Source organism: Camelus ferus, chromosome X, assembly GCF_009834535.1.
Source record: "Camelus ferus isolate YT-003-E chromosome X, BCGSAC_Cfer_1.0, whole genome shotgun sequence".
Lineage (NCBI taxonomy): Eukaryota > Metazoa > Chordata > Mammalia > Artiodactyla > Camelidae > Camelus > Camelus ferus.
In genome coordinates, this window is record NC_045732.1 from 11,223,398 (window position 1) to 11,294,046 (window position 70,649).

At 50.6% G+C, this 70,649-nt stretch overlaps 1 protein-coding gene across 1 annotated transcript; it reads left to right on the forward strand.

The window, feature by feature from the left end:
• Positions 1-39,542: 39,542 nt before the first annotated feature.
• LOC116662186 (F-box-like/WD repeat-containing protein TBL1X) lies at positions 39,543-58,866 on the forward strand. The gene is made up of 11 exons (XM_032475630.1): positions 39,543-39,651; positions 40,578-40,789; positions 41,512-41,575; positions 41,689-41,786; positions 45,081-45,141; positions 49,569-49,687; positions 53,287-53,361; positions 53,754-53,881; positions 55,548-55,713; positions 57,289-57,390; positions 58,306-58,866. Exons 1-11 carry the CDS (start codon positions 39,543-39,545, stop codon positions 58,330-58,332), a joined length of 1,161 nt encoding a protein of 386 aa, XP_032331521.1. The 3' UTR covers positions 58,333-58,866.
• The last annotated feature ends 11,783 nt before the right edge of the window (positions 58,867-70,649 follow it).

Genomic DNA, 70,649 nt, shown 5'->3' on the forward strand with positions numbered 1-70,649 from the left:
AGGAGGCACCACAGCAAGAGTCAACCCCGGTGTGAACCATGGACCGTGGGTGGTGATGCCGTGTCCATGTAGGTTTATCAGTTGTAACCGACGTGCCCTCTGGTGGGGCTGCTGGTAATGAAGGAGGCTGACTCCATGTGGGGCAGGGGTGTGTGGGGAATCTCTGTACCTTCCTTTCAGTGCTGCTGTGAGCCTGAAACTACTCTAAACATTAAACCTATTTAAAATAATTTTTAAAAAGGAAAAAAATGAAAGATGTTATTTCCAAACGGATGAGATTATTCTGTTCAGTTTCACACTTCTGTGATCCATAGTGAACTGGGACTCTTCTGTGAGACGTTTTGCACTTGGGGTCTGAAAGCACCGTGGCGGCCACATGTGTGTCCTCGACGCCAGGAGCCTGGGCTGAAGCCCACCCCACACTCCTGCTGCCCCGTCCGCTGTGCTCGTTCTCAGCAGCGAGGCACAGTCCTGCTTTGCTCCTGGAATACAGTGCTGCTTTCTCGAGTGAGCTGTCTGCAGTCACCCTGCTGACACTGATACTGTCTGGTTGTCTCCTTTATTTAGTGATGAGTTATAATGCACAGCTTAATACATGGGACATGATATTGCCCCAAGACGGGGTTTGGCAGACTCCTGCCCGTGAGCCAACCCTGCCAGCAGCCTATGTTTGTAGATAAAGATTTGCTGAAGCACAGAAGCCCATCAGTTTACGTATCGTCGGTGTCTGCTTTTGAGCCAGGGCGTGGCTGGGTAGTTGTAACAGAGGCAGCGTGGCTGCACAGTCCAGCGTGGCTGCTGTTCAGTCCTTTACAGAAAAAGTGTTCTCATCCCCGCTTTACCATTCTGGAACTTTCCCGTCTTCTGTTGCCACATATAGATACATGTCTCAACTTTTAAACTCTATCTCAGGGGGAGGGTATAGTCAGTGGTAGAGCTCATGCTTACGTTCAACCTCCAGTACTTTTGTTAAAAAACAAACCTAATTCCCCCATAAACAAATAAATAAAATTAATTAACCTCAGTTTCAGAAAACGGGAGGCTGATCGACAGAGTAGCCTAACCAGGCTACCAGACAGGTGGGCTAACTAGACAAAGGAGCCCAGCTCCCAGCGATGGAGACCGCCAGGGACGTTTCACCCTAAGTACTTCGGGTCGTCTCTCGTGCTTCTCTGCATGTAAGGTGCGCACCATGAGTACTGTTCATTTATTGAAATGCCTGCCCCATGTGCTTTTTCATCAAAGATACAGAAACCTGTTGTTTCCACTGATTCAAAGAAGCGTTTGCAGCATCCTCTGATGGGGGCACTTGATAGATCAGGGCAGCTGTATGCGGGGTGTCGTACCGGGTGCTGCCGGGGCCTGTCGTTTCAGAAGGTTTCTCAGGAGACAGACTCTAAGGTGGAGAGGTACATGGGACGGTAGCTTGGGTTGTCAGTGAACTGCAGGGGCGTGGGGAGCAGGGCGGGGCTGGGCGTGGAGCTGCCACACCTCCTGGAAATCCACAGGCTGCCCCACCCCTCCAAGCACCACCCCATCAGAGCACTTTTTCACGTCCAGCATGACTTCTAGAGCAGAGGCTGTGACTTCTCAGAACTGTGTTCCTCAGTCCCCTAAAAGTGTCAGTGAACAGGTGGATACAGCCTCCGTGTGACAGTGCTCAGACTTGCTCAGGAGCCCGATGGTCTGGGCTCTCTGCAGCCTGCTTCCAGCCAACCAGGATCACCGAGTCATGTTCCGTTCACGTTTGGATCCCTCCCTCAAGGCAGGTGATCTTCTCCGTGTCCAGAGTCCCTCTGTTACGTTTCCTCCTTTATGTCTTTCACCTCTAAAATGGCTTCCCCAGACTCACTAGGCAGGCAAGGAATAAAAGAAATTGCAGAGGATGAGAATGATAAAGTGAACAGAATAAGACCCTGCATATCAATAGTACATAGTAAGTGTATATGGTATTTGTGTCAGATGTACATACATGTATCCGTATTTTCAAAGAGTATGTACGTATTCAAAGTGAGTTTGCTACAGAGCTGAGTGTGGCTTTTTTAATCTGATCTCGCTCTCAGCCTTTTAATCAGAATGGTTGTACCATTTACCACCAGCTGTTTATTTTCTGTTTGTATCATGTATTCTCTTTCTCCCTCCGTTCCTGCATATGCTTGCATAAACACAATTTTTTTTTCTGATTTTACTTCACTGTTAGCTTATTACTAGACCTCTTTGCTTTATCTTTAGTGTTGCTCTAAGGTTTACAATATGCATCTTGATTTAGCACAGTCTACATTTGAGTGATATTTTACCACATCATGTACTATAAACTTACAACAATGTATTTCTCTTCTGGTCTATCCCTAGTTCTTCGTGCTACTGTTGCCAGGCATTTTACTTTCATATGTATTTAAAATGCCGCAGTACAGCTAATTTTGCGTTAAGGAGTCAATTACATGTAAAAGAAATTTTTAAATGAGGAGAAAGTATTTTTATATTCACCTCTGTATTTACCGCTTCTGCCAGTCACCATTCCTTTACATGAACCCAAATCTCCATCTGAGATAATTCTTCCCCTTAAAGAACTTCCATTCATTTTTCTCGTGGTGCAGGTCTCGTAGCAGTGAATTGTTTCCGCGTTTGTCTGTAAAAGTCTTTTGCCTTCATTTTTGAAAGATGTTTTGTCTGAGTGTAGAGTTTTAGTTGACACTCTTTCCGCCCTTTAAAGATTGTCTTCTGGCTTGCATTATTCGGGGCAAGAAACTTGCTGGATTTGTTATCTTTCTCTTCTGAATGTAACTTGTATTTTTTTCCTGGCTACTTTGAAAAGTTAATTTTGTTGTTGATTTTCAAGAAATGGATTGTATCTTGTTGGTGTTTCCTCTGGTATGTGTCCTACATAGGGTTTGTTTAGCTTATTGGATTTATTTTACCTCTTTTAAACCTAGAATTTCCCAAACGCATTTAATCTTGAAATCTTTGCTTCAAATAATACGTCATCATCTCTAAAAACTAGTATCTTAAGAATGAGCAGTAATGTGAACACTGTGTCCAGTTTGGGAAATGAAGATGAAAATCAGTGCTTATTATTTTTGCATGATTGTCAGTGCATATTGACTACTGGACCATGGAGGGCTGGGTTACTCAGAAAGCTCTTGGACCTCTCCCCTATGCAGCGTGTTAACATTATTAGCTGTGAATGAGGTCTCAGCCATAACTGTCTGGGTAACCGCCAGCTTTATGGGCAAGCTCCAACAGTAACTGTTTTCTCCATCTCAAAAGCAGGCCAGAATTTTTACCAAAATCTTTCTCACATTCTGTACAATAATGATCTGTTGACACATTACACACAGGAAAGTTGATGGCATGCCCAAGAGTACCGTCTACAGATAACAGTACTGGCATGCTAATTCCAAAAAACATTCAAACTCTTAATTTTTTCCATAAACATTGGACCGCAGATAATATCGTTTAATCATGCAGACTTTTTTCAGAAGAAAAATCTTTTAGGATGTGACTTGGTTTTACTTTATAGCATTCTGGTGTGTGTCTGATGTATGTGTTTATTCTTAACCAACATTAAATGTTAGGCCCTTGGAATTTGTGCACAAAATTAGTATTGTTTGTCATTAAGAAAAGAAAAGTTTTTTTCCTGTGTCATAAATAGAACACTAACAGGGAAGGGGTCCCTTTGGTGTTGTTGCTTCAGGTCCACATACAGAGAAGGGTACATGTTTACTACAGTGGCCAAGAAACAATCCACCTCAATAAAAGGTATTCCCAATGTGAAATGTTTTAAAAAGATGAGATGATAGGAAGTGATTAAGGCCTCATGACCTTTCACCCCACAGTACCCGTTTTCCTAGTTGGGTGAGTAAAAAGGGAAATCAGGGTGGTGGCCTGATTCTAATTCCTGGTGGATAAAGGTTTATATGGAATTGCCCTAGTTCTTGACACTGTTGTGATATTAAAAGGAACATTTATTTTTGTACGCCATTACCATCTTGGCACACTTGCATTCCTTCTCATCAGGTACTGCCATCTTTAGATTTCCAGCTTCCAAAGCCTAAAGAAACGCACATTGGTTTTCTCTCTCTCTTGGGTAACCTATAGTCTTTGAAGAGCAAAACCCGCCTTTATTGGAATGTCCAGCGACTAATGTACTCAAAAGCAATCAGAAGGTTGCCTTAAAGTTTCAGCATATCTGTGAAAAGTCAGAGAGAAACTGGGGAGAGTTGGGCAAACTCCCTCGTATTGACATGAATTATCATCCGTGTGGGTGCCTGGAACACGGAGGAGCCAGAGGAAGACGGTGCTTGCCAGCATTTCTGCTACCTACGCTTAGAGCCACGAGAGAATCATGACAGAGAGTGATGACGTAGTGCAGGGGAGTCCCCGGTGTGACGCCGTCAGTGGTGGGCCCGGGTACATCAGTGAAAACGCACTGTGAGATTCCGCTTGGGTGGATTCTTTCAGGATGTGTTCAAAGAGTTAAATAACTTAAAGCACTGACAACAGAGCCAGGCAGATGTTAGGTGCAATTACGTGTAAACTATTACTGGGTTTCTGTTTGTTTGCTTTTTGGGTTTGGGGGATAATTAGGTTTATTTATTTTTTTTTTAATTGATGTGCTGGGAGTTGAACCCAGGACCTCGTGCACAGTAAGCACACACTCTACCACTGAGCTATATACCCTCCCCCTCCCCTGCTTATTACTGTTTTTTAATAACTTTATTTAACCCGGTGTTACCCATCCTATTGGATCAGAGTATTGGATCAAGGAACCATCGTACACATGGTGATACTAAACACATACTGACAGTCTGGAAAACATTCTGAGGAACGTGCTTTGGCAAACTCTCTCCTTCCTTGACGCCTCCATGTGCTTGGCCTCCAAGTTCCCGTGGTTCTAGGCTTTCCGGGCACCGGCCATGCGGGTCATTGTCCCCATTCTGTGGATGGTGCAGAGGCACTTGCTGCAAAGACCCCCGCCCCAGGTATCTCCCCCTCCCCGTCCTCCACATGTGTTAGATTCTGAGGGGCAGGGAGGCTGGGGTGACTCAGTGGGGTGGTGCCAGTGGAATCTCTGAACTTGCAGTGCAGACGTCAGCTGGAGCCGCAGGTCTGACGAAGGATGAGGGTCCCCTTCCATGGTGGCTGGCCCGTGGTTGGCGGCCAGTGCTGGCTGTCGGACTTAGTTCTGCTCCGGTCTGGCCTCTCCGCAGGCAGTTAAAGGAATTCTATAATACACAAGGTATTTTGCTTATCAGCAGATAGGATCAGTATTTATAGAGCTAAGCATTTCATTTATGATCAATAAAAATGTAGGTTTATCCTTTTGACTTAGCCATATGGACTGTTGGTTTTGTTCTGTAAATGTGGCCATTTGAGACGGAAGTCTATGAAAACATCGCCTCGATGATTCTTTCTGACTCTGAGACCTGCGTATTAGAGTGTTGCTTCGCGTGCTTATACGTCGCAGTAAAACTCAGGGAGAAGTCATGAAGAGGTGAACTTGGTGAGTCTAAAGCCTGTCCTATTCAAGTCAAGTTTCCCAGCCTTGGTAGTATTGATGTTGCAGGGCGGGTCCGTCCTCCCTGTGGGGAGGTTGTCCTGTGAGTTGTAGGTGCTTAGCGCCACCCCTGGTCTCTAGCCCCTGGGTGCCAGTAGCATGTCCCCTGGGGCCGGGGCCCTGTCACCCCTGGTTGAAGATTGCTGTGTAAAATACGGACATAGTGTGAGGGTTCAACTCGAGTGGGCCTGACCAGCCAGAAGTGGAAGCAACTCCCAGCTCAAAACTCTGGACCTAAACTACCTTGGCGGCGGGTGTGTGTGTTTGCGGGGCGGCGGGGGCGGGGCGAGGGGTGTTAGAATGACAGCCAGGACTGAACTGCAGTCAGAACAGAACAAATCCAGCGCCTTTGGCTGCCCTGATCGACCTTGCAAAGCTTCTGGGTGGAAGAGGCGTTTGGTTTGCTCCAAGGAGAGAACCAGCACTTTATTCCTCATGTCCAGCCAGGCGCCGTAGGGCAGTTCCCCTCCCTCCTAGCACATCCCCAAGGGATGGCGGTCAGGGCTCACACACATACCCAGACAAGAACGTTCCTAGCAGCACTATTCACAGTAGCCAGAAGGTGGACACAAGCCAAGTGCCCATCTGCTGAAGGGGGCTAGATGAACAAAGTGTGGTCCGTGCCTTCATAGAATAGTGCTCAGCCATGAAAAGGAATGAAGCACTGACAGGCTGCAATGTGCCTGGACCCCGGAAACATCATGCTGAGGGCAAGAAGCCAGACACAGAAGGGACTGGGTGATTCTGTTATGCAAGTCCAAACAGGCAGACCCGTCGAGACAGAAAGCAGGCTGGTGGCTGCCAGGGCTGGAGGATGGGAGGGGGATGAAGAGTGACCACCTGATGGGCACAAGGTGACGGAAATGCTTTGGGATTTGATGTGGGGGGTGGTTGCACAACACTGTGAATGTAGTGAATGCTTTATAGTTCTGACACGGAGGGGACTGCCAACAGTTGTGTGCACCGTGCCACGCCCAGGAGCTGACAGCAGCCAGGGAATCAGAGTCCTTTTCAAAGGACTTTTGCATTTGTTAAAATAATTTACGTGTAAACTTTTTGCCAGCACTGTTTACTGATAGAGGTTTTATTTGGGTGTTAATAATGGGAAAATCAGTAATGAACAGGTATTGGGAGGTCAGATTTCTCGTTTTATTTGATTATTTCTAGCAGGAAACTAATTAATTATGACATGTTGCATAACCAGAATGTTATTAACCAAAGTCATATTTCACATTTTTTGTTGGTATAACACACAGATGATGTTAATTATACTTACTGAGTTTAACAACTTATATAAAAGATAACCTTCAATTTGTGAGTTGCCATCTGTTTGGGACCAAAGAATAATTTGATTCTGAAGCTTTTTTCTGAACAGCTTGTAATAAGAGCTGTTTATATATTGATTACTTAATTGAATTATTATGGATTTTAATGTTTTGATTTTCAAGCAATTTGGGGTTTATTGTGGTGACATCTGCTCCTTATTTTGACACTTTATGGTATTAAGCAATTTCATCAAAAGGCTCTTTTTCCCTCCTGGCCATTTACAGTCCAATCCTGAAAATCGTCATTTGCTTTCTGCTTCAGGTTGCTGTAAGGAATATTGTCCTATTTCATCTCCACTAGAGAATATTTTTCCTAATGAAATGGATTTTTATTTTATAAGCAAAGTCAATATCCCATTGTGCCTGCTTCACTCTGATGCCCTTTCACTTCTATTCAAAGCGCTGTAGAAGAACTTTGTTTAAATCTCATTATTTTCCTTCAGTGGTAGACTTTTTTTCAGTTGCTCTTAGTTATTACTTTAATCTTATATGTCCTTACGATTTTTTTTAATGTACTGTAATGAAACTTAAGGGCCTATGAACCTGCCTGTAGAATCCTTTTAATCTCCTTTCTTTGAACAGTGTAACTATAAGCGTGACTCAGGAATAATTTACTTGAACTTCTTTAAAACACTTGAAGAGGTTCTGTATAAATTCACTAATAAGGAACACCTTCATGTGTAGCCTCACTTGTGGATTTGAATTATATGAAGCCCAGCATCTTTTTATTATTGCTTAAGACTTTTGAACAAGAATTTAGAGAAAATGGCAGGTGTTTAATTTCCTTCGTTCTGGAGCTTGTAGACAATTTAGACCCTGTAGGAGGCTGGGTTCACTCACAACCAAAGACAGTTTATAAAGGAGCAGGTAAATATTAATTAAATGCTGGTTGACTGCTTCGTGTTTACATTGACTGAAAAATTTAAAGTTTTTGGTATGAAGGATTATCGAATGAGATATGACTCTGGCTTCTTCAGAAATCTGTACAAACGGAACTCCTGTGAAATGAAAGTGTAGGAAAACAATAATGGAAAACTTGAGACCTATTAGTCAGTGCTTTCTTTTGCTTTGTTTTCGGGAGCCAAAGGGGGAAAATAGATTCTGATGTTGTTTATCTCTTTTTATGAGCACACAAGAGGATGGATGTCTGCACACAGACATGCATGCCATGATTTTTATAAACATGAGGTCTGTGAAGTTTCTCTAAAGCATGTTCTCTTCTCCTGAGGGTGTGTACAGTTTAATTTATTGGTTTTGTATAATACAGTCCCTAAAAGAAAGATAGTCCAAATGGGCACTGATTATCATTAAATGATAACAAACAATATCTGAGCTGAAACCAATTTTATTTGAGACTTCCCTTGCAGAATCTCTGCATGTACCATTTCACCGACTGGCTGTTTTAATTTCTCCTTTTTCATGTCGCAAATAAAAATGTATAGTCTGAGTTAAAGTTTAAGACAGAGATTATGAAACAATAAAATGTGTTAAGTTTGGGTTGGGATGAAAAAGACGAACAAGAAATAGGAGAAGTCAAAGGTAAAGAATTACCAAAGAATTTTAAGTTGGTTTTTTGTTCTTCAAATCTCCCTGTTTCTCAGCAGGCAGGTCCCACCCCGGCAGACACTTGGTGTTTTATATGATCGGTTACTGGGGAGCCCACTGGTTCGAAGGTCTACACATGAAGTCGCCCTAAAGGTAATCGCCTGCCATTGCGTTTGAGCTTGACCTGAAATCCGTTTGGAACTGCATTTTGCCAAAACTGGACACCTTCTGTTTTAGAATGATTTTTTCAGGAGGAAGTTGAGGTCTTTCTCCTTGCTCTAGTTCAAGGTAGTGGATGGAGCATCATTAAATCGAGACAGGCGATAGAGTCGATGCCTCGGGATGAACTGGCCTTTTATTTCATTGTCTTCTGAGAGTTTTGGATACTGAACTAGCTGTTACACACTTTTCTGGGTCTTAACCACGAGCAGATGACACCTTCTAAAATCAAGCCCTCTTGTCAGCATTGTGAATTCAAATTCGGCTGCAAAATTAGTTTAATTAGGCACATGAGTCAGCTCTTACTGGGTGTCTGTATCTTAATTCTATGCTTTATTAGCTTCTTAATGTGATTTGTGTCTTATCTGCCCACTGATTTACTACTTAACCTTGAAACTTATTAGAAAAACACATAGCTTACTCTTTAGAGATCTAGTGAGATGATAAAGTCACCAGAAGAGCAGAGCAAACAATTGCAGATGCACTGGCGTTGAGACTTGAAACACATCCCAAACTGCAGGTGAGGGCCCCCTCCCCCACCCGGAAAAGTGCTGTTATCTTTGGGTAGACAGCATAAGATTGTTTTGGCTTTCTTTCAACTGTTTAAAAATGCAAAAGCCACTGATAGTTCACAGGCCTTCCAGAAGGAAGCCACAGGTGGGAACTGGCCCATGGGACGCAGCGGGCCCACCTTGACCTAGACAAACGCACTTGTTTTCTTTCTGCCTCCTCTGGCGGCAGCCCTGTGCTGGAGAACCTCTGGCGGCGCTGCTCTGTGAGGCCCAGGATGTGCTGAAGACGCGGTCCCAGCTCTGGTTCCTTAGCAGAGGCCCCGCAGATGTCCAGGGAATCCTGCAGGACTAAGGGCCCTCCTGCCGTGATTAGGGTGGCTCTGCACTGATGGAGCCGCCCTCACTCAGCGGTTGTCAGTCTGAGGCAGCTCCCGCCCCTCCCCAGGGGACGTGTGGTCATGTCTGGAGACATTTTTCAGGGAGAGGAGTAGTGCGCTCATCCAGTGGGTGGAGACCAGGGACATGGTCAACGTCCTGCAATGCACAGGACAGCCCACTGCAGAGATTTCTGGGGCCCCAAGTGTCCAGAGTGCTGAGGTGGACGAGCCCTGCTCACTCCTGCCGTCACTATGTTGTTTTGTATTTTGAGCTGATCAGTCTTGTGGCTGCAGAAATTTAAGCTGCTGAGCATTTGATTATAACACTGAGTTCCTGTGTTTGTGGACATAAAACAGGAGGCTCACTGGACTCTCATCGAACACTCGGGTTCATGATGCTATGAGAGTTTTAATTAAAAAAATTTTTTCTTCATTTAAATTGAAATGTGAAAAATGATAGAACACCAAGGTTTTCGAGACGCAGGCTACCCTGTGGGTGAGGCATTGCCTGCCTTTGTATCTACAAAGAAACCCATAGGATTTATTTCCCAAAACTCTGGAGGCCACACTGTGTGTAGAAAACCTCGCTTATGACTCCACCTACCGCAGAACAGGGGATCGTCGAGGCCAAAACAAATCCTGCATGTGTGGGTGAAAATCACAGTGTCTTAGAGGTTTCATACCAGCCTGTGTGGATTCCTGACACTTGTCTGAAGGCCTAGTACACATGATGGAGAATCTGATTCCAGTCTCTCAGTCTTAGAGATGATTAAAATCTGTAAGTCAGTTTACAAATTAATCAGAAGCATTAGCTTACAGACCCAAGTCATTAGGGAAACAGGGCACACTGCTCTTATGTGGAAACTAGCTGTCAGCGTTCTCCCAGCGCAGTCTGCTTTCAATCTTCAGGACACAAACGTGCATTTCCCTGTGTAGAGGGAAGACGTGTGAGGATAACTGTGCTGTTTGTCTTAGGTACGTGGACTGACTCTCTGATGCAGCCTTTCCTAGCAGTGGTTTGCTGTTACCAGGTTGAACATTTTTAGGGAGGCTTCCTTCTGGATCGGCCTCCCATCAGGCAGAGAAGTGTGGGGCGGACAGGGTTTGCAGTTCAGAAGGTGTGAGGAGGACCAGGTGGCCCCTCCGGATGCGTGCAGATGGTCTTGGATGCAACCCCAGGACAGGACGCCTTTCCCGTCACGTCAGCATTCTTCATGGCTGTGCGCAGGGGGTTTGGATGAAGGCCCCAGCCCCCGGGCCAGCCATTAATTAACCCAGAAGGGCAGCCAGGCGAAGAGGGGACCCTTTCTGAATTCCTCGCCCTGGGGATGCTTTTGATTCTGTGAAGGGCCGCATTATTTTTCTGACCCAAGAAGACCCCCTCCTCTGTCCTCTCTCAGCCCTGCTGCTTGATTTCCTACTTAGCCAAGTTCCTCTCATACTGATTATTTCTGAAGACACTGCCAGATTTTAATCACATTTTAATGAGTATGAAAATGGTTCATAGTCATAGGAGAAACTTTGGAAAATACAGAAAGGCACACGCACATGCAGATAAAAGACCAGCATAATCCCACCCCTGAGAGACAGGTGTAAGAACATTTTAGAGGGGACCTTTTCTTTGTGTGTGCACAAGATGAAATTTAGGAGTGCACATTCCATCTTGGGCCCTGTTGTTTTCACATGGCATTGTATCATGGACACTTCCCCCAGTCATGGGGAACATTCTTCTAGGAGACTGTAGACATAGACAAGATTGCGCAGGGAACATGAAAATACTAACAGTGGTTTCATCTTGGGTTTTCTTTTTTCACAGACCTAGTAGCTTCATTTACCAATGAGTATATGCATATCACTTCACAGTTAGAAAAAATTTCCCCAAAGGTAAGATTTTTCACTAATTTTACAGGTATATTTATATACTTGGGAATCAAATGGTCCAAAATTATAAGTATAATCAAAGAACTATTATTTTATTACCAGAGTTCACATGCCTAGTAGCAGCACTGCCATTTAAATATGGAAATAAACTTCTTTCTATATCTGTTCTCCTATAATTGGGGTCCAGCTATAAATGCCATAGTTTACCGAATCACAGTCATGCTGTCTCTGCACCACAGAGTGTTTCAGTAGCTGCACATCCGCGTCACTGGACTCATGCAGGAGCAGGCATGCCCATGATGAAGCAAGCCTGCTTCACCTCCATGGTCAGCTGGCCCCCAGTGGATTGTGGGAAAAGATTTATGTATCAGTGTTAAATTTTTCATCGTAAACTGACCACTGACAGGGAGAGGAAAATAAACTCGGTCCACTTTGGAAGAGAGAAAAACATGGTGGGGAAAGCAAACGAGGAGGTTCCAGTCAACAGAGACTTTGTGAAATGCAGGGGGAATAGTGCCTTTTTACGATGAGCAGACTTGGAGCAGATTTCCGGCTGCTCTGGCCCACTGTCCCCAGTCTGCATGGAGTCGAGTCCCAAGGCCCAGAGCCGCGTCCAGAAGATGACTTTAAGAAGTGGATCCTTCCAGTGGGCAGGCCAGGAGATGAATAGCAGAAACAGGACGTGAGGCAAACTCTCTTCTGTCCCTGGAGAGACAGAGGGCTGCTTTAAAGGGTGTTAAGAGAACGTCTCACAGTGGGGCAGATTGTTAAAAGGAGAAACTTGTGCCACACATGGTATCAGCTCCCTCCTTTAATCAGCGTGTGCTTATTACTTCACTGTTTCCGAACTCACTCGCCTCCTCTTGGCATGAAACTCACTTGCCCTTTCTGGCTTTAACCGCCAGTGCCAAGTCTCAAGTAGCTCTCTCCTGATTATATCCCTTAAGATAATTAAACGGCAATTGTGATTCTGTTGTTTGGGGGCGGCTGAGAGAGTGTGACAGTGAGCACACGCACACACTCTCAGTGAGACGAAACCCTCAGACGCCTCCTCTCTTCTTCTAACTGATTTCGAACTGATTTCGTTTTGCAAACGGAACCGTGATGAATAGGAGCTTTTGCCACCTTGAAATTAAGTTGTAAAAAGGAGAAATACTATAAATAATCTTCCCTTCAGCTGCCTGACGGATTTAACCCCAAATTATTATTTATGTTGGAATTCTTATCTTCAGCAGGGAAACTCCAGAGATGTTGTCAGCCTGCAGTGATTTTTTCTTCTTAAGCAGCACAGTGAGGGCATGTTGTGGCTGTACCTCGCGGAGGAAGGCGGGTCTGTCCCTTTCGCTCGATCACTGCTCCCCAAGACCTCGAATCCACCCAATTGGAGGTGCCTCAGATCAAAACTGGGTCAGCCCAGAAAATGAACACAGTTGCGCTAATTAAGAACCCTTTGATTTATTTTTTCGTCCTGTTGGAGGCTGAGGGGTATTTACTGGTGCTGAGAAAGCTCTTTTATTCCAGAACTGGGGAGGTCGGAAGGCATCCATTGGGTTCTCAGAACGCGAGCTGGACGGGGATGCCACCCGGAAACCAGCTAGGTGTCAGAGGGCAAGCTGTGTCGCCAGCTCACCGGTTAGGGAGGGAAGGCCCGGCCGAGCCCCTGGGGAAGCTGGTTTTTCCCTCCAGGCCACTTTCAGGTTTGCAAATCACCAGTTAACTATCCAGAGGACACCAGCTCTGAGTCGACTTTGGCGAGGGTGGTGTGTCCCTCTGGCCCTTTCAGGGGCTCTGCGCTTTGGGGATGCTCATGGGTGCCTCTGTAGGAGTGGTACCACGTCCTGGGTCTCTCCTGTGTGTGGCACCCAGCTCCAGGAGCCCGTACGAAAGCATTTACCCGCACCACCTCTCCCAGTGTCGCGGCCCTCACTGTCCCCAGTTCGGAGAAGGGAATGCTGAGCCAGCCATATGGCTTGCCATAGATGCGGAGCTCCAGAGGGATGAAGGTACAATTGGGAATCAGGCTGCCTGCCTCTGAGCCACAAGACCCCCAATCCCACATTTTCCACTCTCCTCCGTGGCTCTCGGGACATTGTTCACCTTACCTCTAGCCAGTCAGTCAGTCCGTGGCCGTTGGGACCACCGCCCTGGTGTGCCCTGACTTTACTGCAGCCAGCATCAGCATGGCGAGCTCTACGTCACGTGCCCACAAAAGTCGTTCTTGGCAGAGAGGACCCAGGCTGGCTTCTCCCCGCGCAAAAGACATGATGGCACAGAGGCAGGCTTCCCGCCCTGGGTCCCTGGGAGCGTTTGGTTCATTGTTGTAAAAGGTCAGAGTCATTCTTACAGAGCCCCCCGAACACACACGCACACGCACCCCCCGTCCTTCCTTTTCTGCTTTCTCACGCTGCTCCCCCAGAGCTGGTGTCCATCAGTCAAGAATTCACCTTCTCCCTCTTCCAAACCTTCCCCCCTTCCCTGACTTAGCCTTCCCCGGAGCTCTGCCGCCCCTTGTGGTACCTTGGGGTATAGAGGAGGGGCTTAACTTGGAGCTTTTCATCATTTCTGTAGACGTCTTACTAAACGAGTTCCTGGCAAGGAGCGTGTGTGTGTGTGTGTGTGTGTGTGTGTGTGTGTGTGTGTGTGAATTTGTTCGATCCCTTGTATTGCCATCACCATGCCTTGAATAGAGTAGGTCCTTGGGGATTTTTTCTATCAATGCCTCGGACCTCATTTTCCGTAAGTGCAGAAGAAGTAGGGCAAATACGTCTTTCTTTGCAGCAGGATGATGGCAAAGACGAGACTAGGATCCACACACCTATCTCATGCCAGGAGCTGGTTCTTCTCACTGCTGAGGGTGGGGAGGGTATAGCTCAGTGGTAGTGTGTGTGCTTAGCATGCATGGGGTACTGGGTTCAATCCCCAGTACCTCCATTTTTTAAAAAAGAAAGAAGTTCTCACCATGGGGGCTTCTGGTCTCTGCACTGAGCTTTCTTTCTTAAGAGCTGTTTGTAGGGAATCGTGGGGGCACCGATGGTCAGTAAAGCCCAGGGCACGAGTTGGCGCTGTGGTGCTGTCTGCCATCCGAGAGCGCCCCCAGCTGAGGGGAGCCAGCTTCCCATCTCAAGGACGGAACCCCTCCTCTCCTTTCACATTCAGACAGAAAGCAGCTGGAAGAGGGCTTTCCAGGGGTAGGGAGGGGTGATGAGGACCTCTTGTCCAGTGGGGCAGTTTGGGGTGATGAGACAGTTCTGCAGATGGGTTGACGGCTGCACCCCAGTATGAATGTCCTTAATGCCGCCGGATTGTGCACTGGAGAATGGTCATGATGGTAAATTATGTTATCTGTATTTCACCACAATTTAAAAACAAAATTCAAAGCAGACCTGGGAGGTGAGCCATTCCCGTAGGTGTAACTTTTGTCTGGAGTCTGGAGTCAAGAGGCCTGGCTCCCCATCCTGGGGTAGAAACTGCGAGAACGTGGAGAGCCCTCTTGGAGGGGGACGGGGATGTGTGCCTCGCGGCCTTGCCTTCTGGGATTTCCCATCTGCATGTCCGTTGTCAAGAGCTGTTTCATCTGTAAACAGAGGCAGAGGGGAGTGGCTGGAGGAGCAGTGTTACTCCCGTGGGAATCTGATCTTGAAGGGATTACTGCCTGGCCTTTCTAAGGAGGAGGACAAGGACACCCTCCCTTCCTTTGGCCTGGGCTTCTGGGCGACCTCCGAGCTCTGGCCCACGTGGGCAGGTGCCGGGAGCCGTGTGAGAGGTCCTCACTGCCCCTCCCACCCGCAGCTGGGCTGGGGGTGACCCTAGCCCCTGGGCTGAGGTCTTCCTGCACCAGCAGAACTTTGAACAGCGCTGGGACACCAGTGTGTTTATTTACAGGAACTTATACAGCAAATCCCTGGTTCAAGAAATGTATAATTTGAGTCAAACACCTCTCTGTGGAAATTTAGCTCTTGTCTTGGAGAAAAGAGGATTGGTACCTTTATTTCCTAACCTTGTGGGTAGATTGTGGCCTGATTCGTCTAACACAGTCGTTTCTGCCAAGTGGGGAACAACTGTTTTACTCTCTTCAGCCAAAAATGCAATGCTGACCCAGTAAAACGACAACCACTACCTTCCAGCACCTTGCTCACAGGACTCACAACTAGACCGTTAATCGTTGGTGTCTCTTGGTTTCGGTGTAATCACACCTAGAGTTGAAGTGGGTTGAATGTTGCTCTGGTTTCTGGTCCATCCAAAGAGTGTTCTCGTGTGTGTATTGACTAGTCTAAGAACACATGTGCACATTTCAGTTCACGTCACTATAAATCCTTTTTTTGGAACTAATTAGGTTTTAAAAGGAATAGTCATTGAAGAAGCTCAAGTCATTTAAGTCATTTAAATTAAGGTGTTTTATTGGTGGTGGAGGCTTTGATCCAATTATTAGATCAGTTTTTAAAAATTAAGGGGGAGTGTATAGCTCAGTGGTAGAGCGCATGGCTTAGCATGCATGAGGTCCTGCGTTCGATCCCCAGTCCCTCCATTAAAAAACTTATAGAAATTTTTAAATAGTAAATAAATCTAATCCCCCCCACACACACACACGAAAAAAGAAAAATTAAAACATGTGCAGGCACACCTCAGTATGTACCTCGTGGACATATGTGCCTCATATGTGTACATACCTGTTCCTCATATATGTCACATGGGCTTCGCAGACATAGCGGGCTTTCTGACAGATTGAAGGTTTATGGCAGCTCTGCTTCGAGCGAGTCTCCCAGTGCCGTTTTTCCAATAGCATTGGCTCGCTTTGTGTCGCTGTGTCACGTTAGCGCAGTTCTTGTTATATTTCAAGCTTTTTCAATGTTATTATATCTTCTGTGGTGATCTGTCATCAGTGACTATTGACGTTACTGTGGCAAAAAGATTACAAATCACTAAAGGCTCGAAGGATGGTTAGCATTTTTTTGGTAATAAAGTATTTTTTATGTAAGATATATAGTTTTTTTGATGTAATGATATTGCACACTTGATAGACAACAGTGTAGTATAAACCTGTTACATGCACTGGAAACCAAAAGTTTCCTGTGACTTGCAGCATTGGGGTGGGGTGGTATGGGACTGAGCCCACACTGCCTCCAGGCATGTCTGTACGGAGGTGGACCAGTCAGTAGGGACACCTGACCCTCTGTGGACCAGGTGACATTGCATCCCCGGTTCCATTGCAGTGATGGGTTTTGTTTTCTTTGCTGCTTACAAATGAAAAATCCTTTAAGAAGTTAACGCTGTATTGGGGGAAGCATTGTAACCCTTGCATCCTAACTTAAAATTTTAGAAAGGAAGTGAATCTGTGATCAGAAAGCAGAGAGCTGGAGCTTAAGCAGAAGTTTTCCTAGTTGGAGAAAAGGGTGGTGCTCTAAGGAAAACTAGACACCAGACCAACAGGTTGTCCGTGATTCCCCGTCTCTTGAGGATCTCATATCCTCATGCTCCAAGTCCTGCCCTGACCCTGGGCAGGCACCTCTGCTCATTCCAAACACTTGTGGGCAGGGGGTGGGGTGTGAACCAGGCTCTGGGAACAAGCACGTTGTCTGTGTGTATCTGGGTACCTTCTCGTTAGAAAACAAGAAAGATCTGGATGCTGGAAGATAAAAATCACTGATGAAAACACTGATAATTTTGTAGGAGGATTTTACACGGACTCTTTGGGAAAGCCAACCCCTTGTGCATTTTGAATCAGCCTTTTTAGTAGTGTGGCCATTTCGTTAAGTGATGTCTATGAGCCAGCTCCACGTCGCCTTATAACCTTATAAATGGAGTTCATTTCAGACACACAAGACTTGTTCCTCCTCTCTAGCCGTTGTTCTCAGCCAGCAGCAGTTGTGCAATTGGGAACATCTGGCACTGTCTGGGGAGGTTGTGCTGGGAAGAGGTCAGGGGTGCTGCTAAGCATCCTACAGTGTGCAGGGCGGCCTCGTGACAGAGTCGTCTGGCCCCACGTGGCAAAAGCACTGAGGCTGAGAGACCGTTAGATTAGGTACGGTTTCACCGTGGCCAAGCACCCAACATGGCAGAATAAAAGAGAAAGGGGTTAGGGGTGGTGCCTGAGTCTGTTCAGGCCGCTGTAACACAACACACCATAGACTGGAAGGCATAAACAGCAAACACTGATTTCTCACAGTCCGGAGGCTGGAGGTGCAGGATGAAGGCAGCAGCAGATCTGGTATCTGGCGAGGATGGCCGTCTCCTCCCTGTGTTCTCACATGACAGGAAGAGGTAGAGATGCCCTGGGGTCCTTCCATAAGGGCACAAATCCCAATCATGTGGGCTCCACCGTCAGGACCTCACCACCTCCCCGTGGCCCCACATTGACCATAGAGAGACCCTAACACTGTGAATTCCTCACCGTGTTGGAGTCATCATTACTGCATCAAAAGTGTGTTTAGAGCTATGCTATTCTGCAGTATGCTTTTCTGTTGTTGTTTACTTTCTTTCCCTGAAATAATGTTTTAGTTCTTCATTTAGGTAGGCTCTGATTTCATAACTTTTTAGTCTCCTGTATTTTCCTAATGCCGTCTTATGCGTGAACTCCCCAGAGCTCAAGCAGACATCTCAGGACAGATCTGTATTTTGACTGTCGACCTTTCTCTGTAGTGTCTACAGAAGTACAGAAATATCACCTAATTAAGTGAAGAAGACAAGTATTTCTGCACGGCAGAATTCTGGTAACTGCCAAATAAAATCTTGGTAGGATGACAGAGTGAGAACTGGAACGACCCGGGAGGGCGCTGTGTTGGTTATCCACTGCCGCGTGACCAACCACCACAGACTCAGCGTCTGGAGATGGCATGTTTATGACCTTGGCGTTTCCAGGGCCCGGGAGCTGGGCCCGGCTTCGCGGGCTCCTCTGCTCAGGGGCTGACGAGGCCGCAGCAGGGTAGTGGCTGAACTGCATCCCCACTCAGGGCTGCGAGGGCGACTGGTCTTCCAAGTTCACGTGGTTGGCAGAGCTCTGTCCCTCGTGATTGGGGGGGGTGGCACAGCTTCCTGCAGGCCGCCCCCAGTTCTCGTGAAGGCTGCCTTTGTCTCCTTCATCTTCGAGGCCTGCGGGGAGGGGGCGTCTTCCTCCAGGCCCGTGGGAATCCCCCATGATGTAACGTGACAGTTACAGGAGTGATGTCTGGTCACCTTGCCTTCTGACCCAGCCGAGGGCATGGCCTCCGTCTCCTCTGACAGACCCCACAGGGGCGGGAGCCAGTCCCACCCACCCCAGACGGGAGGGGATTGTACCAGATGGGGCTCACGGAGGGAGGCGGGCATCTTGCGTGCATCCTTCCAACAGCTTTTAATTCAAATCTTCCCAACTTGAATGTGCGCTTTTGTCTTTTTCTAAACAAACCAAAACTTAGTGGTCATTCAGTAATGAAAGATTTGCCACCATGAAGGTGCCTGGAAATGTGTGGTGTGGGCTCTGAGGACAGTTCCTAAACAGCCTCACATGTTTGGTGTCGGGGACATCATTGAAACATGTTGCCTTTCTTGCCTGCTGCCATTTGGAGTAGATTCTCTTGTCGATGTTTGAGGTCTGCTTTGTCCACGGACGGAAGATACTACTGTTTGATTGACTTCTGTCCTGTGTAGACTGGGTGGTTGCTCATCCACCTGACTTAGAATCATGGTGCAGAAAACCAGGCTCGCTCTTCTCATCTGCTGCAGACACACAGGCTCCCCAAGTTCCCACTGCCCCCTAGGTTTTCACCTGCCCTCCAGGTACCGCAGGGCTTGGGCAGACCGACGCAGTGAGCTCTGTGGCAAAATACACAGGTTCTCTGCCTGAGACCTGGCTTCTTTATGGAAGTGACATCAAGGTGACGTCGGGGCCATGTACAGCCTATGGATACAGTGACCATCATGTTCATCAGTAAACTTTTGTGAGTGGCAGGTGTTATGACTAATCATTGCTCCAGAAGTGCAGGTGTGACAGGACCATGTGGTCCCCCTGCTGAGGGGTGTCGACATGACTGCTGGTCCACTCGGTTCTCTTCCCCCCATCCAAGGGAGTGCTGGCCTCTAAGCCAGCTGCGTTTGTCCCAGTGCGTGTCAGGACTCCTCCAAACTCCGTATGCCCTGTGCTGTGTTCATAACACACACAGGATGCGTATCAAATAAGAAGTTGGTGTTTGTTCTCATTTTCTGCTGTGTTTTACGGTGTTTCATGGATGACTCCCTCCCAGCATTAGAAAATACACCAGCTCCTCCTTTTCTGAAAAATTTTCACCCGTGTGTATGTTTATTTATATACATAATTATGAAATTTTTATATAATAACAAAATATAACACAAATCAGCCATTAATTACCTCCATGTGTAGAACAAACTGAGTGTTGGTTTTTTTTTTCAATCGTCTCAAAGAATGCAGTAAGGGAGGGGAGGGTACAGCTCAGTGGTAGAGCACATGCTTAGCATGCATGCGGTCCTGGGTTCAATCCCCAATACTCCTCTGCAAATAAATAAACCAAATACCTTCCCCCACCAAAAAAAATTAATTTAAATAAAATGATAAAAAGAATACAGTAAGAAAAAAAATACAGGCAGTGTTTCAAAATCCTCTTTCCGCTTTTCCCTCTCACCTTTCTCACAGAGGGTGGCTCCCGCTTCGTAAAGACCTCATCGCGGCGAGGTGAGGCTAAGATGAGCATAACCAGTGACGAGGTGAACTTCCTGGTGTATCGGTATCTGCAGGAGTCAGGTAAGGGGTCGGCTTACGGGCTGGTGTATACATATGGTGTGTATGTGTGAACCTCTTAGATCTAGGACCACGATTTATTGAGCTCCCACCCCACCCCCAGCCCCACCAGAGTGGATCCTATGAAATGTTCTAAAACATAGCAATTGTTTGAGTTTCTTCCAACACTTTTGATTATGAGCAAGGCGTTGCCTTGTGGTGCATAAGGATCAGACTAAACACGTGTTCCCTGGGAAGGAGCTGAAGGTGCGCTGAGCCCAAGCCTGGGTCTGGCCTGGCTTCGTCCCAGACCAGTGGGGCCTACACAGACTGGCGGGCCTCAGGTGAGTCGGTTAGGGTGGTGGGGCCCTGGTGTCCCCATTATACACCATCGGGGCCGCCCCAGCTGTGCAGCTTAAACCCAGCTTAGAGGAATGCTGGTGGGTGCGCTTTAAGATTCTTAAGAGTCTCAATTCTTTCAACATCATTCATTTTTAAAATTCGTTTCTAAAGCAAATACTTTTTTACAATCTTCAAAATACCCAGTCTAAGATGTGCAAAGGGACATTAATGCAGAAACACCTTGTGCCCACTGTCCCACCCAACTGAAGAGATGCTGCGTTTCTAATGTGTTGGGGACCCTGTGTCTGCCGCTGGTGCACCCCCCTCTCAGAGGCAACTGCTCTCCTGAATTTGGTGTTTTCACCCCCTGTGTGTTTACTGCACAGGGATGTTTTTCTCGGTCGTGGAAGGTACTGGTGTGTTTGCTTCCCACTGGGGCTGCCAGCTCACTGTTCTGAAGGACAGTGGTCTGAAACCAAGGCATCAGCGGGGTGGTTTCTTCTGAAGGCTGAGAGGGTCTGCCCCTGCCTCTCCCAGCAGGTGTTGGCACTCCGTGGCTTGTCACCGCAGCATCCCTCAATATCTGCCTTCATCCTCTTCATCTCGGCGTTCTCCCTGTGTGCCTGTACCTCTGTGTCCAAGTTTGTCAGGCTTCTCCTTTCTGTAAAGACAATGGTCATACTGAATGAGGGGCTCACTGTAATCCTGTCCAACCTCATCTTAACTCGTTACGTCTGCAGCGACCCTCTTTCCAAATAAAGTCACATTCTGAGGTGTACCGTGTGGTGGGTAGGGCTTCAACATAAGAATTTCTGTGGGACACTGTTAAACCCAAAACAGTGGGTTCTGCACATATTTAAGCTTTATGCACTTGGTATCATGTTGTATCCGTCCTGCAACTTGGCTTTTCAAGAAGGAAGGCGGTTCTCAGGTCCCGCCTCTCAGAGACCCATGTACTAGGACTGACGGTGAACCAGCTGTGAGCCCCTGGGTCCCGGCTCTTCCAGGATAAGCCCAGAAGGGTGAGATCAGCAGGCCTCGCAGGCAGACCAAGTGGCTTGATTCTGATCCTTGAACAGATTATTTAGCCCATTGGAGCCTCCGTTCCCTACAAAAAATGGTTATCCTGGGCAAAGAAGATGGAATACATCCCGCACGTTACAAAGAAACAGCTCTCCCCCTCCGAGCCTGGATGTCTGTCCTTTGCGACCTCGGCTAGCATTATTCACAGAAAGTGCACATACTTTCTACATAGATGGTAGATCATTTGGATCGGCTGTTGCCAGAACGTAGTATGAAAAATGGATACACAAAACAAAATACGCACTGCCTCACCCCCGTCAGTCAAGGAGGTCGCAGCCACTGCCCTGACGCCTGAGCCTCGGAACTTAACCAGGGAATCCCTCACGGGATTACAGGTGTTCTCCTAGCACAGAGCTGAGGGGTCCCCAGGGATGTCTGCACGTGAAGATTCTGTGTAGCAAACCCTTCTTTCCTGATGGCCTCCAGCCCTGAATTCTTCGAGCATAGAGATTCTTTCTTGTTAGAAATACCTCCACACAGAGAGAGGATGAAGGCGAAAGTACGGTCAGAATGTGTGAACAAAGCACAGGCTGGAGGTGCCGTGCCTCTGTGTGTGAACGTCAGGATGAACAAAGGGTGTGAAAGAAAACTTCCATGCACCCCAGGGAGGGAGTTCTCCCGGTGGCGGGGTCCCTCGGGCCCGGGCCGGAGCGGGGCCGGCCTCTGTGAATAAACACAGAAATCTCCATCCCTCCCCCAGAGGGGCCAGACTCCCTTTTTAGTGTTTGTTTACGTTTGTCTCACTTTCGTTGATAGTTTCTGTAACCAGGCAACTGAGAAGGAGACTTGGGAGGCAACAACGTGTAGGATTTCACCGGCGCCGATTGGGTGTAACGTCCGCTGGGCTGCTGTCCTAACTTGTCAGGGTCCTTAGCGTGAAACCCCACACCTGAGTGAGAAGTTGAGACGAGATTACCGAGCGTCGCTCTCGTGACTGTGTGTCTCCTGGAGTTGACCCGAGTGCTCAAAAGAAGAAGGGAAAGAAGAAATGCCTTAGGTGTAGGGGTTCACTCTGGGCTGTTTTACGTGTTTATCTCAAAACCTCAAGTTCCAGTTAAGCAGAGATTTATTTACTGAGCGCCCACCGTGCACAACGAGCACCTTCTCCTCGGCCTGTTACTGTCTCCTTTCCAGCTTTAAAAACAGAAGGAAAGAAAGAACGCCGTCTCTTGCGCTCTCTCCGTTACCACCGTCAGGTGCGTTAACAGTCAGCCCTGTATCACGACAAGTGATTGGTTCCTCGCCGCCTCCCAGTGTGCTTTCCCCACTCGAGGCTGCAAGGTCTGTGCTGCCAAGCCTTCAGTTGTCGTCGTCCTTGGGTTGTGTGTAGAAGACAGTAGGGTGGGGGACGGTGGGTGGGGCATGACTGTGCATGAGGCAGACAGCTGGGTCTCCGGTAGGTCTGCTCTTTGCGTCACCAACCAGGGATACACCCAGAATGTTCCACCCGACCTTGAGGGACACGTTCCCTGGAACCACGGGCGCTCCTGGTCCTCACCCTGGAGTTAATGGAGAGTCCCGCACTAGCAGTATCCTGTACCTGTTAGGATGTTTGGGCTGCAAGGACGGGAATCCCCAGTGGAACTTTCAGCCCCTCAGAGAGCGGGAAGGCAGGGCATTGAAGTGACACTTGCCTGAAGAACTTGGGACAGCTCTTCAAACTCAAAGAGTCTCAAGAATCGACTTGTTGGTCTTCTGCCCTCAGGAGGCAGAATTTGTATCATCTTAGATTCTGCTCTGGCCTTCACCCAACTGTGTATGCCACAGCCTTTAAGGAAGAGGGGGCGTCATCACTGTCACTGTTGGTTGTCTGAATCAGGGGCCTTGCCGTGGAGAGCACTCCCTAGATGTGTGGTACCTCGCACGAGTGCTTTATGGCAGCCTGATACAGGAAACTGGTCAGTCAGCATGGCTTTTAAGGTCAGCAGGAGGGGACTTCCACTCCAGCCCCAAAGTCGCTGAGTTGGTTTTTGCGTGAGTTAACAGCAGTCCGGTTTTGAGGGCTCGGAGTCCATTGCCCTACGCCTCATAGGGGTTAATCGTGTGGTCTCTTTGGCCACCCGGGCGGTATTTAAGAAGCAGATTGTGGCAGGGCGTCTTTGTCACCCAGCCCATGAGTTCCCTTCATGGTCCGAGGTAAAAGCGAGGGCGGAAGTCCTAATGTAGCCACGCGAAGGGCTCCTTCCGATGCGCACGGGTGCCAGTGCTGTGGCCCCCACCGGCTTTGGAGGAAAGAAGGAGCTTGATTGCAAGGTCGACCTGCAAGGAGGCAGGAGGCAGGGCTCAAGTCTGTCTCCCCAGTCCAGGGTCTAGGGAAAAACCTGAGGGGTTAGGGGAATTTCCAACTTGGAAACTGATCAGCTAGTCTCCGGTTGGTGCATGTGTCTACTCCTGGAAGCCAGGGTTTCCTCATCGGAGGACTTCTCGCTTTGTAAAGGGCTCCAGTGACAACACTTCTGTCCTCCCAGTTGTGTGGACTGAGGATTCTTGGTTGCAGGGTCATCCTGGAGACATGGGTTCCGTCTTGGTCATGTGCAGGGCTGTCTCTAAAATAACTCTGGGTTTGAGCAATCAGCAGCCTGTTTAAGGAGGCAGAGCCAGTTTAAGCTGGTCAATGTTTTACATGCTGTTGGCACTGTGAATGCATTCCAGCCTGCAAGGGCTTCTGAGAGCAGCTCCTGCAGATCCTGGATAAGTTGTGTATTGTGTCCCCCTCCTCTGTGAATTTTGCCAGGGAGGCCAACGGTGGTGTGAAAAGTGAGGAAATTCGGTAAGTGAAGTCCCTGCAAGCATATTAGATACTTCCTCTGGGGCCTCATCCCCAGATCGATTGGGGCAGGGACCCAGGGGACACTACTGTTGGTGGAAGGCAGCTCTGTACATAACCAGGGAGGTTACGTGCCAGGAGTTTCCAAAGCTCGGATGAAGGCACTGAATGAACGTGTTTGGCTATATGTCACGGAAAAGCCAGAGAGTGTAGGTTGTCGTGTGCACAGGGCCAGCTCCATGACTGATGGGTGGAAAGGTGGTCTCATAGGAGCTGGGTCAGTGTCACCGTTTATTCTGGAAAGGAGAGAAGGTCTGGGGTTTGGGGCCAGATGGTGTAGACAGTTACCGGGTGACAAGACCTTTTCCTCATTGCTCTCACTTGACAGCCTTGGAGACGACAGACCTGACCTTCCCTATTAAATGTGGCTGCTTCTCCACCTCCCCACCCTCGTCTGTACCATCTTTTTTTTTTTAAGGTATAGTTTTCGTGCCATAAAAGTCACCCTTTTAAGAGTACAGATTTGCAGCGTTGGCCACGTGTTTACAGTCATGTAACTGCCCACACAGTCAAGACAGGGAATGGTTCCATCACCCCAAAATAGCACCTTTGACCATGGTAATGTACCCATCCCCCCACCGCGGCCCCGGCACCCAGCACTCTGTGTCCTGTGTCTGTAGTTTCCCTCTGCTGGGATGTCTCAGAAGCGGAGTGTTTAGAGTCTGGCTTCTTTCCCTCAGAGCTTTGAGATGCGTTCACACGGGTACCTACATCAGCGTCCCTTTTTTTATTGCTGTTTCCTGTCCCGTTTTAAGGATGCAGGGCACTTTGTCCTTTGTCCTGTTAAAGAACATTTGAGTAGTTTCCAGGGTCCTGAGGATTACAGCCAAGGCTACAGAAACATTTGCACACGGGCTTTCGGGGTGAATGTAGGTTTTCCTTTCTCTCGGGTCAGCATCTGGGCATGGGGTGGCTGGGTCGTGTGACAAGTGAGGGTTTGACTTTATCTTCATTCTCACTCGGCAGCAAGGCCCTTCGTGAACATCGGTGGTTTGATAGTTTTGAGTTTGGAACTGCGGAGCTGATTGGTGCGGGTGGCGCAGGGCATTGTTGGAAAGCAGGTGAAAAGACATCAGCCCCCACAGAGAGATCTGCTGGAGACAGTGAAGTTTTACACTTCCTCCTAGGGTTTAAAATTAGCCTTCGTGAGCATACCAGGGTCACAGCTTCGCCAGCCGTGACTTCCGCCCAGATCTGCCGCGTGAGAGAGCAGCCCTGTACGCACACCCATTCCTCCTTAGTGCAGTTTTCTGCATAAAATAGGAAACTGCAGCCTGGCCAGCCCTCCCTCCTGCCAAGTGTCGGGCAGGAGTGTTCCTCTGTGCAGGCTCCCTGCAGGTGGGACCCCTGTAGGGTGGTTACTGGACCTTCCATGCAGTCATTTGCAGTCACACCCATGGAACTGAAGTCCTTGAAACCTGGGGAAGTATTTCCCTACTGTGATGTCTGTGAGCGGCCTCTGCACACCACATGGAACAGACAGATGCTTAGTGCAAACCGCTTGCCGACTGTGCGTGATGTGAAAAAGAAGCAGCAGTGAAGAGAGTTCCACTGAGGCTTTGTCAGGTGCGTGTGTGTCACCAGGCTGCAAGTCCCTGGTGGCTGTCATTTTAAACCTTTTAGGTAATGAAAGGAGCTGATCACTACGGGAGATGCTTAAAATTGATGTATTCGGTATCACAAGTCACCAGGAAGGCAAACTTCTTTCTTCATTGTGGGGATTTAAAGACCTTTGAGAATGGTTGAAAACCCCTTACATGCTGGAGTTTATTTTCTGATCTGTCACGATTCGTGGTTAAGGCCAACTTATTACACATATGCTTTGCCTGCTTTAGCATTGCTGTGTGTGTCTTTTTCAGAGAGGCCATCGGTGGTTTCCAAAAGTAAGAGTCTATCACAGACACAGAAAACAAACTGTGGTTACCAAAGGGGAAACTGTGGGAGGGATAAAGTAGGAGTTTGAGATTAACAGATACACACTACTATATATATAAAAGATAAACAAGGTCCTACTGTACAGCACATGGAACTATATTCCATGTCTTGTAATAACATATAATGGGAAAGAATCTGGAAAAACATGTGTATGTGTAACTGAATCACTTTGCTGTACACCTGAAGCTAACACTGTAAATCAACCATAGTTCAACAAAAAACAGAACTTTTTTAAAAAGTAAGCATTGACATGATAAACAGATGCGCTTCTCCTGAGGAGCCAGTATCTGCACACACGTGTCTAGCTAGGTGGGGTCAGACGTGTTTCCCTGAACTCACATAATTTACACGTAGTTCTGTATTTTGTATCATCCTTGGAATAAGGAAGAGCTGGAAATACTATATACCTAGACTTTCAAGGTTTCACACAGAACTTAGGTGACATTTCTCACTCATTTCATTGAGCTTCTGTTACAGGAAAAATCATGCAGATTTCCCTGCCATGTGCGCCCTGCTATGCTCCCCTCTCAGTGTGCTCAGGACCGGAGAGTTAGACTGGGTGACAGTTAGGCCTCACTTTCTCTCCACAGCCAAGCCCGTGTGCAAAGCTGAAAGGCAGTTTTGTTCTAAACACACAGAGGTGTGACTTTCCAGAAAGATGACCAGAGAGTTTAAAAACCACACATGACAGTGCATCCATTTCCTGGGAGCAGCTGGGAGAAGAAGCCTGTCTGGATATACAGGAGCCAGGCTGCTGTGGGTGAGGTGGTCCCTGTGACAGCAGGGACAGGACTGCAGGGGTAGGCACGGTCCCCATCCAGCTGTTTCTGCAGAAACATCCCACTGCGCGAGTGAAGAAGTCCCCTCTGATAAAGCACCAGGTGACCTGGACCAGGAAAACAGAGTGCGCCTTAAATCCAACCAGTCCAGATTCAAGAAGGGGTCCTGGGAGCTTTGTCCATCATAGGACAAATGCTTCTCTGAGGCCATTTATACTTGGCGACTTCTGAGAAGAGAGCTGTCCGTTAGCCACAAGTCACCGTTACCCTTCGGCCAGCCTCTGGTTTAACTACATTAGAGTATCTGCTCACCTCAAGATGAAGGAGTTTGGATTAAGTACCCTTTCTGTCCCTGGTTTCTTACCTCAGGTTTGCAAGCTGCTGTAGTCAGGGAGACGATGTGTTGGAGAACTCAGTGGGAAAGATGGGCTTCACCCGTGAGGGGGCAGTAAAAATATTCTTTAAAATGAGTCACAGAGGAAGCAACCCAGTGTCTGGACGGAAGCGTGGAGGAACACGGTACATCCATACGGTGGAGTGTTACTCAGCCTTGGGAAGCAGGGGAGTTCGGACCCGTGCTACCATGTGGATGAAACTTGAGGACACTGTGCTCAGTGAAGGAAGCCCATCACAAGAAGGCAAATTCCGTGTGATTGCACCTCTGCACGGTCCCGAGAGGAGTCAGAGTCACAGAGAAGTCACAGAAAGTAGAAAGGTGAGGGCTGGGGGTGAAGGAGGAGAGACCAGGAGTCAGTGTTTGACGGGGACAGAGTCTTCACTTGGAGAGATGAAAAGTTCTGGAGATAGATGGTGAAGACAGTGGCTCAACAGTATGAATGAACTGAGCTGTATGCTAAACAGTGGTTAAACATGGCACCTTTGTGTCATGTCTGTTTTACAGCAAGTTTTAAGTAAATCACACTATTGATAAGTCACATTATTATAGGAGAGAAGGTTTGTGTGTAGATTATTTCAGAGCTTGAAATAGTCTTAAAAGGAGGACAAGGAACCACCTGAATTCCATAGTAACATTATTTATTTAAGAGCTTTTTAACAGAACTGTGCAGCGTTTGGGGTGAGTCCTTGGCACGTATAATGCTATTTGTAAGTTAGATTGGAGTCTTGACAAAATCTGGTCATTTTTTAACATAGCAGCAAAAACAGCTTTATTTGCAATGGCAGTGTACTGGAAATTTCCCAGATGTCTGTGACTGGCTACACACATTGTGGTCTGTCAGTATACCCCAGAGTCCCACTCGGCAGTAAGTAGGAATGGACTGCTGAAACACGCCACAGCCTGGATGCGTCCACGGGGAAAGTGCAGGTGCACACACGCATGCATGCATGCATGCATGCACACAGGCCAGGTTTTCAGGCAAGTGACCAGCCAGCAGATGTCAGTGTCTTGGTTTTGATACTGTCCTATGCAAAGCCAGATGTCATCACTAGGGGAGGCCAGGTGAAAAGGACACAGGACTCTGCTGTTTTCCTGACTTCCTGTGAGTCTGGGATAATTTTGAAATTATTAAACAGAAAATGTAAACAGAAGCATAATTTTGTGCTTCCATTGTCTGCAGAGCTTTGTGTGTGTGTGTGACAGGGAGAGAGTGGCCCATCGCACAAACAGATGAGGCACTTTAATTAGATCTTGCAGACCCTTAGCCAGAGTGTGGGCATAGGTTTTGATGGGGTGTCTTTTGTGTAATGGATGCGAGCAGTAGCCATGTTAATGCAGAAGTGGAGAGCTGCACAAACCTTCTGGGGCTTTTGGAAAATAGTGAAAAATAATGAAACGTCATCTGCAGGTGAACAGCATGTCACGTACACATAGCATGAACTTGTGCATCCTTGGGAACTCGGCAAACTCGGGTGGGCCTCACGTTGAGTGTCTCCATGTCTGGAGGTACTCTGAATGGCCCCAACATGATGCGTTTTCTTAAGGCTTTGAGACTTTCATAGAGACCAGGGTTTCCCAGCCTCGGCACTGTTGACATTTGGGGCAAATCGTCCTTTGTGATGGGGCTGTCCTGAATCCATTGGGTGACAGTAACACTCCCGCACTCTCCGTTGTGACAGCCAGAAATGTCTCTGGACTTCGCCAAATGTCCCCTGGAGAGCAGAATCGCACCCAGTTGAGAACCACTGAGTCACATCCTTTATTGGTGGCATGTTTTTCCTTCCAGGTGGTTTGTACTGGTAATGAGCTGTGAGGGGATTCTCATTTCTTCACCCTTTACCATCTCCTTGGGCTGCACTTGGATTCCTTCTGCTGCAGAACGCACATAGACTTTACCAGTGAGCATAATGCAGTCCCTGTGTTTATTACATTTTTCCAGGGAGGAAGGGGGAAGTCTGCCAAACCATTCTCCAGCAGATAGTAGAATAATTGGGAGTAGCAGTCTTTCACTCTGGGGTTTGTTTTTTATGTTTTTGGGGTGGGTTTTTTTTGTTTTTGTTTTTTTGGCTCCCAAGGGGAGGTTAGATAACCAGGAAAAGAGTGTTACTCTTAATATTTGTGAATAATTGCATCTCCAGAAATGATTGTAATCCCAGCAGCTGACAGGTCGCCCAGTGGACTCCACTGTGTTTCCTAGGACTGTGGACTGCCTTCTTATGCAAGACACGTTTCCCCGGATTCAGGAAGTCACTTTAATGGTTCAGCTATCTTAATTTAAACAGAAGTTCAGGGCTCATTGTTCAGCTGAGTCTCTAAAAATATTTTTGACTGCAGTGGCTCTTTTACATTGCTAATGTGTGGCCCTGTTTAAAAAAGAGAATTTTTATGAAATGGTAGAGTTAGGCATTTCTCTGAGGTAATGGAAGCCTTTGCTTTAGCAATAATAAAGGGAAACAGTTCCATCAAATAATAAGGAAGACCTGCATCGTCTGTCCATATGACCAGAGGATGAATGTACCTTTAAAATCATGTGAAACAGTAACGTCTCCTGTCTAAATGTTTCCGGGAGAGAGAAGCAGTGCCTTTGTGGTGGTGTGTCGGTGGTCCCCAAGTCCACCCTCCGGCTCTGTGAGTTGCTGGAAAGATTCACAGGGCTTGGTAACTTATACTCTGAATTGATGACAGCACAGAGATACAGATTATAAAAGTTCTGCATGGTGACTACTTGTAACAGTAGTGTGTTCCATACTTGCAGGTTGCTAAGAGAGTAAATCTGAAAAATGTTCCCACTCAAGTAAACAAAGGTTAACTGTGAGAGGTGACGGCTGTGTTAACTAAGCTTATTATGTAACCCTTTCACAGTGTGTGTGCGTGTATTGAATCATCACAACGTGCGCCTTAAATTTATACAGTGTTATATGTCAGTTACATATCAATAAATCCGGGGTGGGGAGACACAGATTGAAACCAGCCGAGGGAGAAGGTGTGTGGGGCGCAGTCCAGGAGAAAGCAGGTGTCCCCTCCCAATGGGCATTCTCCCAGCAGCACGCACGGTGACACGGGCAGGGCTGCTCACCACCGAGCTCTGCTGCCCAGGTTTTTATCGGAGGTCATCCACGTGGGCTGCGGCACCTGCTGAGGGGGAAAGAAGGAGAACCTGGCTGTCTGTCTGTACCACCTTGGTCCAGGCCAGGCGTGAGCCTGCTTTGTGGGTGCATGTCTCTCATTTGTGCATTTGTCTTTGCATTTACATTGTGAAGGAAAAGCCCAGCTGGGCTAACGAGCTAAGTCACAAATCTAAGTGTGATAAGTGTCGGTTTACTGATCTAAGTTCTGCTGGGCTAACTCATAAATCTGAAGTTTAGTGTCAGTTTACTGGGCTAACAAACTAACTCGTAAATCCAAGCTCAACAAGTGTCAGTAACGTGACCTGTTCCAAATTGATAAGCTCCAGTGTACTGATTCCTTGCTTTTTGTTGTTTGAACCTTATTGGCTATTAGCCCCAAGCTTGCACTTTATCCTATAAAACCCCATGCGCACGTCTTGGAGGTGCTCAGAGCTTCGGAGCAGAAGCCCCTCTGAGCCCGCCAGTGTAATACATCTGAGTACTCCAACCCTCTGAGTGGTGCTTGTTTCTTGGCTGGCCTGTCATTTCTGTAACAACATCATGTGTTAAAAATCACTCTAAGAAAATGTAGGGGTGGTAAGTCACTGGAGAACCTGATCCCTGTGTCTTGCATACAGAAAAGAATAAAACACCCCCCTAGACAGCTTTGTGGGATCTGCAGTCCACACTTCTCCACCAGTGAAGCATGCCCACTTCCCTTTGCTGTGGGACTCGCTGCATCACAAACCTTCTTGTAGTGGTGCTAGTTGCCAGTGAATTCCTCTCCACTCAGAAAGAGTGTTTCCCTAAACCGTTCCTCGGGTTGGATGGTAACCACCCAGAGTAGGGAAATGGGATCACAGAGAAGTGGCTCTTCCCATGTCCCAGGTGTTCACAGCCATCCCGCTTCCCAGCCCACTTTTCTCCTGCAGTCTTTTCTAAGTTAACCATTCTCATTTTTATGTGTGTAAAAGCTCAGATTCAAGATCTGCCATTCTTGTCCCAGAGGGGAAAAAAGCAATTAGAATGAAATCACTTGAAAATCACTTGATTGTTTCTAAGTTACAGTTGTTTAAATATGTATATTGCTCAATATAGCCAAACAGTTTCATTGGAATTAACATCAGAAAAAGGTCAGATTCTATTGAAGATGCCCTTAAGGCTTGTTATAGTATTGTTTCCTTGTTTAAAACTTGGTGATGAGATGAAAAAAGTCTAAGATGGTTCACATTTCCTTTTTTAGCTAAGATGAAATAGCCACTTCCCAAGGTGCCTGTTTCCAAAGTTCATACACCGTTACATTTCAGATCTGCCTGCTCTGAAATTGTAATGCGACCTTAAAAGTGTCCGGCTTTGCTATGTTTTATTTCCTGCCAACTTCAATCCCCTTTCTTCCTTCCAGACGGAAGAGCGAGTCATCTGGACTGTCAGACACAACACTGTCCTTTTCCTCCCAAGTTTCTGAATGTTGCCTTAACAGTGCCTCCTCCACCCACTCCTTAAATGCCGTTGTCCCCAAGGTGACGTCCTTTCCTTTCCCCCACATATCTGTGTCTGCAGCCAGCATGCTGCTCCCTCTGCCGGTCTAGGTGTCCATCCCCAGCCTCTCCATCCACACCCAGTCTGGCTGTCCACCTCCAGCCTCTGCATTGCCTTCCATTCTGCTATTTTGGATGCAAGCCTCCTGGGCATTCTTTCTCTAATACAGTTAATCCCACACTTACTACCATCGCCATTGCCCGACCACTGTCCCTTGCCTCCAAAGAAAAGCTCCCTCTGCCCCATAATCTCATCCTGGGTTAGTGTAAAAACCTCAGAATCACCTTCAGATATTTCTTGCCCGCAGTCTCTTTCCTACCACCTCCATCTTCAGTCCCCTCCTCCTCATGCCTCCATCAGCCAGGCACTCCCGGTGTCAGGTCAGTGTTACTTCTGTGTCATGGTCACTGCCTTGCTATGATGACAGTAGCTCCCATTTATTGAGCACTTGCTGTGTGTGCCAGGTGTGACTCTTAAGTACGTGACCAATGAGACGATTTCCCCTCAGAAGTACATCACTTCTCCATCATTTATGGGTGAGAAACACAGACATTGAGAAGGTACTGACTTGCTCAAGTCACACGGGCCATCTGGCTCGAGAATCTTCCCCTTAAGTGACTTTCCTTGACTCTTTATGTGGTGAAATTGTTGATTTATTTTCCAGCATTAAACCCTGCATTCCTGGAATAAACCCCATTTGGCCCAGACATTTTTCTTTTTATATTGCTGATTTCCAGTTTGCTAATTCTGTGTCTGGTATATTCGCATTTCTTTTACCAAGAGAATCTGGGCTGTGATGTTCCTTTTTGAATGTCCTCATCAGGTTTGGATATTAGGGTTATACTGGCCTCATAAAACAAGTCGTGGAACCAAAGACTGCATTCCTAAGACTTCTTGGCCCCATCTCCCAGTTTAGGTCCCTCCCTTAGATTAGGGCGGAGGAATCTTTCTATAAAAGATTGTAAATTTTTTAGTCTCTGTCACAGCTAGTCACTTCTGTCCTGGCAGCACAGAAGCAGCCGTTGAAAATACATAGACAAATGAGAGTAGCTGTGTTTCAATAAAACTTTATTTATAAACACAGGCAAGGGGCCAGGTTTGGCCCACAGGGTATAGTTTGCAGACTCCCGTCTGAGACTGTTGATAGAATGCAGGAGTTTCTCCCCCACCAGGGAATCTACAGCCTGGTGTGTGTGTAATGAATGTTCATTACTTCCTTGTCCTTCGAAATCTTCTGTAGCCCTCCCTGGTCTATACGTGTATTTCCCATTCTCAGTTCTTTTGTACCATCTGCATAATTTTTGCTGTGTTTGCATACACCCAGAAGTATTTTGTTAATATTTACTAACAATTTCCCTTAAATTGAAGCAGTTACTTTTTCCCAAATTTTCAAATATACCTATGAATTGTATTTGCATGATGTACGTGGAAACAAATAATTGTTAGATTTTAAAACATTTGTCCCCGTGTGACCTAACTTATTTTAGGTAAGATAAATTTATTTCAGAGTTGATGTGCACGAATAGAGCCATTGTCACCACTTTCAGTTCTATGAAAGTCTCAGGATGGCTTTTCTTTTGGGTGGTGGCACTGCCCTAGGTGCTGGGGGTGGAAGGACAGATGACAGGGGGAGGTCTTCCCCCCACCTAGGGCGCAGGACAGATACTTACAAAGGCGTGTGTCTCAGGGGTTCAAAGGTGTAAGGTTGGAAGTGTTCGCAAAGGAGCACAGGAAAGGTGTGGAGAGGAGGAGTGTTTGAGCTGGAATGTTTCAGTCAAAAGAGGAAGAAGAGCCTTTCGAGCAAAATCTGGAGCCTGAGTTAATGCTATGAGGCTCGGCATTGCCTGGCGTGTTCAGGGAGGAGGCACCATCTTCGTGAGAGGGACAAGGGCCACAGGGCAGGAGGGAAGAGGAGAAAGTTCCAGAACATTGAGTTGGCAGCAGATGAACACCAGGTTGTCAGATGGGAAGCCATTGGTTAGGTTTTGAAAGTAAAGCTGGAGGTCATGGGAGTTAAGGATGATGTATCTGCTCAGTGAAAACTGAGAAACAATCAAGATGCTGGCTATTGAGACCTGTTGGGAACCAGGGGAAGTGCTTAGATTGTGTGAGCTGAGGTGAGAAAGAACCTGGATACAAAGATCTAGGACCACAAGACTTACACCTTAAAAATTAATTTGCATAGGGAAAAGGGCCTGGGAGAGATCCCGGGGGAGAACAGCAGCTGGGTCAGTAAACAGTGATGTGACTTACTTCCTCTTTCCTCCAATTTGTTTCTTTGCTTGTCCCCAAGTCATATGTTAAATTTTTTATTATAATCTTCAATGGTGCTGTCCTTTGTAAATGACTGATTTGGCATTCACACTTCTCTTTGCCCATTAACAAACATCGAATCCAAATTTTATGAGAGTTCAAAGCTGTTGGGGCAATGGTGCCAGAAGGAACCAGTTCCAAGCCTTGCTTCTCTGAGTGTAGAAGCCGGAGCTGAGTTCTCAGTGAGCATTTCAAGGAAAGCAGACTCCCTCCCAGGCAGGGTGGGGCATGGCCTCACCCCTAGCCAGTACTGGCCTGGGAGGAAGTACCAACCTTTGTTTATAACCTGACTAATGCTCTCTCCTCCTGGATGCCTCCCATGTTTAGGGGGTATTAAAAGTCTTGGCGGGGCCCGCAGTCTGCAACAGTCAGCGGCCCGAGCTGTACTCAGCCACCACCCCCAGTGTCCAGGCCAGATGTTACAAGTGAAACCCTGTTTTAACGAGGCCCTTCTGGTATTTCTTTTGGGCGCCATCCAAGGCAGTTCCATTTTACACTAAATTCCATGTTACAGCAGGTCAGCAGGAACAGGTCTGCAGCACATAAAGCCGCCCTTCCTACACTCAGTTTTCTGCAGTGAAATGTCAGAGAACTAGGACAGAAGGTGAGGGCTGGGACTGGAGGATTTTTTTTTTTCAGATAAACACATTGAAATATAAAGTTGATATGAATGTGCACAGTGATGTGGACTGCCAAATAGAAAAACTCAGCATGTTTGTGCTTTTGACCACGGTTGCACCTAGAGGTTATGGTTATGAATTGCTTCTCAGACCATAAATGTGAGTCTCTGGTGAGCCTAATCTATCATTTCCAAAAAGAAGACGTGAAATGATAATAAGTTAGCCCCCAAAGATGACGGTGTGATTTCTTATCCTCCCGCCTTTTCTGTTTACAGCCCTTAACTCCGTGTGTGTGTATGTGTGTGTGTGTGTGTGTGTGTGTGTATGTTCCTGTCTGAGTCATTTGACCCAGCTACCACTTCACCGCCCTTGGCCCCTCTCCCATCTTTATTTTTATCAGTCCCCTCCCCGCCCCCACTGCCTGAGTCACCCTGTTTCCCCCACCCCATCCCAAGACAGAGGCGGGCTGCTTCCCAGGCAGCCGAGTTTCTGTTGCAGAAAACTATGATCCAGGAAGTCCTGATAGCGGGAAGGCTCTGCTGACTCCGCCGGGTACAGGGATGCTACAGACACAAGGAAGTGCTGCGTACAAATCAGCAGTCCACAGTTGCACTTCCAGAATGACTCCATTGTAAAGCCCTTTCTCTGTAGCCAGTTGGATGTTGACGAGTGGGTGACCAGTGGCTGATTGGCACTCATTAGTCATAGGGCTGCACCAAGGGCCAGAGCTGTTGACCTCTCTCTCTCACAAGGCAGCTTCCGAGGGTGCGTGAAAATTGTACTACAGACCTCCCAACCACAGCTTCTAATGTGTGTGTTTTCACTTCCTGTCCAATAGGGGACATCCCAGCCTTGGCACTCCCCCTGCCTGTATTCATAAAGACATGGTCTCGGTTCCTTTCTCTCTGTTTGTCAGCGTTCTGGTCCCTGCCTGTGATGAGGTTTCTGGTGGCCCTGGTGGCATGGCACGGCTGGCCCCTTCCCGCGGGAATTGTGCTAGATTCTTCTTTCAGTGGCCTTAATCTCCGTGTCATCACTCACTCACCTCCATAAATTAAAGTCCTGTGGGTTTGGTTGGGACAGTGAGCTCATTTTTTCCTCTCCAAAGAGTCTTAGAATGGAAAGGGGTGAAGGGGGCCTTGGGGAACATCTAATTCTGCATGTTCCTTAGTCAAGAAAAGAAGGCAGGGAAGCAAGTGAAGGCAGGCCCCAGCCTTGGAGCACCTCTCTCTGTAAGTAGAACGAAACTGAACCAAATTCCTCCATCGCTGCACCTGATTTTGTTTGCGGTCTCTGGTTCCTAACATAGCCCTCTTTATACAGTTCATCATTGTTTGCCTCTCTCATATTGAAAGCATTCGGCCTAGTTTTCGCAGTGCAGACCTTTTTTGCAGCTTACTTTGTTGAAATTGAAATACAAATGGTGTTACTGATTAGATCATTTCTTCTTCTTTTTTTAAAAGGATGCCACTTTGAATCATTTAGAGGTTTCTGAACACATTTCATTTGTGTGTGCCCTCAGAGAAATCACTGAACTGCTCTGTGACTCGGTTTCCCCATCTTTAATAGGGATTTATCGAGACATTAACTTGAGTTTTTGCCAACTTTCTAAGCTAATTCATGAAAAGGGCTGATACACATAGTAAGAACTTAATACCACTGCCTTTATTAATTCTTATTGTTGTCAAATCATGTGATGGCTTTTTAATTCAGGTGTACACATACAGCCAAGAACCCTCTTTGGTGTTTTGAGACTCCCTTATGTGACTGTCATCTTTGTCTAAAAGCTGTTTTCCTTCTGTTGTGCTGTTCTACCTAAATCATTGTTGTCCTCCTGAAAGGCTTGTATTCTGAAAATAATGAGGACTCGGTTTTTCTCAGTTTCTTACCACCCTCGTTTCCATCAGCCTCCCCAGTGTCTCCCAGCCCTTTCTCAAATCTGCCTTGAGCCCCAGCCGCTGTACTGAGGCGGCTGCTCCTTGTTATAAAGTGAATGCACATGGGCCTCCTGTCTTCAAGGAGCGTCAGCCTTCTTGGGAGCTGGGAGATGGACCGGAATGAGGAGAAGGCTGCCCGTGGCACAAGATACAAGGCATGGGTCGGGGAGCGCTGCCGGGGTGGGGGTGGGTGGGGGCTCGAAGCAGAGAGCAGTCAGGGTCAACGACGGCTTCTGCGGAGGAGGGAGGCCGGCTGCGGCCATGGTGACTCGGGAGGCTCAGCGGCAGTGGAGGGGTACTGAGCACAGGGTTCCTCGGCCTCACACTGCTCACGTTCTGGACCGGACCGCTCTTTGGCTTAGAGAGCGGCCCTGTGCCCTGTAGCTGCCAGCAGCATCCTTGGGCTCTCCCTGTTGAGCGCCAGCAGCACCTGCGTACACACCCCCGGGGACAGGAGAGTATTTCCGGACCCTGCTGAAAGCTCCCTCCACCCCCGGCGGGCAGAATCGCCCTCGCTCGAGAACCACGAACCACTGCTCTAGACCAGGAGCCCAGAACAGAAGCAGAGTCGTCCTGTGGGAAAGCAGGCATGTGCTTCTAGCTGAGGCCCTGGGGAGGCAGGGAGAGATGGCCCCAGCTACGGACAGGGCGGGCAGGGGCTTCGGGACCGTGCTCGGGCCAGAGGTCTGGCCCTGGATAGAGGCTCATCACTGCTCTTGAGAAGAAGGGAAAGTACTAGGTTCCTGTGGCGCGTCCGAGAGGTTACTGCGACAGTTCTGTGTCCCCCCGATGGCCCCTGGATGGCTTGTCCACTGCCGCACACAGAGGGAGCCGTCACTGAGCACCAGCCACCGCTGCTCCAGTGCTGCTGTCTGAGCAGAGCACTGTGTCAGGGCCTCGGGCCGCTTTGCTCACTGTCCCCTAAGGGGGTAAAATCCCCCCCACCCCACCCCACCCCACCCCTTTATGCAAACTCCTGCATCAGGGGTAGCCCTCTTCCCATGACAGGACCTGAAAGGGCTCAGGTGTCCCTGATGCTAGGATTCAGGTTGGTCAGTTTCGGGAACTTCGGGCCTCCCGCTGATGCAGCAGTGACACCAGTCCTCCGGGGATGCGGCCCTCACCCGCCGCACCCACTCTGCCCGCCGGGAGTCCTTGCGTGTCTCGGGTCCCCGGCAGGCCGAGCCTCCTCTGCAGCCCCACACCTCCCAGGCGCCTGTGTTTCTGCCCGGGCCCTGCACCTGTCTTGCCAGAGGGCAGAGCCCGGATGGGCCGACACTGTGTCTGAGCTGACGCCTGTGCCTGGGCTTTGTCCCCAGGACGGCACGGTGTTCGACGGCCGCCCCATAGAGCCCCTGTCCCTGATCGACACGGTGATGCCCGATGTGGTGCAGACGCGGCAGCAGGCTTTCTGGGAGAAGCTGGTGCATCAGCAGGCCAGTGCAGCTGCCGTGGTGGTGGCGGTGGCAGCGGCGGCCCCGAGCGGCCCCGGCAGCCCTGGCAGCCCCGGCCGCGGTTTCCCAGCAGAACCCACCAAAGAACGGCGAGGCCGCAGTCAATGGCGAGGAGAACGGAGAGCATGCGATGAGTGAGTGCCAGCCAGGCTCGCAGCCCTGATGGCCCCTAGGCTCGGAATTGCGGCAGGGCTTCCCACGCTGGTTTCCATGCAAGTCCTCAGACAGGGTGCTGTTTGCTGTGCGCCCTCAACTTGAGGAAATCGTGCTGCTCTGAGAACTCGTGTGGTGTAGAAGGCAGTTGTCTCCCCTTTGATCACTGCCACATAAAGAGTTGTGTGTGTGGAGGCCTGTGCACCAGCCTCAGCCTCTGGGACAGATTCTGGAGTAGCTGACACTGGGAGATCATGGTCACTGAGAGGGCACCGGCCCCAGGCCACGGGTGTCTTCTTGTGCGGGGGTTGCAGAAGGCCAGGAGGTTAGTTCCTGTTAGGTAGTTGCCTCCAAGTGTGTGACCAGTAAGTCAGACAGCCTGGACTTTTACGGGAGAAGCTGACTGCACTTTGACCTGCTGCTTATAGATGCAGAGACTGCTCTGGGTTCTAAGTTCAAAGAGTGCTTGTGTGTGTGTGTGCATGTGTGTGTCTGTGTGTGTGCGCACATGCACATGCATTATGCATGCATGTGTCCTTCCTTATTTGAAAATCATTTTGGGGGGAAGGTACAGCTCAGGGGTAGAGTGCCTACTTAGCATGCACAAGGTCCTGGGTTCAATCTTCAGTACCTCCACTGAAAGAAAGAAATAAATAAACCTAATTCCACGCCCTCCCCAAAAAAGGAGGTATACAGTGCTGTATGTCAATTACATCTCAATAAAACTGGAAGGGAAAAAGTGATTAAAAAGTAAAAATAAATAAAAATATTTTTAAAAGAAAAAGAAAAATCATTTCCCTCCAAGAGCAGCGGCGCAGCCTGACCTGACCACGAGCTCAAGGAACACATTCTTTTAGTCCATCTAGGGCCAGAGACGAGGTCCAGCACTGAGCGTGAAGCCCATGTGGGCTGTACTGGTACTGGTATTACAGGATGACCTCAAGGCCGTCTGCCTACGGTCAGATGGAAGACCGCCCACCCATGGGTCTCACAGTCACTATTAACGTGGTCCACAGTGACAGGGCAGGGAAAGAAGAAGGAAGTACGTGGCTTGTCCCCATATGTCTTTTATGGGCTGCCCTCTCCCGTGAGATACAACCCTCAAGATTATGAAAATAAAATGGGATAAAATAAATGTCTTTGTTTTGTTGCTCTTCCACCCCAGAAAGTAATTGTAATTGGGGGTCTTCAAAAAAATCTATATAACCTCAGAAAGGTGCTTCCAGATAAAACATCTTGTCCTGTCAAGAGGAAGAACGTTTGGGCCCTTCTCAGGGGCCAGCTGACTGTTGTCATTTCTGTCCAGTCTTGTTCTGGGGGATATTAGCAACTAGCCTGGCCCTAGAATACGTTTTTATTCCTCTGTCAAATTTTGGAGACTGTAAACAAATGTTACATATTTACTAAATTACACAAAAGCCATGATTTAGTACAAGCTTCAGAGGTGACAGGATTAGTGTGGAAAAGGCAGGTGTTTCTAAAACTACCATCAGCCCTGGGGATGAGTTTCTCTGGTGTCGGTCAGCCCTGCCTCTTTTCCCATTTCCCACAACAGATAATCATTCAAAACCAATGGAAATAGATGGAGACATGGAGATTCCACCCAACAAAGCCACAGTCCTTCAGGGACACAAGTCTGAGGTGTTCATTTGTGCCTGGAACCCTGTCAGTGATCTCCTGGCATCTCCGTGCCCCAGGGTCTGGGCATCTGCATTCTGACTCTTGGGACATGCACTCCCTTCCTGCTGGGTGTGCTGTCTCCCCAGTGTGTGCGGACCAAGGCTTGGGGCACTCCGGGTACCCCAGGCTGAGGAAGAGTCTTCAGTCCCAGCCATTTTCTCAGTGGGGTGGGGAGCAAGGCAGAGACATTCATCATTACTAAACTCCCATCAGAAGGGGAAACCTGCAGGGAGTGAGTGGTGTTACAAAGACCAAGGGCCTCAGGCCCAGGATGCCTGGTGTAGCCAGATGGCGGGGAGCAGTGGGCTTTGCTCGCACTGGACACGGAGGCTGATCGCTGTGTGTGTTCCTTGTGCAGATCCGGAGATTCGACAGCGAGGATATGGAACCTGAATGAAAACAGCACCGGGGGCTCCACCCAGCTCGTGCTGAGGCACTGTATACGGGAAGGGGGCCACGACGTCCCCAGCAATAAAGACGTGACCTCGCTGGACTGGAACGTAAGCCTCTGCCACCACCCAGATGCTTTAATTCACATCAGTAAAATCCACCATCGGCCTCGGCGAGGGCTGCATGGGGAAGTTGAGCCGGGCAGGCAGATGCAGGGAAGGGGCAGGCCTGTGCCACCCCCAGGGCTCTGGGCTCCTTAGCAGACTGTGGGCATTGGGCAGACAGCAGCTGGGTTTGCAGGGTGGGTCTGCTGGTGTCACCCGGGAAGGCTGCTCTGCTGACGTCATGTGCCATGGGGCCAAGGGAAGATGACCTTCCACCTGGACATCTCAGCACTGGTGTCTGTGTGTGAGACACTCGGCATTTCAGCTTCTCTGACCTTTTCTCTGGCTCTCTGTCATGTTTCTGCACATCCTGTCACTTCATCACCAGTGCCACTCTTATCTATTTGTAAATATTTTTAAAAGCTCACCCAAGTCTCCAAAAGTCTCGCGATACTTTTTTTTTGGATGTCATCAAGTGGTGAGTGGTGGTCCCGTGTTTCCCCTGCCCCCTCGTCTCCTTGATGGGATTACTGGGGAGCCTGTTCTGTCTTACATTTTAGTTGAAGAGCCGTGTGAGCTAAAGTAGTCCCCCGTGACTGATGAGTGTCTTAAGTGGGAACTGGTTACCGACATCAGGCTGCTCTAGCCCTGGGATGCTGGGAGATGCCCCCCTTTTCAGGTCTGCCTCCACTGAGCTGTGTCTGTTGCTATTTCTCTCTGGCCCACAGAGTGACGGGACACTGTTGGCTACAGGGTCATATGATGGTTTTGCAAGAATATGGACGGAAGACGGTAAGTCCTGCCTTCCCCATGTTGGGGTCGGCGAAGAGGTGCTTTGCTGTGCAGTCATCCCATGGGCAGACTTGGACGTCAGCATGCTGCCGTGCTTTGTTTTTCACATGCAGGTAACCTGGCCAGCACCTTAGGCCAACATAAAGGCCCCATCTTCGCCTTGAAGTGGAACAAGAAGGGGAATTACATTTTGAGTGCCGGCGTAGACAAAGTGAGTGAGTGCTTAAAATACGTCCCTGCGGTCTGTACATGTTTACTTGTGTTTAATCTCAGATAACATCAGGGTTTCTTTGAATTCTGAGAATTCTGCCTCCCCTTAAGAAATCAGAAGGACCTGTGTAGGTTTTGTTTGTTTCTGTGGTTTTGATCTGACTGTTCACTTGTAACACATCATCTCTTAATGTGCCGTGGACTGGTCTGCAGACTGACACGTAAACCTTTCCCCCTCCCTTTTATTTTGAGGTTAGTTCAGTGATAGAAGAAATCCCCAGGCTGCATTTATCCAGGGTTTGAAGAAGCCCACCTGCATGGGTTGTAAACTTTCCCCTGCCGAGTGATTTTGTGAACACACACCGTTTCCTCTCACCAGGCTTCTGTTTCCTAGTTTGATGACCGGTTGCTTCCCACTGTAGACGGCAGGTTTCCCTGAGAGCAGGAGCAGGTAGACACATATGCAAGTGGTCCTGCCCACGATGGCCCGCAGAGCAGATGTACAGTGTGCTTTGTTCCTGGTGGGGCTGCCTGGTGGATGTGATGACGCGAAGTCCGGTGGCTGTCAACACCCAGATGCATCTAGAAGCCGTTATGGGGTGACAGAGCACAAGATGACCTCAGGAGGGGTAGATAGCATCCTGGCTCTGAGCAATTAATCCAGCAGGTCTCACCCTGTCCCAGTTTCTGTTTCCTCGGCTGCCAAGAGACAGGAATCGTGACCCTCAAAGAATATTGCATGAATGGTTGTGCCACCCTTAATGCTCAATAGAAATTCTGTCTTAAGTCATTGCTTTGGAAAATAAATATTACCAACAAATGAAGAAGGAAAAATAAGTTCTCACATCAGTTTATGACTCTACAACTAGAAACCATGCCTGAATACTTCGATTTGCTCTCCAAAAAGTTTTACATTTTTGTAATCACTTCAGTATAAATTGAAAACCTTATTAAATTGCTACCATCTGTTCATTCAAGTTCTAAAAATGCATATAAAATAATAGACAAGACCTGTAAACATTGACACAGTCTTGGAAAAGTCATAGTTGCATTTGACAAACCATGGTCTATAGGTCAAAACTAGCCCATGGCTTGTTTTTGTAAGTAAAGTTTTATTGGCACACAGACACACCCACTTGTTCAGAACTGTCCATGGCAGCTTTCATGCTTCAACAACAGCATGGACTAGTGGTGAGAGACACTGTATGGCCCTTGGAGCCTAAAATATCTGCTGCCTGGCCCTTGACAGAGAAAGCTGGTTGCCCCTGCAGTTAAGTAGTGTAACCCACCGGGGCACTGAATTACTCCTTCTTTCTTTCTCTTCCTCTCATTTATGCCAACAAACCCTGCATTCAAACTTGGCAGCCTAATACCTGACATACAAAAGCCGAGCTACTGAGGTCGACACACCAAATGTTCTCGTGGAACCAGTGTTGAATTTTCCCGGAGATGTTACAACTCAGATATTGCACACACACAGAACTTTGTCTTCTACGTGGCCGGTCGTCAGCACTGCTGATGGAGTTATTAAACGTCTGTGCGAGCGATCACTCCCACATGCGTTGGCCCAGTCGATGCTCCCAAGATAGGGGGCAGGTCCATCCTTTTTCACAGAGGGGAATGTGGAGCCCCAGAGAGCGTCACTGACTTGCCTGGGACACGCTGGTAGAGAGCCGGGTGGGCTGGGAACTCGGGCCCTGGGCGCCAGTCCCTGCCGCCCTTGAACTTTCACACGTCTCCGGGGAGTCCTTCGCAGCCTGAGCTCCTTCCTTCCCCAGGGCTACTTTTTATATTCGTGTTGCATTTTCTACCTGATTATCATTTGAGTCTACCAGGTGATGAACTGGGTGGTTGGTGAAAATGTACATTTAGAATTCTGGTAGGCTTTGGGTCAGACACTCCCTGATGTAATTAGTCAACCACGGCAGGAATAGTAATGTTCTCGAAAGGAACATTTTCTCAGGGAGGAAATGTAACTTAGGGATGCTGGCTTTGACCTTCAGTATGTGCTTAACCTAATGTGGCTAAACGGTATTTCGGATTCTTGAAACCTTTGTGTAATTAATATTTTCTTTTGTCCAGCGTGTGTTTAACCTGAAACATCAACACATTGAACAAGTTGTCAATGTAGTGTATGAAATTGTATCGGAATCGTGAAAAGGTTTATATGTTCTCTTCTGTGCTAAATTGTTGGCAGGTGGCTCCATTAAGGAAAGAGTTCTACTCCATCAAACAAACAAAAAATTGTTAATTGGTCTAGAGCTGACCCCAGACTTAGAGAACCAAGTTTCACAGATCCTCACTGCTCTGAGTATTTCCTCTGAAAATTTCTGCAGTTGATACAAAATATTACCAGTTCTTTTTAAAGGAAAACCTTCATTTAATGCCATCGACAGGGAGGTGTCAGGGTTCCGATTCTGTTGAAAATTGCACTTGATTAAGACGTAATTCCAGTGGTATCCATAGAGCTGCCTTTGGCTGTTAGGCATGCCTGAGTGTCTCCCAGCATCAAGCATTCATGATTTACTTCGTTTTCCAGCGTATACATCATTTTTTTCCTCCTTATGTACGGACTAATAAATCAGTGCTGGACAAAAGAGGCGTCTGCTCCCTTCTGTCCACTTGAAGCCAGTTTCTTCTATCAGTATCCCAGTTGCTCTGCTATGTCTAGTGTCCCCAGTTCATGGAGTGATGGTCAGAGGAATTTTCAGAAATACCTGTTTGTGCAGCTTTTCATTTGGAAAAGTGCCAGAAAGGTGTTCGGATATGCGTTGTTACAGTTTTTGCAATAGCTTTTCATGTGTGGGGATAAGGGGGAGTTCCCAACAAAACTGGTGGTTTTCCGAGTATCAGTTCCAGCTGCTGCGTCTGGGGGAGGAACCACCAGCGCGTGTGGCTAAGTTCCTAAATGTGACCCCCGTCCAGATGGTTAAGCGTAAAGCACACCCTGGATTCCAAAGGCATGGATGAGGAAGGGAGTGCGAACTACGTCACTGACGTGTATGTGCTGATTTCATGTTAGAATGACAGTATTCTGGCTGTGTTGAAGTGAAGTTAACTGGATTGTTGAAGTTGGCTTTACTAGTTTTTTTTCTCTTTTTTTAGTGTGGCTACTATACAGTTCTAAATTTCCTGTGTGGCTCACGTGCTGTTTTTTGGACAGTGCTGGTTTAAAAGGAAGAGGGGCCCACTGCCTGCTCTTCTCTGATAAATTTTTCTAGAGAAACCTTTGTGAGAAGACTAATTACTAACTTTTTTTTTCTTTTTCTTTTTCCTTTTTTTTTGCGGACCACAGACAACAATAATTTGGGATGCCCACACAGGAGAGGCCAAACAGCAGTTTCCATTTCATTCCGGTGAGTATTTCTATAAATTTTTTGTAATTAAAAAATAATTCAGAGTCCTAGGAAATGTCCCTTAAAGTGATCATGAATGCTTGGAGGAAGGCATCACGGAATCCAGCTGGCAGGGAGGAAACCCATCTCGTGGAAAGCATTGCTCTTGAGATCTGTGACATCCTGGTGCCCTCAACTCTCGAAGGCTCAAACGTTTATAAGCACACAGTGAACCAAGTCCAGAACCAGCGTGGGCTGCTTTCAGCTGCTGCCCCCAAGGACGCTGTGTTGGGTGGGAGTCCCTGAGACCATACCGAGCCTCAGCAATTCACTGGAGGACCCCCAGGACTCGGCATGCGGTCAAATTCACAGCTCAGATTTATTACAGCGAAAGAATGCAAAGCACAATCAGCAGGGGGAGAAGGCATGAGGTGAATCCAGAGCTTTCAGGGTTCTCTCCTGGTGGGGTCACAGAGGATGTGCCGCATCCCCCCAGAAGCCAGCTGCGGTGACATGCGTGAAGGGTCGTCTACCGGGGAGGCCCCATAGGCCCCATGCCCGGCGTGCACCCACATTCCAGACTGCCGGGAGGAGCATGAGGGTTCAGCGTCAACCACGGATGTTGTCTGCATAGACAGTTAAGGCACAGAAGCCGCCGTTACTAGTTACAGGATGCCAGGACCCCTCTGGAAATCCAAATTCCCAGAGGCTGGCCAAGGCCAGCCTCGCCGCCAGGCCTTCCTATGGGGAGCAGTGTCAGGCCTGCGGGGGTCTTTGCTCCACTGCTCTTCACCGAACCACGTCTCCCTGTGTTGGGGCCGCACCAGGCTCCACGGAGCCCACGGTCGAGAGAGTCCGGGTTCCCCGATTCCCACCTCCTGATTCAATCTGATAGTTAGATGTGACCTCTGGACTTCAGAGAGAGAAAGCACCCCAGAATTCAGAGACTGACAGAAGAAACTGGCTTCAAGTGGACAGAAGGGAATAGAGGCCTCTTTCGTCCGCAGGAGGCGCCTGCCCCGTTTAGAGGGAGTTACCAGGCAGACGGACGGGGTGCACGTTACTGCTGGGTCAGGTGTCTCTGGGGTGACGTTGAGGAGGGGGTCAGAGGCTCTTCCCTGACGGGCACTTCCCGGCTGCCTGTGGATGTCTGAACGGAGGGAGGGCTGGCCCCGAGGACGGCCCAGGCAGTACAGCCCACCTCGGAGCCCAGGGAGGGCTGCAAGTGGGGGACGTGGGTCCTGCAGGGAGCAGACTGAGGGAGAGTCCCGACGAGGCCTTCACAGGACTGTGACAAACACATGCACACCAGCGTCTGTTGCTGCACACGGTCCTTCTGATCCGGGCAGACCCGGGAGGTGCCGGTTTACAGCCTGCTGCTCTGGAGAGGCAGCCCGTCTCTTCCACGCCATCCTCTGAGCTTGGGGACCACGCCAGACACACCTGTGGGGGCTGCGGGGAATTTTGTTGTGGGTCCTGCTCTCTGACAGCATGGATGATGTGGCAGTTGCTAGAGATATTATACAACATACGCTGCCACCTTGACACCCCAGCATCTGTGCGTGTGCGTGCGTGTGTTCGGGGTGGGCAGAATACACCAGCATTCACATTGTGCACAGCTGTCCCCGCTGTCCAGTTCCAGAACATACGTGTCACCCTTCACCCGTAGGAAGTCCCCCTCCAGCCCCACTTCCCCAGCCCCTGGAGACGCAGCCTGTGTGTCTTGATCTGTGTCGTCTCCACGCCATGCAGCTACGCTGTCGACTGTACAAAGCACAGCAAGTGGGTCTGCCTGCCCGTTGCATTTGCCGTAAATGCCAAGACCATCCTACCTTTGTTGTCACGAAGGCTGCCGTGACCGGGTCAGAGCCCAGAACGTCAGATGTGCTGACCCATGCAATGGGGGGAATGCCTGTAACGCAGGAAGCTCTGGCTTCTATTTTTCAGAGAATAATGTGCCCCAGATAAGCATCCGTAAGGTTCCTCTAACAGTTTTATCTTCAGAATTAATTTCTAAGTCATTTGACAGAATACAGTATTCCCCGGAGCATTCCCAAGGTCCAGAGGAGGGCCTTCCATGCCACAGACACGTTTTCTTCTGTACTGAGAGCTCCTCCCCTGTAGCTAACCCACAAGGCAGCGTGTCCCAGCACTGGGTCAGGAAGTCCGTGTGTCACGTGCTCTTTCTTACAAGTGTGAAGTGGTGGCCTGTGGATTGTTCAAGCTGGAAAAAAGGAAGGGTGCTGTGTTTCCGGGTGAGATGCACACTGCAAGAGGGGCACCTTTCCTTAGCACTCATAGGGCTGATCAGAGAAATTGCCCGTCAGGTGTTCCCCACGCCGGCCTGGTGGGTGCACCTCATTCCTGGAGGCGTGAGCTCAGAGCTAGTGGTGGAACAGCACTCAGCAGGGAGAAGGAGCAGACTATCTGTAGACCATCGAGAGGGCTGTCTGCTTCGTTAGGAAAGGCCATCCCCAAAGGTCAAGTGCTGGACAGTGCCATTTCTATAACATTCTGGAAATGATGTAATTTTGGGGGGGAGCAGTTAATGGAGGGCGTGGGGATTGAATGCATGCTAAGCATGCCCTCTACCCCTGAGCTACCCCCCCCACGCCCAGAATTTTAGATATGAAGAACAGATCAGTGGAGCCAGGGTTTAGGAGCGGATGTTCAAGGAAGGGGTGGTGTGACGGTAAAGCAGCACACGGGAGGTCTTGGAGGTGGTGGAGCCCGGTTCTGGGTCTTGGCTTTGGCGGTAGTTACACACATCTGCCCGTGTGAGCACATGGCTGGCACAGCCACTGCACGCACGTCCCACCCCAGCAGCTTCCGGGCTTGCGTGTTGTGCGGTGGGGCCAGAAACTGCAGCCGGCTGGGTGGACGGTACGTGTGGGGCCTCTGTAATGTCTTTACAGCTTCCTGTGGTTCTGTAAGCATTTCACAACTAAAAGTTTATTTCTTTTTTAAAGAGCAAAGTAAAGTTTGGCTATGCTCGGAATGGTTGCTGACTCTTGAACCTCACTGGCCATGTAGGCAGCGAGGGCACACGGACACACACCCTGCCCTACCCCACCTCGCCCCGCCCCGCCCAGGGTTAACTTAGCCCTGTTACGTGTCACTCACTCACACTGAATGGTGAGCTCACATTTGGGGGTTGGAGGCCCTGGGTCTCAGCAGCAGGAGCGACTCAGAATGGGGCCAGCCACCCGAGTACACAGCGTCCGCTATCCAGATTACAAAGCTGCAGCAGAAGATAGTTTTTACGGCCAGGTGCTGGTCACTGTCCCCTCCAGGCTGTCGCTCTTGCAGGTGTGCGAACTGCATGCACGAAGGCAGAGGCTGGCCACGGAGTTCATGACTTGGCTCATGCAGCATTGTGCACAAGAGCAGCTACGGGCTTGGCTCCCTGGCTCCTGGGACCCAGTTCCTTGGTTCCACTGGACACACGTGGGGAATGTGGCGGGAACCGTGGGGCTGTGAAGATGAAACAAGAAGAGGTGCCTTGGGTTGTTGAAGAAGCCGGTGCTGCCTCTGGGCCAGACCCCCCCACCCACAACCTCTGTGGGGACGGGGCAGTGGGCCGTGGAAGCTAACGGGGTCTGTCCCTGCAGTGGTGGGAGGCGGTCGCGTGTGCAGGCACGCACTTCTTGTTTAAAGACCCAGGATGAGAAGGGGCAACACGACTTAGCACATCCTAAGTGAGGTTCTCCCAATCCAGCGCTGACTTCCTTGAAGAAACACACGGAGACAAGGTTAGGGCTTGACAGCTGAGGGGGAACCCTCTCTTTCCTTACAAGCAGTCAGGTGTCTGGAGAGAACAAGGATGCAGCGTGGTCTCCTGGGAGTTTGGGAGAAAGGAAGAGGGCTGTCCCTGTCTCCCAAACCCTCAACAGAGGTCTTGGAGCCACCAGCCCCTGAGAAATGTAGGCAGAAACAGTGTTCATCACAAGGCCACCTGTGTCCCCTAAAGGCGGGGGTGCTTCTTGTCAACTGTCGGTGGATGCATTCACGTGTTGTGGGAGATTTTTTCAGTGGGTATATCTTACACACAGGATGTGGAGTCGTTTTCCTCCCCTTTCTCTCCTCCGTACCTAAAACAAGTGGAGTCAGCCCACCACAGTGGTGCTCCCCGGAGCAGCACGGTACAGGGGCAGGGCAGGCAGCGTGCCTCTCCCCTACCGTGTCTGCCCTGTGTCAGGGGAGCACGAGACTCTGTGTCCAGGGCACGTGAAGTGTCACAGGGTCTCTCTCTGGAGGTGTCTGGTCATCCCGTCAAACATATAGGACAGGTCTGTGAAGGCTGGCGGCTGTGTGTTTATCACATCAGTAGATGAGTGTCTTGACTGTGCTGTTAACTTCTTCTCAGTCAGCTGGCCTCTGTGCACCACTGGTAAATGCAGATGTCGACCCCCCCCACCCCCACCCCCACTCCCTTTTCTGCTTCACAGCCCCTGCTCTTGATGTCGACTGGCAGAACACTACCTTTGCCTCCTGTAGCACAGACATGTGTATTCACGTCTGCAGACTCGGCTGTGACCGCCCAGTCAAAACCTTCCAAGGACACACAGTAAGTGCAAGTTCGGATTTTGGGGCTCACGTTCATGAGAATGTGCTGGGAGGTGGGAGCCGGGTACTCTGTGCCTAGGATTAGAAGATACTGTGACCGCAGACCAGTTCTGCAGCCCTTTGCTCTGTAGGCTGTTGCAGCTCTCAGGTGGTTGGCTTAACCCAGTTATCCAACTGGACAGGCGGTAGGGGGAAAAAATGACCTGAGATGAGGTAGATGTTGGGTTTTGCAGGAAAGACTTTAAAGGAGCTATTACTAAAATTGTTTGAGGATATAAAGGAGAGCCTGCTCATAATGAGTGGACAGATGCAGAATGGCAGCAGAGAAAGGAAAATTATGTTCTTAAACAGTCAAATGGAAATCTCAGAACTAAGAGGTATAATGTATCTGAAGAACTGATACAAGATTGAACAAACGGTTGGAAGCTTAATGACCTGTAGGACAATATGAAGCACTCTACCGTATATGTGCAGAGGAGAGAGAAGAAAAAAGAATGAAACAAAAATTTGAAATAGTGATAGCCAAACTTTCCTAAATTTGGTGGAAAATACCAACATTCAATCCAAGAAGCTCAGACACCAGCTGACTTCTCGCTGAATTCTTTTTTTTAATTAACTTTTTATTGAGGTATACTTGATGTACAGTGTTATAAATTTTAGATGTACAACATAGTGATTCATACCTTTTCAAGGTTATATTTCATTTATAGTTATCATTAAATACTGGCTATATTCCTGGTGCTGTACGATGTATCCTCGTAGCTTGTTTGCTTTATACATGGTAGTTTGTACCTCTTAATCCCCTCCCCTTTTCTTGCCCCTCCCCCCGTCTCTCTCCCCACTGGTCACCACTAGTCTCTTCTCTGTATCTGTGAGTCTGCTTCTATTTTGTTACATTCACTAGTGTGTTCTCTTTGTTAGATTCCACATATAAGTGATATTGTGTGATATTTGTCTATGTCTGACTTCACTTAGTATGATCATCTTTAGGTCTATCCATGCTGCTGCAAATGGCATTGTTTCATTCTTTTTTATGGCTAAGTAGTATTCCATTGTATAAACATACCACATCTTCTTTAGCCAGTCATCTGTCAGTGGGCACTTAGGTTGCTTCCATATCTTGGCTCTTGTAAATAGTGCTGCTGTAAGCGTTGGGGTGCATGTGTCTTTTCAAATTAGTGTTTGTTCTCTTTGGATAGATCATCAAATTCTTGAGCATAACACATGAGGCTCTTCACAGCCTTTCCCCAGCAGATCTCTCTAGTGTCCACGCCACTACTCGGCCCGCCTGGAAGACGTGCTGGCTTTGAGCACCTTACACCTGCGATGCTCCCCTACCTTTGACTCTCACAGCATCCCTTGCCCCTGACTTCACTGACATCAGTCACGTTGTCCTTGGCACTTGCCTTTTTCCTTAGTACCCACTTTTCTGCAGCTTCTGTCCCTGCAGGTCCCTGCTTCCATAAGAAGGCTCTTTCAGAGCACAGGGGCCCGTTGTGCTCTTAACACCTCACTATGGCCACCACCTGATCCTCCTCTTTACTTTTCTGAGCTGAACTTATTTCTCCTCTAATCCCAGACTCTCCCCGAGCTCTTAAGAGGAGGTCTTGTGACTCTTCAGCTGCCCCCCCCACTGGGACTTGATTGCAGTCACACCACTGGGCTCTTCAGCCAAGTCTGACTGAAGCCATCATTCTGCACAAGACAGGCGCTAAATGAAGAGAGCCTCCTTCCTCCCGAGGCCCTATGAGCTGTTCCTGGATGCTTTCTGGGAATTGTGGCTTGGAGGGCAGAGGGAGGGAGGGAGGGAGAGGAGAGTCCACTCTCAGGAAGGAGTCCTTTTCCCCCTGGAGAACTGAAGGTGAGTAGCCCAGGGACAGTCAATGGGGACCGGCCCCCATTCCCAGGCCCTCGGGGACCCACCCTCAGGTTCTGCCCAGGGACAGTCAGCGGAGACCGGCCCCCTTCCTAGGCCCTCGGGGACCCACCCTCAGGTTCTGCCCAGGGACAGTCAGCGGAGACCGGCCCCCTTCCTAGGCCTTCGGGGACCCACCCTCAGGTTCTGCCCGGGGACAGTCAGCGGAGACCGGCCCCCTTCCTAGGCCTTCGGGGACCCACCCTCAGGTTCTGCCCAGGGACAGTCAGCGGAGACCGGCCCCCTTCCTAGGCCTTCGGGGCCACCCTCAGGTTCTGCCCACGGCGCGGGGACCGGCCCCCATTCCCAGGCCCGCGGGGACCCATCCTCAGGTTCTGCTCTCATCGGTTACGGTCAGAGCCACCCCGAGCAGTCGTTGTCCTGCGTGAACCTGCCCCTGGGTCACACCTCTCACCAGACTCCGGCTTCGCATGGGGCCTGTCCTGCCTCCACTCTCCTGTGCGCACACACTGCAGTCAGCCCCACTCATCGTCCCCTGGCTCACCCTGGGCCTGCTCCTTGTGCTTTAAGCTTCAATCCCTCCCTTTTTCCCGGGCCACCCCCACTGGTACCACGTGGAACACAGACGCAGCCCTGTCCCTCCCGTCTCGCAGCCTTCAGACCACGGTGTCCTCAGTGAGCAGCATGACCGTGCGGTTTATCCTCCACGCCAGAGCACTGAGGGGTGTGAGGCTAACTGGGAAATGAATTACGAGCCTGAAATGAGTTCATTGTTAGGCCAGGGCAGCAGTCATGCGGGGACTGGAGGGGGCTCCACAGTCCCCTGCTGGGAATAGGGGCTGAGCCCCCGCTGCGCCCCCGCCGCCTGTCCCTGCTCGCCTTACCAGGCACGCCCTCCCCACCTCACTCTACTGCAGGGAGCTTCTTCCTAACTGCCTGTGTCCCCTCTCCCTCACCTCTGGGGACCTTTGGCGTCCAGCCTCCAGGATCCAGCCTCGGGATCCCCTGACGCCCAGAACTGGAAGGCTCCTGCAGCGTCCTTCCTTTCCGCCCCACTGCACACAGCACCTGCCTGCTAGAACTTTCCATGGGCACTGAGCGGCAACGTTGCGTTTCCTTGGCTGTTTGCTCAGGATTCCGGCCCCGCAGGATGGTTCCTCCTCCCTGTGAATCCCTAACAACCTCTCAATCTGACTTCCCTTGTACGTACACCTCTGCTGGTCTGCGTTTGTGGGTTTAGGTCATGTCGCCTTGGGCCTGGGTTACCGCTCTGGCCATTGGACACCTTGTCTCTGTGCACTTCCTCCCCTTCCCTCAGGACCAAAAGAGAAGCTTAGATGGACGGGGGAGCCGTGGTATTAAAAGTGTGTAGGAAAATGACTTTCCAAGTCAGTATTACAGTGATTGTGGTCTTCCTGGTTTTCTGTGCTGCCCTTACCATGTCAATTCAGTTGGCTTCCTTCCTAGTTGTGATTCTTTTCCTTCGAGAACTGGGGACACGGGTGGCTGGTCGGGTGGGCACATGGCTGTGCGTTTTGTGGAGGTGAGGAACACGGACTGAGGAAGAGGCGAGTACGCATAGGTCTGCCCGTGTTCCTTGGTGTCCGGGGCAAATGCAGGTCGGCTTTCTGCAGAGAGGACAGTGTGCGCCTGCCCCCTGCTGGAAGGCTGTGTTACTGCTCCAGGGCCCTTATTTCTTTTTAAAACCCTGTGCTCTCTTTCAGAATGAAGTCAATGCCATCAAATGGGATCCTTCTGGAATGTTGCTAGCGTCCTGCTCTGATGACATGACATTAAAGGTAAAGCCGTCTGATCCTGGACTGCCCCCTGTACTCAGTGCTGGTCTTACGTTCCCTGGTTCTGCAGCTGGCGGTTCCGTGTGAGCATTCTCCCCGCCTTCTGTCACTTTCCCCGTTGCAAACTCGATGTTGCTGTCATGCAGGGAACTCCAGCCTACCCGTGGCGGGTCCTGCTGGGTCTTTTCCCTCCCGTGGCCTTCCTCACGGGCACCCCTAGTGTTCAGCGGCCCCTCTCCTGGGCAGCGCCTGCCAGTTAGCCAGCTGCACACCTCACGGTGCCGTGAGCTTCCCAAGGGCCAGACACTAGTGAGGGCTCACGGAGGGAGTGATGTGGAACCACTGCCAGCTGGAGAAACAGCCTTTGCTCACACTGTTCGCGACGCCTTCTCTAGATCTGGAGTATGAAGCAGGATACGTGTGTCCACGACCTTCAAGCTCACAGCAAAGAGATCTACACCATAAAGTGGAGCCCCACCGGGCCAGCCACCAGCAACCCAAACTCCAGCATCATGCTAGCGAGGTAAGAGGAAGACGGCCCTCAGCCCAGCCTCGCTCCCTGAAAGCAGCCTTGCTCACCACGGCTGAGCCAGCAAGTCACTCACAGCCAAAGAGAACGGAAAACTTTGCCCAGGTGTCTTGCAAATGTGTTTACACCCTTCCAAACCCAGTGGAGAGGTACCGCACTCTTGGAAGGGCCCACGAGCTGTGAGTTGTCCCTTGATGCCTGACTCGAGGTAAGGACGGTGTTAACCACGAGGCAGGCAGGAGGAATCAGCCATGTCATCCGGGTCCCAGCACTTTGCTTCGGTGAAAGTGTTTGTTACAACAGAGAGAGGAAGCAGTTCAGCCTGGACCTTGGGCTTGGTTCATTGGGTTCGACTCGGAGCTGCCTGCAGGTGGCCAGAATTTTGAACAGTGGTGGGGCCCCCCAGCCCCAGCCAGGTCTGACCTACCCGTGTATGTAGTGAGCCCCCGAGACACCAGCACTGGAAGGTGTGGGGCAGCTGGTCAGTCAGAGGCTGGGATTGGGAAGAGTGCTTTTAAGTGACCACAGTGGCCTCCCCAAGACCACATCACTCAGGCTGCGGTCCCCAGAACTGCGGGTCTCAGTGCTCATCGGGCCCCGTTCAGGATACACAGTTGCACTCTCAGTACCGTATTTTAATAAGAACACTTAGAAAAACAAGCCAAAGAGATTCTGAGACTGAATACCAGGATACCAAGGGGTCTGGAGAGCAGGGTCCAATGAAATGGGGGTGCTTGTTGAGCCTGGGAAAGGCGCGACTTGGGAGAATGTTTCCCTGCCAGGAAACAGCGGTGCGGTTGCTCTGTGTGGGTGCAGAGAACGGGACCGGGGTGGCAGGTGGGTGGCAGGTGGCAGGGTCCTCGCACATAGCTCCGGCTTGGCCGCGCGGCCCCTGTGGGGGAGGGGGCGGTCTCACCGGGCAGCAAGGACTCTTGGCTGAGAGCGTCCGACGCAAGGCCCTCTCTTAGAAAACACCGAAGGGAATTCCTGCATCAGCTGAGACGCTGATCCAGAGAAACACAAAGACCGGTACTCTTTATTTCATGTAGTTGTCCTAAAATCCACCTAAATGTCTAGGACATGGGACACACTGTAGGCATTTGTGGTTTTTTTGATGACTTGGAAGGTGTTTTTGAACCGCAGTGCCAGAGAAAGCAGCTTTGTGGTGTGTACTGTGCTCTTACGTTTGGAAATAACTAAAATTTGCAACTCCCAGGAGACTGATTGTTTATTTGGATGCAATTGAACTTTAATTCCCAGGGGATTAAAATGCTCATTCACTCAGTTTGCTATTTTCCCGAGCATTATTTTAGTTGGCAGCGATAGAGGTGGTGTTTTAAGTTGTGGGAGCATTTTACAAAATGTAGTGAATGCAGAAGTGTTTCCCATTCGTATCTCAGAAAAATGCAGAAACCAGTGAGCGTGAGGATCAATTTGTTTCCCTAATTAATGGCACCACAAAAAGAAAAGCTTTGTTTTGTGACTGCGGCTTGGTTTTCAGCATAGCCGCGTCACGTTTTAGAAGAGTCGGGGTGTACTTACTGTCTCCCGAAACGGGAAGGCTGGGAGGAACGCCCACCCACGGTGTCTGTGAGGCATCGAGGGAGATGGCGGGGGACCCGCGCGTGTCCTGCTGACTTTCCTGCTCCCGTCTCCCCAGTGCTTCGTTTGACTCCACGGTTCGGCTGTGGGACGTGGAGCGGGGCGTTTGCATCCACACGCTCACCAAACACCAGGAACCAGTCTATAGTGTAGCTTTTAGCCCCGACGGGAAATACCTGGCCAGCGGCTCCTTTGACAAGTGTGTGCACATCTGGAACACTCAGGTAATCCCCGACCCCCGTGGCCCAGCCCTTCCCCAAAGGACCGCCTGGAGAGTCGTGTGTTCGGTGACCCGGGCTCGGAGCCGCGCCTGGGGCGTCGGTGCTGAGGAGCGCGTTGCCTCAGACGGTCCTCTGCAGGGGGACCCCAGGCCAAGTGCCTTCTGCCCTGTGCCCCTTGGTGGGGGAGGCTCCCCTCCAGGCACACCCACCCAGTTCGGGTACTTTTTCTGAGTCCTTGGCAGGAAACCTTCCCCCTGCCACCTCCTCTTGGACGTGAGCACTGAGCTCGGAAAATTGTAACACAGTCATCTCAGCGGAGATGCTGCCCTGTGGGCACTCAGGTCGGGGTGAGGGTCCCGCCGTAGGGGGTGCACAGGCCCCTGACCTCCTCTGCTCCACACGACTCCTGGAGCTGCCCCTTGGAGCACGTCGAGGAATGTGAGGACCATTTGTGGGCGGTGGTCAAGCCATTTCAGCCTGTCCCAGGGAAACAGTCTAGGTTTGGGTAGCAACGGGAGTGTCACTGTGGGGTCGTCCTGTCACAGGAGAAAGAGATGGTGTCTGAGGACACGCAGCCCCTGTGGGTGTCTCTGGCCGCACCTCAGGGTGAGGGAACTGGGAGCATGAACAGTGGGAATGAGCGGGCCTGGAGGAGCATAAAGTGCTCCTCTGGGCGCTGAGCTCGCGCTTCTCCTGCAGGTGGGGCAGCGATGGTCGTGTGGGGTCGTGGCCAGCAGCAGTGGTCCACTCCGTGTGACCTTGGGGTGGACTGAACAGCCCCCCCGCCTCTCTCTCACCCGCACCCAGCTTCCCGATTCCCTTTCGCCTGGCTGACTCTCAGTCCGCACCCACTGGTGGCCGGGGGAGGTGGTACCTGAGCCGCACAAACGCGTGGGGCCGGGGGAGGTCCACGGGGACCTCAGGCTTCCCGGGAGCTGCCTCCCATGAGTCTTGTCTTGTCGGCCAGCCAGAGGCGATAGTGGCCCTCAGGTAGGACCCGGCTGGCGCCGAGCAGAGCCTCACGGCCCTGGATAGGCCCCGGAAAACACCCATCGCAGGAATGACGTGTGGCAGCCTCTGGTCTGAACCCTTGCTGAAACAGCGGTGGGTGCACTTGTAAAATGACATCATCGGTCCAGCCCTGCCTGCTGTCGGCAGCTCATCAGGTCCCTTAACCCCTCTTCCTACGAATCACAAAACCCTTGAGGCATGTTGAGGCTCCCTTTAATCCTCAGTGACACGACGGCTTTTCTAAATGTGCAAAAGTGCGTAACAGGCAGATTGCTCCTCTCCAGCTGCCTCGGTCTCCCTGCCACCATCCGGCCGTGGCTGCGGTGACCTGTGGGAGGCAGCGTGACGCCAGCCAAAACGTCGAGGCCGATTCCATGGGCAGCCGTAGGTCACCTACGCTGCCCTGTGTAGCGAGTCTGTGAGACGCATTTCTACAGCCACCGAGCGTTTCCTGAAAATACTCTTAGCTTCTCTGAGTTTGAGGATGTTTGCGGTAATGCACGGGGGGACCACGTCCACGTCCTTGGTGCCCCTGGCACCGTGAGTGACCGCAGCTTTGCTTTGCAGAGTGGGAGTCTCGTCCACAGCTACCGAGGCACTGGCGGCATCTTCGAGGTGTGCTGGAACGCCCGAGGGGACAAAGTGGGCGCCAGCGCGTCCGACGGCTCTGTAAGCAGCACCTGTGGTTTGCCACGGCATGGAGGGCGTGAGGGAGGAGGGGCTGGAAGCTCCAGGCTCCTGGTACTGGCTGGGCTTCCCAGGGGTGGGGTGAGTCTCCAAGGACACAGCTGGCTCTCACTGGATGTGTGTCGGGTGAAGGAGACTTCTGGCTGGATCCTGCCCGGTTGGCACCGCATCAGAGAGCAGCTGTCTCTTCCTCACTCTCAGTGATTTTCTCAGTGAGATGGTGGCTTTCCCGCGGTGACTTTTCCCCGCCGGGGGGCACTGTGGCTGTCCCTGCTTCGTGGGGTTGCTCCTGGTGTCTGCTGGGTGGAGGCCAGGATGCTGCTGAACCTCCCCTGTGCCTAGGACGCCCCCACAGCAGAGATGACAGGGCCCAGATACACAGGGGCCAAGACTCAGAAGCCTGCTCCCGTCTTGACTCCAGCCTGGGCCTCTGGTGTTACAGCTCCCACCTTCCACTCCATGGGGCCCAGTTTCAGCTTCTGGGATGTCTAGCTTTTTGGTTCCCACCTGCACTTGAAATTGACCCAAGCTGTGGGGCAGAGGGCAGGGGGTGGCTGGCCAAGTGCCCGCCTGGCCCCCTAGTGGTGCTCAGGCCTGAGCCCCTACGTGGGTGTCTGGTCTGTGACCCCACCAAGGGCTGCGCCCTCCCCCCCCCCCGAACTCCTTCCCGGTGCTGCCCTGGACCTGGCTACTTCCCTCTAGGCTGTTTGCAGGGGTTGACTGGTCGGATGCTCAGATGTTATTAGCCTGTCGTTTAGAGTTTCTCTGAACCCTCATGACTCTGTGCCAGTGGAAGTCTATTTACAAAAAGTGGGTGGTGGGCCGTGGGCCGTCCTCTTCTCTGAAGGCCTCCTGGGTTGTCTCTCAAGATAACCGGCACCTCCTCTTTCCTTCCAGGTGTGTGTTTTAGATCTACGAAAGTAAACACAAAATACTATAGGAAAAGAACCCTAGTGGACCAGCAGTGAACGTGTGGGGTTGGAGCACTCTCCAGACACAACTCTGTCAGCTCCGAAACTGTGCGAACTTGACGTTAGAGTGTACTTTGCAATCAGCTCATCCCTGGCCACAGGAGTCTCTATTTTTTTGTAATCTTCATCAAGAAGTTTAAACAAAAAGCATACCCACAGTCCCATCAGAGGGGGAAGAATGGCTCCCACCTGGAACGTGGGAAGCGGGAAGCCAGCAGCTAGACGGCGCGTGGGTGGGACCCCGTCCAGAGCAGGCTCTGAGGGCTGAGAGGAGACGAAGAAGGAAAAAAGCTGTGCCAAAAAGAAACAGAAGGAAAGACGCTGTGAGAAACCAAAAGGGGGGAGAAAAACCACTCCACGTGGTGGGTTGTTTCGTTTTTTCCTAACAGTTTGGACACTACAGTTACTCTCACAAGGATGTTCAAAGACCAGTTTGTACCAATGACTTGGGCGACTTTGTAACCCCAACACTTTGTATTTTCTACAATCTTTGTCCCGTGCTTTTTCTATCTGCTGGAATCCTGTCGTCCGGGGCCCTTCTGTCTGAGGTGGAAACCGTTTTGGGTTTGTGGCGTCTTTCCTGTTGTCACTGGCCCCCTCCCCTCTGTCCGTCCTTCCTTCCTTCCTTCCTTCCTTCCTTCCTTCCTTCCTGGTCTTGGTGGGCAGCACGCACTTGGTGGACACAGCCTTATGGACCAGACTCGGACGTGATGACGGAGTCTCTGGCAGACGGTGTTCCCTCTCCCTCCCCTCCCCTCTCCCCACCCCTTTCTGAGTTTCTTCCCCCCCGCTCTCCCCGCCCCTTTCTGAGTTTCTTCCCCCCCAGCTCTCCCCGCCCCTTTCTGAGTTTCCCCCCCCTCCCCCTCCCCGCCCCTTTCTGAGTTTCTTCCCCCCAGCTCTCCCCGCCCCTTTCTGAGTTTCTTCCCCCCAGCTCTCCCGCCCCTTTCTGAGTTTCTAACCCCTCCCCTCTCCCCGCCCCTTTCTGAGTTTCTTCCCCCCCCAGCTCTCCCCGCCCCTTTCTGAGTTTCTTCCCCCCACAGCTCTCCCCGCCCCTTTCTGAGTTTCTAACCCCTCCCCTCTCCCCGCCCCTTTCTGAATTTCTTCCCCCCCAGCTCTCCCCGCCCCTTTCTGAGTTTCTTCCCCCCCAGCTCTCCCCGCCCCTTTCTGAGTTTCTTCCCCCCCCCCAGCTCTCCCCGCCCCTTTCTGAGTTTCTTCCCAGCTTAGGTCTCAAAGGCACTTTCAGGCACATCCTAAGTGCTTTATGGAAGAAGGCAGGGCAGGGGGACTTTTTACAGGAGAAAAAAAAAAGTGACTTATAAGAGAAAGCCCCGAGTATTTTTGGAAAAAAAAATATTTTATGTTAAAGCAATTTTAAAATCCGAAACTGGCCATCAGACATAGAGAGCTTTGTGTGATTCGTATTTTAAAAGGAATCTTAGGAAGACACAGGCAGGGTGTGAGGTAGCCTTCCCTTCACTGTCAGCTTCCGGCAGGGCGGTGAGGACGCCGGGTGGGCAGACAGTCCCGGCCCCCCCCAGCTGGAAGCAGACCTGGGCGTCCTTCGGGGAGTGTTGACGGCGGTGGCCGGCAGGACAGGAATGGAGAAGGGGCCGGACCTGAGAGGGAGTCCCAGAACCCACCGTGGGCGCCAAAGAAGCCGTCGGAATGTGCGCCCAGCTTCCTGGCTGTGAGGAAGGTCACTCCAGCCGCGGCCCCCGGGGTCAGCCCGCCAAGAGCAGCCCGCCAGCCCCGGCCTCGCCGCCGGCCCGGCTCCAGGATCCCACTGGATCTGACGACCGCAACCAGCGGGGAGGGTGTTCGGCCCTGAGGGGGGATCACGTAGGTAGGACATCACTGATCACTTCTGCCGTCGTCTTCATTTCTTTCTCTCTCAAGAGACTAGAAGGAAGACTTTCTTTTTTTTAAATAATGAATCTTTTTACTGTTTTTTTAAAAAATTAAATATGGCTTTGTGTTCCTCGCGGAGTTTCCTTCGTTGCATCGGGTGACCTGGTATCGTTGTTAACCCGACGCTGACCCCGGCTTACAGGAGAGGGGTGGGGAGCGCGGAACCTGGGGCCTCTGGGCTGGTCCGTGTCCGTGGGCGGAGCCAGGCATGGGGAGGCGTGCTGGGCACGGGGGCTGGTGGGCTGCAGCCACGTGTCTGTTCCAACAAGGAGCCAGGATGTCATTCAGAGGGTGGACTCCATCCCTGGAGCCAAAAACAAGCCGTCAGGGCGCGACCAGGGCCCCTGCAGAAATAGGAGCCGGCCAGGAACAGCTCCAGAAGCCAGAGCGCGTCCATCAGCGTCGGATCAGTAACGCACCTCCCTGGATCTGCGAATTATTCAGGCCCCATCTGTGGAAGGCCCGAAAGCGCTCTGTTGAGAGTTGGGTGTTTTATTCGGGCCTCTGTTACCTACACGCTTAGCTAAGAAGGTCAGAGTTTTACGGAGTCTCCTCCATTCCCACCTTTGAAGATAGCAGACACCCCTGGATACATGGCTAATTTCTTGCCCCAAGAAATTATTAGGCTTGGGGTGCAGTTTGGGGAGCTCTGGACGCACACCATCTGGACCCCTCCCCACATAAGAATGTCATGTCTACAGAGCATCCGTTGTCCAGGGTCAGGACACGGTTTGTGTTTGACAAGCCAGAGCCTGCTGTTGGGGGGTAGTGGTGGGACACACAGGCAGGGGTTCCCCAATCAGTCCTCAGGGAAGGGCGGTAGCCAGGGTCTCGAAGTGTTGGCATTCGACTCTGGATGCATCTGAACACTTGGGAATTGCTGGCTTGGAGCCGAGGGCTTTGAGGCCAAGGACAGGGGCTCAGTCCCGCACACCACGGTGAGCCTGACGCTGATGAAGGCAGATCGTTCGCCTGTCTGGCTTCCCCAACAGGCCGTCACAAAGGAACCTCCTGAGGGCCACAAGGGGGACCAAGATGCGAACGCAGCCAGCGCCCCTCGAATCCAGCCCCGTCTCAGCACGACAACAGCCACGTCCGACTCGGCGCCAGCGTGCACCCCACAAGCAGTCGATGGAGTCACCTCTGTCATCAGGGCTGCCCCTTGGGCCGTGTTACCACCGGACGTCGTTTACAGCTCTGAAAAATTGGAAGTAAATGCTTAAGTCTCGGTGACTGAACGGAACCGAGATGCTGACGGCAGACGTAACAGTCCTTCCCGGAATGTCTGGTTGGGTTTGAAGTGACCAAGAACTCGTCCCGCACACACCGGGGAAAAGGGGGCTACCCCACCGGGCACGCCAGGCCACCCGCGGCACCCAGGGCTTGACAGTCATTGTCTTTCTAAAAACAGATCTTGGCGCCAAGTGAAGTGCACTGTCAAACGTTAGGGTCTGCTTTTCTGCTTTGTTCCTTGTTATTTCCCCCTTTTTTAACCTTCTGTTCCACTTTTTTTTCCCAAATCGTGTTTCTGGTCAAATGCAGAGTTGTTCCTCCCGCCGCTTACTGAGGTTGTGAATTCTGGCTTCTGCAGTGTTTATTGTCTGTGTCAGACGTACAGCCAGACGGCCTTCCCTCCGCGTGTTCCAGATTCTGCTCCATCCACACCGACCCCGTTTCGTTCTCGCTCCACCCCTTCCGCCTCACGCTCTGGAGAAAAATCACCTTGTGTGTCGTAGCTCATTTGTTCCAAGAGAGAATCAACAGATCATACTCAGTGTCTTGAATAAATTGCTCTATTTTGATATTAGAGAACTTGGTGGTGTGCTTTTCTCATGTGGTCAGCAACTCTGGGCCCTGTGCTGACAGCACTCAGGGAAGGGGGACCCTGCGTTTCCTGAGGGGGGAATCCCGGAGGGCGGCCTGCACGGTCCCAGCAGTCAACAGGGACAGAAGGTCGTGATGCAGGAGGACCAGCCGCCCCCGGTTACCTCACAAAGGGAGTGTTTTTTCAGTACGTTTCCTTCTTTCAGGCTGGCTCTTTTAGAAGGTGAAAGCAAGTGAATTTTGTCGGGCAGGTTGGTTTACCGGGAGTTTAGTTCACTGCTGAGCTCCGAGCAAGTAGAAGAACCTATAGAGTCAGGGCGCGGGGGACCGGCCGTTCTTCCTGTGCAGGGCGCGGACAGGCTCCTGGAGCCGTGGGCTCTGCCAGGTGTTTGCATTCGCCCCTTAAGTCAACTGGTGGGTGTGGCCCGGTTAACCGGCTGGCGGGCCCGGAGGCACACGGAGGCTGCGCACCGAGTCGCGCACCACACGGTCAGGCGCCATCTTCCCGACCCCGTGCGGGCCGGGCCGCCCTGCATCCTTCCCGCCCAGTGTTGTCTGGGGTCCAGCCCTGCCTGCTTGGGCTTTTCCTGAAGCCCTGCACAGCTGACCGGGTGTGTTCCCCCGTGGTGGGTTTGCGCTGAAGCCCTGAGCGCCCTGAACCCTGCCACCAAAGCCAAGGGAAGGCGCTGCGGAGAACCTGACCAGCAGCGAAGCTCGTGACAGAGTCCCCAGGAGAAACGTGCCCGGGACGTGGGCTTTGGTGGCGTCAGCCACAATGCTGTGGCACGTCAATAGCTTCGAAGGGCCTTCTCTGTCCTGCGAAGAAAACCGGCTTGAGACCACACAGACCGTCCAAGGTTTACGTAAGTTTCGTCTTCACGTACATGGAACCCTTTGCTGCAGGGAGTCAAAGGCAGTTTGGTCCCTTGAGGCTCCCACTTACTGGGGGGATCTGAGTTTCCACTCGCGAGCAGAGAACTTTCTTCTTGTAACTGCCCGCATCAGGTTGCTGCTCCTAGAGGCTCTCTGAGGTGGTGTTTTATTTCATGGGAAGGTTTCTGCGCACCTGTGGGTGCTGGTCACTTCTGGGGGACGCCCGGGAATCACTGCCAGGCGCATGGAAGGGGTGGGAGGGGGAGGGAAACGGGTATGTCTCCTTACACGAGACTCAGAACTGGGTTGTTGTTGTTTTGTTTTGTTTTTCCAGTCTGGCTCCTTTTTCTCCAGAGTCTCCATCCACTTTGAAGGTAAGACACAGCTCCACCTGGAGGACAGCACAGGAAGCCTCGGGGGCTGGGAGGGCAGGGCTCTGCGGGGGTGCCGGAGGCCGGGACTGTTGCAGTATTACCTCCCCCTAAAACGTGAAGCTGGTACTCTGGAGAATAGGGGCTCCTATTAGGACTACAGTTACTCACACAGAAGTTACTGAGAGAAACTCCACCAGAAATGCCCCAGTTGCAAACGAGGAGGAGGAGGGTATCTTTGGAACAGGGGAACTGGGTAGACGCGCTGAAACGCTTTTTAAGGCATGATAAGTAAGCTAGGTGGTAAATTAAAATCGAAACAGAAGCCACCTGGTAGGACCAGTCTCCTCTTTTCTACACTCCCAGCTACATGTCACATCCAGCCACCCAGACTCCTGGCTGTGTGTCCCACACCCCTCACCTTTCCGAGCACTTCCGTCCCTCCCGCCACCATCGCTTTCCCTCCACCAGATCACTCCCCTTAGCATCTTGGGGATTAATACCCGCTAGCATCTGCAAAACAAGAAAACATCCCCTGCAGCACCAGCCTTAGAGGGCAATTGCTTCAAACCAAGCGTTGTCTGCTGTCATCCCGTTTATCCGTGTGTCTGCTATGCCCAGGAGTGACCTGATACCACCTCTGTCTCTGACGCTCGCTTCTGTGTCCTGGTGCATAGCCATGGGTCCGTCCGCCCCAGTCAAAACCGCCCTGTCAGTTGTGCTGATACCCCGTCCACTACGAGGAGTCGCTTTAAGGAGACAGTCAGATCAGCATGGGTTCTAACTTGCAAGCTTCCAAATCTGCCTCTGGCTAATGTAAGCCAGAAAGAATGAGTGAGGAGGGTACTGGGCAGCTCTGGGGAATCTCCGGAGAACCAGGCTTGGAGGCTGTGCAGACAGGAGCAGCCAAAATCAGGGTGCAGGATGGCATCCATGCAGATGCCCCTGGGCACAAACACAGCACTGGGAGCTGCCCGCAGGTCAGTACTGGACACTGGGCTGGCCCCGGAAAGCACACCCAGGCTGCCCTCCAAAGGGGATGTGCGCGCTGCCAACCCCTGTGCTGAAGTGCTCCTCCTGCACGGCCCGTTCCCTTCGGGCGCTAGCATCCAACTTAGACCCGGGACACATGTCTGACTGGCTCTGTGAGGGCTGTTCCCTGCTTTAGTTGCAAGGGAGCTTGGGAAAGCGAGCGGCCCGCATCTTTGCGCTAGAGTGGGGGTGGGGCTGTGCCCCGGTCAGTAGTGGGAGTCCTCAGAGGAGGGGGACTCTGAGGCTGGGGACAGGCACAAAATCCGTACAGAGATGAAGGCAGATGCCACCCGGGAGAGCTAACTCCTTCATACCTCCTGGACAGTTTGGGTCAGGGTGGCCGTGAGGGAGCTCAGGTCCATGTGAGCTGCGCAGACCTGGGCACCCCGGTCACAGTCATGAGATGCCCTGAGTCTATCTGCTGCCGTATGACTCCGAAAGCACAAGTCCAGAAGCATCCTGGACAGCTTTCCTAGAGCGAAACGGAGTCCTCATCTTGATACGAAGAGGGGCGTCGGGCGGCAGAGCTGACTGCAGCGTCTTGAGGAGGAAACGGTGTCTTGCTTTTCTACACTTACGTAGGTGGCTGTTCTCCAGTGCATGTTACATACAGTATTTTTGCCCCCAAATATGTATATGCACACGTATATATTTATAATGTATAAGTTTTATGTACAGTCGGCCCTCTGCACTGCACCGCCCCCCCCACCCTCCCCACGCGGATGCGGACCACGCAGATGCAGAGGGTGTCTGCGTATTTTGGTATCCGTTGGGATCCTGGTACAAAACTCCCACAGATACCGAAGGGCAACTCTATATATAATTATATATGGGCTATATATATATATATTTCATCTGATGGGAAGATGGAGACGTGGGCAGTGGTCTGAGCATAAGTCAGGTTCGAAGGATTCCTCTGACCGCACCACTGCTCAGCGCCACGGGGGGCCCTAGGGCCCAATCGCGGACCCCAGCCCGCCCTCCTCTGCCCCCTGGTGGCGGGTGCAGGACGTGCCGCGCAGCCGCCCCGCGGGGCCCTCCGCCGCGGGGCCCTTTGGCGTCTTCCCCGTCGTCCTCAGCACCATTCGCTTGAGGCGTTGTTCAGACAGAAGCCACGTCAGGCTGGGCGCTCAGGCACAACTACTTTATTCACTTTCCCAAGGACTTGGATCTGGCGTTCACGTTACAGGCGGACCAGAAAAACCCGCGTCCACGGAGACGACAGGAGCTGCGGAGAGCCTGGTCCAGGACTCTTCCTCCTTCCACCCCCAGCGCTCACTCACGGGTCACCTCTCCTCACACAGGGGATCCGCGGGAATCCGCCCTAACGGGACGACGAGAGTGAGATCTGGGGGGACTACACCCCGGGGCCGCGGTGACCGCAAGGCGAGAACACGGCTCTGAGGCGCGAGGAGCGTGGAGCCTGAGGAATGCGAGGTCTGGGCCCCGTCGCGTCCTCTCACGGGTCTCCCCGGGGCTTTGCAATAGGTCCAACCTCGTTTCCGCTGCGGGACGCACTTGTAACATGGATTTCAGCTGTGCTGGCGTCGGAACCTGGAAAGGGAAGGAGAGACCCGCCGTGGGATGGTTTCCACGTCCTGGCAGGTCTTTCACAAGCATCACAAACGTGTATTTTCTTAAGTTACATGATACTTTCACATATAGTTCGTATTACGTGATACTTTCATTTCACCAAAGGATAAAACAAATCCTACAGAGCCATCTAGGGTGACTGAACGATCCTGCATTCTTACACCTCCCCTCCTCCGAACCACCCCGCTGGGTCTCAGCCACACCACGTGAGTGCTGCAGATCACATGGAAACCGCCCCCGTTCACCCGGGGAAGCGCCGGAGTCCAAAGGGCATCTCTTAGTATAACTAAGAATTGCCCTTTCGTGGATGATGCCACACGGTTTGGGAAGGGGGAAGTCGGTAACAACCAGTAGAATGAAAGCAAACACCACTCCTGCGGGAAGAGTAATTGTGCAAGGTCTGTTTAACCATCCCAGTGACACACCGTCCTTCAGAACCTGTGGGAATCCTTTGGGACAGAGGTCAGAATTGTTTTTTTATTCAGCTGATATTCAGGCATGTCTGCCATATGCCAGGTTATGAGTCCAAGTCAGTTCCAGGGATTCCTTAGTCTGTATCACTGCTCAGCACAACGTGGACCGGGGCTAAATCACTGATCCAAGCCTGCCCTCCTCTGCCCCCTAGTGGTGGATGAAGAACTTGCTGTGCAGCCGCCCAGCAAGTGTGTCGGAAACAGCTGGAAGACGCAGAGAAAGGTGGTGGCCTTTTCAACGAAGCACATGGGGCCAGTGACTGTCCCTCATGAAAATCTCCAAATACCAAACTCCCTCCACCAATAGGCCCGATCAACAGATGTTGACTGGAAAAGTACAGTGGGGTCACTGCCTTGATACCAGCTGGATGCAGCACAGGTACCTCAGAGCATTAATTGAGTCTAATGTTTAAAGAAGGGCAAGAACAAGCACAACTTAGAAAGAGATGCAGGCAGAGTTTTGGAGGACACTTAGGGAAGGAAAGAGAATGCCAGCATTGTATGGGCCAGAGAGGGTGATGAATTGTGCTTGGAAATGCCTGGGGCAGCCTGAGTTGCAGGAAGAGGTGATGATGTTACCAAGAAAAAGCAAGTCTGGGGCTGCAGTGTCCCACCACCACTGCTCCCCCCCCCCTCAGTGGCCTGTGTAGGGGAGAGGCGCTCCAAGTTTTCTCCCAGGGCAGGATTAAGATGAGTCTGGGAGAACGGAGGTCCGAGTAACTCAGACCAGGTGTGATGCACCCACGAAGAGAGGGTAAAGGAATTTAGAAGTTGGGGAAGGACAGACCTTGTGGCCACGGACCCTGCAGCCAGACCCTGAAGAGCGTTTGGGTCGCCGAGCAGGGTGGCAGGCGCAGACCCTTTGCTGAGCAGTGACCCTGCTCTGCCTGGAGCCCAGGCCCCAGCTGGGACAGCTTCGAGAAAACACTTCCAGTTCTGGAACCAGGTTCCTGCTGGGGGTGCTGGTGGCTTGGTTCTCACAGGGTCACCCCCTGTTTATGAAGATGTCCTGGGCTCATGGGAACTTGTGTGCGATTTCTGTAGTCGTTGTAGAAAGACTCTGCTGGTATGTCACAGTAGGGGGGAGGGGGTTGGGATCAAGGTCTGGGCTGAGGAGCCCGCCCAGCCCATGACCTCACACTTGGGGACACGCTCTGTACCCTGTGGCTTTCCCAGAGTTCCTGCCTCCTTCACCCTCCCCCTGGGGCTCCACGGAGATTCCCTTTGTGCCTGAGCAACTGCCAGCCCCACCCACGCCGAGTTGGCTGGCTGCTTGCCACCCTGGGCTTTCTGGCAGGCATGCCTTTCCAGGGGTTTTCTGTTCTGGTCTCATGGGTCTCCTCAAAGAGAGAATGTGCAGGCGGAGCAAGTCTCCCAGAAGCTGACTTGGCGAGGCTGCTGGTGGGGTGTGTGGGCTAATCCTCTACTGGTGCAGTGTGAGTGCCCGACAAGTGTCCTTGCAGGAGAGGCAGATGCTGGCGACCTCACGGCGCCAAGAGCCAAGCCCCTTCCTAACAACTCCCTAGAAGGAGCTTTGCAAGCTAGGGAGGTTCTTGGGAAATTCCTGGCCCCATGGAGATCTAACAGGTGGGAAGGCATGTTGGCTGTCTCCTGTGCCTCAGCTATTGTTCTTGGATCTCTTAAATCGGGAACCCCAACCAGGGGACTCGGAGCATGAGCCACAGAGAACATATGCCACCTGGGCCTGGCTGCCCTTCAAGGTGTTGAATTTGATCTAGCCCCCCCCCCCCGAGTCGGAGGCCCAGGCTGTGTTCTCTCCCGCACTCTCCTAGCAAGTACAACCCGGGGGCCACCTGGTGTTACGAGGAGGGCAAGTGACAGCGCAGAGAACCATAGAAGACCAAGAGCAAGATGGATGAAAGAACAGAGGAATGTGGAAGATAATAGGGAAGCATGGGAGAGAACAGAGGATTTGGGTTAAGAAACAAGAATTGTGGGAAAAGGCAGAATGGCGTGTGGGGAGGGCAGAATAATGAGAGGCAGGGAGTCAAGGGAGAGTAGAAATTGGGAGAGAAGAGAAAATTGTGGGGAGGCAAAGGATGATGGGGGAAAACAAAATTGTGAGAAAGAATGGGGATTCTGGAGAGAATAAGGAACTGTGAGAGAGAAGGAGTTATGGTGGAAGACAAATACGTGTAGGAGAGAAAATGTGGGGAGAGATGGAATGTGATAAACAGAATCATAGAAGAAAACAGATTAGTTAGAGACGATGAAGAATCCAGAATTGTGGGAGAAAATGGAACACTGGGAAAGAAAAGGGATGGGACAGACTGAGGAATTCTGGGAGAGAATGGAGAATTATGCAACAGAGAATTGTGGGAGAGACGGAATTATGGGAGGGTATGAAACTCTGGGAGAAGTAGGGATTTGTAGGGAAGATATGGGGCTGTAAGAGAAAGGGGAGGTGTGATATCTTCATGCAGAGAATGAGGAATGGTGGTAAACAGGAATTGTGGGAGGTGTGACAGCTGGGGGCAGAGAATGAGGAATTGTGGAAGCTGTGGCAACTTACGGCACAGAATGAGGAAATGTGGGGGTGTGTGGCAACTTGTGGCAAAGAATGAGGAATTGAGGGAAGTGTGGCAACTTGCAGCACAGAATGAGGAATTGTGGAAGGTGTGGTGGCATGTGTCAGAGTGTATGGAATAGTGGGAGGTGTGGCAGCTAGTGGCACAGAATGAGGAATTGTGGGAGACGAGAAATTCTGGGAGGTGTGACACCTAGTGGCAGAGAATGAGGAATTGCAGGAGACATGGCAACTTGTGGCACAGAATGAGGAATAGTGGGAGACATAAAGAATTGTGAGTTGTGGCAGGTTGTGGCAGAGAATGAGGGATTCAGGGAGGTGTGGCAGCCTGGCAGACAATGAGGATTTGTGGGAGGAGTGGGACCTTGTGGCACAGAATGAGGAATGGTGGGAGGTGTTGACAACTAGTGGCACAGAATGATGAATGGTGGGAGGTGTGGAAGCTTGTGGCACAGAATGAGGAATGGTGGGAAGTGAGGCAATTGCGGCAGAGAAAGGAATTGTAGAAGGTGTCGCAGCTTGTGGCACAGAATGAAGAATTGTTGGAGTTGTGACAGCTAGTGGTAGACAACGAGGAATTGTGGAAGGTGTGGAAACATGAGGAATGGTGGGAGGTATGGCAACTTGTAGCAAAGAATGAGGAATGGTGGGAGGTGAGGCAACTTGTGGCAAAGAATGAGGAATGGTGGGAGGTGAGGCAACTTGTGGCAAAGACTGAGGAATTGTGGGAGGTGTGACACTTGTGGCACAGAATCAGGAATGGTGGGAGGTGTGGCAACTTGTGTCACAGAATGAGGAATGGTGGGAGGTGTGGCAGATGTGGCACAGAATGAGGAATGGTGGGAAGTGTGGCAACTTGTGGCAGAGAATGAGGAATTGTGGGAGGGTGGGCACTTGTCATACAGAATGAAGAATTGTGGGAGGTGTGGCAGCTAGTGGCAGAGAATGAGGAATTGTGGGAGGTGTGGCAACTTGTGGCAGAGAATGAGGAATTGTGGGAGGTGTGGCACTTGTCATACAGAATGAAGAATTGTGGGAGGTGTGGCAGCTAGTGGCAGAGAATGAGGAATTGTGGGAGGTGTGGCAACTTGTGTCACAGAATGAGGAATGGTGGGAGGTATGGCAATTTGAGGCACAGAATGAAGAACAGTGGGAGGAGTGGCACTTGTGGCAGAGTATATGGAACTGTGGGAGGGTGTGGCAATTTGAGACCAGAATGAGGAGTTGTGGGAGGTGTGACACTTGTGGTACACAGTGAGGAATGGTGGGAGGGTGTGACAGTGGCAGAGAATGAGGAATGGTGGGAGGTGTGACAGCTAGGTGGCAGAGGAACGAGGAATTGTGGGAGGAGTGGCAACTTGTGTCACAGAATGAGGAATGGTGGAGGTGTGGAAGCTTGTGGCAGAGAATGAGGAATGGTGGGAGGTATGGCAATTTGAGGCACAGAATGAAGAATAGTGGGAGAGTGGCACTTGTGGCAGAGAATGAGGAACTATGGGAGTTGTCGCAGCTTTTGGGAGAAGTGTGGAATTTTGATATGAAGAGGCATTTCTGGAAAAGAAAATTACTGGAAGAACAGAGGACTGTAGGATAAATAGTTTCAGAAACAATCCTGGAAAATAAAATGGTGATTGAGCTCACAACAAGA

Excerpts from the sequence above, each read along its gene's own strand:
- LOC116662186 (XM_032475630.1), top strand. The coding sequence starts at position 39,543 with ATGACCTCAAGGCCGTCTGCCTACGGTCAGATGGAAGACCGCCCACCC. Across the intron at positions 39,652-40,577 it reads GGCAGGGAAAGAAGAAGGAA|ATGGCGGGGAGCAGTGGGCT; the intron begins GTACGTGGCTTG and ends TGGTGTAGCCAG. Across the intron at positions 53,882-55,547 it reads TCCAGCATCATGCTAGCGAG|TGCTTCGTTTGACTCCACGG; the intron begins GTAAGAGGAAGA and ends CCGTCTCCCCAG.